At 38.9% G+C, this 72,089-nt stretch overlaps 3 protein-coding genes and 1 pseudogene across 3 annotated transcripts in view; 2 read left to right on the plus strand and 2 right to left on the minus strand.

Annotated features, from left to right (window-relative positions):
• The first annotated feature begins 6,954 nt into the window (after nt 1–6,954).
• On the plus strand, nt 6,955–12,335 carry IL2 (interleukin 2). The gene is made up of 4 exons (XM_008143276.3): nt 6,955–7,101; nt 7,192–7,251; nt 9,804–9,944; nt 12,225–12,335. Exons 1-4 carry the CDS (start codon nt 6,955–6,957, stop codon nt 12,333–12,335), a joined length of 459 nt encoding a protein of 152 aa, XP_008141498.1.
• A 1,293-nt stretch (nt 12,336–13,628) lies between these two features.
• LOC103290276 (dnaJ homolog subfamily A member 1-like) lies at nt 13,629–15,119 on the plus strand (annotated as a pseudogene).
• Nucleotides 15,120–20,894: 5,775 nt separating this feature from the next.
• ADAD1 (adenosine deaminase domain containing 1) lies at nt 20,895–56,188 on the minus strand. Its single transcript, XM_008143262.3, has 12 exons — nt 55,972–56,188; nt 55,569–55,751; nt 54,627–54,815; nt 52,295–52,462; nt 46,926–46,994; nt 45,053–45,178; nt 41,326–41,449; nt 39,167–39,337; nt 38,013–38,242; nt 32,230–32,467; nt 30,147–30,279; nt 20,895–21,048 (listed from the first exon to the last, which is right to left on the minus strand). Exons 1-12 carry the CDS (start codon nt 56,060–56,062, stop codon nt 20,935–20,937), a joined length of 1,836 nt encoding a protein of 611 aa, XP_008141484.2. The 5' UTR covers nt 56,063–56,188; the 3' UTR covers nt 20,895–20,934.
• Nucleotides 56,189–66,934: 10,746 nt separating this feature from the next.
• The window catches only part of BLTP1 (bridge-like lipid transfer protein family member 1), a 179,832-nt gene continuing 174,677 nt past the window's right edge, over nt 66,935–72,089 (minus strand). Inside the window, exons 85-87 of the mRNA XM_054717761.1 lie at nt 71,152–71,286; nt 70,149–70,314; nt 66,935–67,639 (exon numbers count right to left, since the gene is read on the minus strand). Coding sequence (XP_054573736.1) covers nt 67,423–67,639; nt 70,149–70,314; nt 71,152–71,286 — 518 coding nt within the window. The 3' untranslated portion in view covers nt 66,935–67,422. The remainder of the gene's footprint in view (nt 67,640–70,148; nt 70,315–71,151; nt 71,287–72,089) is intronic.

A 72,089-nucleotide genomic window follows, 5' to 3' on the forward strand; every position in this document is an offset into this window, starting at 1 on the left:
TTGCCAATACTTGTTATTGTCTTTTTTATTTTAGTTATCCTAATGGGTCTGAGGAGGCATCTCATTGTGGTTTTGGTTTGGTTTTCCCTAATGATTAATGATAATGAGCATCTTTTTATGTGCTTTCTGGTCATGTGTACATCTTTTTTGGAGAAATGTCTATTCAAATCATTTGGCCTTTTTTTTTCATTTGGCCATTTTTAAATTGGTTATTAGTCATTTTGTTGTTGAGTTGCATTATACATTCTACTTACAAGGTACATACTTTGTAAATATTTTCTGCCATTCTGTGGGTTGTCTTTTCACTTTCTTTAGGGTGTCCTTTGAAGCATGTAAGTTCTAAATTTTTATGAATTTGAATTAAGTTTTTTACTTTTGTTAATTTTGCTTTTAGTGACATATTTAAGAAACCATTGTCTAATTCAAAGTAAAAAAATATTTACTCCTATGTTTTATTTTAAGTCTTGTAATTTAAGCTCTAGAATTAGTGGCCTAAAGCTTAAATTACAAGACTTAGAATAAAACATAGGAGTAAATATTCATTTTGAGTTTATGTTTGTATGGTGTGAAGGAGGAGGGTGTCTGATTTCATTCTTTTGCATGTAGATAGTCAATTTTTTTCAGCACCATCTGCTGAAAGACTATTCTTCCTCTATTGAAGTGTCTTGGCACCCTTGTTAAAAATCAATTGACCATAAATGTAAGGGTTTATATCTGGGCTCTCAACTCTATTCCATTGATCTATATGCTTACACTTATGCCAGTAGAAGCTAGAAAATTTTACCCTTAGGAATTAACTGCCTACTCATTCCCTTGCATTCACTGTCTTATATGAAAGCGTCCCTCTATATGCCTGTTTTACAGACCAAATAGGTCAAGTTTGGCAGTGAAGAATAGCAGAATATGACACCTCAAAATATGCCTCTTTGGTACAAGGATTATATCTTGAGTTGACTATTTTGAGAAACTTCAGATAGGAGAAGCTCTGAAAATAGGGAAACTTATTTTATAAAGGACATTTATATTAGAGAGGGGGCCTGTCTAATCAGGAAGAGAGCTGTTGGAGACAACTTTGTCACCTAAAAATCTTATCTGCAGGGTAGTTTACCAAACATTTCCTCTTTCACTTTCCCATGTACTGCCTTTCCCCCTTTGAAGGGACAGACCCCTATCCCTTTCCTTAGCTGAGGACGGCTTATAAGTCTCAATGGCTGGCTGACTTTAAGTCTCAATCTTTATGGAGTTCATGTAGGTAGGTAGGTATGTAATTAAAAGTGTTTATTTTTTTCACTTATTAATCTCTCTTTTATTATAGCTTTGTGGGGAAGGGGTTGATCTCAGCCAAGCACCTAAAAGGGTAGAGTGAAAATGATTGTTCCTTTCCTACAATGGACCAGGATCCTCTTAGATGGGACTGACCTGTTATGGAATAACATTTGTTATACCTTACATCTAGAATGATACAGAATGATTAAAAATTATTTGGTCAATTAATTAGGTTTTTTCCCCTGAGTTTAATCTGGGCAAAGCTGGCATGGTAAAAGTTTCCACCTGTCTTCTTTTCAATCTTAACTTAGGCACATTGGTAAACATGGATGATATCAAGAAATTAGGCAAAGCAAATGTTATAATTTTAAAAAATATCTTAAATGGAAAGGGGGAAAAGTGTAGCATATCAGAAACAGGTCAAGAAGGCATTCATTCAAAGTTGACAGTTTAGTATTGTGAGCTTTCATTTAAAGCTACATATCTGATTTGTCATTCATAAAATCCACTGAAACCCATCCATCAGTTTAGAAATGAAAAGAAAGAAAGAAAGAAAAAACAGGCTTAGGGAAGGTCAGTAATTTGTGAAAAGTCACACAGCCAGTGAGTGATAAATAGGGCTCGCACCCAGGTCTGACTAATTCACAATTCCAAATGTGGACCTGAGGATATTAGCATAGCCACCAATCAGTACACTTTTCACTATGTGCTCTTTTTTCTCCCTTGTGCCCCTCTCCTATTTAATAATGTGGGAACTATGTGGGCAGTAGAGAAAATAGGCTCATACCAGTGATAGGGAGTGTAAGGTTGTTATAAACTTTCTGAATAAGCATCAAAAACCTTAAAATGTTCCTATTCTCTGGCCCAGTAATTCCACATCTAGGCTTTTAATGTAAGAGGAGAATCAGAAACTTGCACAAATATTTATGTGTAAAAGATATTAGTGAATTACAGCACTATTCATATTTGTGAGTGATTGGAATTAATGTAAATTCCAATCAATGAATACAGTCACACAACATAATTCTTCAACTGTTAAAACTAATGTTTAGAAGAATACTTAATATGAGATATTTCTAAAACATTATTAAGCTTTTGCACAGAAAAAAGACTACCATATTTTCTGGCGTATAAGACGACTGGGCGTATAGAAGATTTTCCTGGGTTAAAAAGTCGTCTTACACGCCAGAAAATATGGTAGATGGACCTGGGAAACACAGCTCCTGGCTGAATTTTCTCAGGATTGTACAGAAATTACCCAACACTGTGTCCTAATGTTAAAGGGAGAGAACTTACCATGAAAAGCCAAGGGGTCTACAGAGAAATCGGTAGGAGATGTATTATTAATAGAGGCATCCAGCTCAAGACCAAGTTAAAGTTCTACAAAGCTGTGGAAGGAGACTGGGAAGAAGAATGTTGCAGGAGGCAGAGTCCTGGGGAGTCAGCTTTGAAGAACAGTGCATGCGACTCACTGACCAGCTTCTTGACAGGCAAGTCCAGGGACAGGCTTTCCTTTTCACAGAACTCGGGCTGCGCTTGAGTCAAAGAGGTGAGTCACAAATGATGCTAATAAGCAACTAAAATAACTCCTTACTGAACAGAAAAAAAAATATTATTTTCAAAGGGGAAGTAAGGATATGACTCTGTGTAGTTTGTCACCACTACAGACAGAAAGGCCAGCTCATGTGTCAGACACGTTAAAAAGTGAAAGTATCTACTTCATATGGGAGCTTTCTCCCCAAACATTTCAAGAAAGAAATAAGGCCAACCTCCATAATGGTACCAGTTATGCAATAATAATATTTCTACAGAGTCCCATAAATGTCTCCACATTGACCCATTCTTTAATGGAAATAGCCGGAGAAATAGAAGTATCAAGACTGAGTACATCAAAGGCATCATTGGAAAAGCCCCCACACGGAGAAATGTGTGGGCCCGAGTTCTTCCATTCTGGAAGGGTAAAAGCCTGAGCTGATGATGCTGGGATAAGACACTGAAATCTTTAGAGAAGCGAAACAAGATCACTAAATAGCCTTTCCCTTAGAAGTAATGCTAACTTTGTGGTTTTGGTTTGAAAGGCACAGAGAAGTGTTTTGCATTTTTTAGTAATAAAAAGAAAAAATCATGTTCATTTGTCTCTAACCCATGTCTTCTCTTTTAAAAAAATCATGTGTCTCTAATCTGGCTTTCCTTCATTATTTTCCACCTGAGGAAATGTAATTGTTTAAATTTTACTAAGATGTTTTCTATTCTTCCAATATTGCCTAATGCCTGGATAAACAGCACCATTTCTCTGTTCTTTGCAAGTGCACTTGTTAAGTGTTCCTTAGAGCAGCAGTCACCAACCAGTGGAACAATGGTGGTTCATGAGGTCTGAAAGGTTGGTGACCGCTGCCTTAGAGAGCCTAACCTTGCTTGTCTCCCCACCCTCCTAATCCTAAAGCAGGGGTGGGGAACATCTGGCCTGAGGGCTATATAAGGCCTGTGAAATTATTTGGTCTGGCCCTGCCATGGCATTAAGGGAAAGTTAATTAAATGTTTGACCAAATATAGCAGGCTAATTTTTAAGTTGATAATTTTATATGGCCCTCAAATATATCTATATATAAAAGCCTAAGCGACCGTTATGACCGAACAACTGGAATGACTGGTTGACCAGATGCTATGACATGCACTGACCACCAGGGGGCAGCTGCTCAACACAGGAGCTGCCCCCTGGTGGTCAGTGCACTCCCACAGCCAACCTCCCCCAGTCCCTCCCCCCGGCTGGCAAATCTCCCGCGCTCCCCCCATCTGGCAGGCCCTGTCCAGCAGGCCCCGTCTGGCAGCCGGCAGGCCCCCGTCTGGCCCAGCCCCAATCAGGACTGGGTAAGATGGCCCCAATCAGCAGCCAGGCCTAGGGACCCCACCCGTGCATGATTTTCATGCCGGGCCTCTAGTGATGTTATAACTATCCAAATGGCCCTTGTCAGAAAAAGTTCCCCACCCCTAAAGTTACATGGCCACAGTTTGGCCATGTGGTCAAAACCCAGTTTAAGTCTGTCCCTCCTTTAAAATTATTTCCATCCACTTCTCTTGAGGCCTCAATGGCCTCTCAGCCAGGATTACACTTGTCTGTGTAAGTGTCTGCCCTCAGGTTCTTTCAGAAAGAATACATATGGTAAGAAAGTGGACTTGGGAGTCAGAATGTTCTGGTTTCAAATCCTCATCCTACCCCTTCCTGCAGTAAGGGCTAAACGACCCAGAAGAAGTTATCTAACTTCTCTGAGCTCCAGTTTTCTAATCTGCAAAACAGAAAACCTCACTCACCAGGTTCATTGTAAGGTTCAACTAGACTGCTGCTGGCACACTGAGCTTTTTCTCTCCCCTCTGTGGGCACTGTAAGTGCTAGATTAAGACATGCAGTAAGTATGGTAGTAGAAATTGAGGAGTTAGCTCTAGCCGGTGTGGCTCAGTTGGTTGGGTGTCATCTCATGCACTGGAGGGTTGCCAGTTGGATTCCTCGTCAGAGCACATGCCCACGTTACAGGCTCAGTCCCCAGTAGAGGGCTAGGTGCATGCAGGAGGCAGCCAATTGATGTTATGCTCTCACATCAATGTTTCTCTATCTCTCTCACTCTCCCTTTCTCTCTCTTACAAAAATCAATTTTTTAAAAACACTTTTTTAAAAATGGAGGACTTACTTTTTCTCTTTGAGAAAGGAGAACTGTATCATCATGGATTCTCCCCAGTTGAAATTAGAAGTCTAGACCTATCCCACCCTCAGACAGTACATTATACTGAATATCCTCTTCAGTCTACCAACTAAAAAAATACTGATTTTATTTCATAATGATTATGCTACACTCAGTGTCCCAGGAACTTTAGAGGATAAATGATAATCTAGTAGAGATGAAAACATAAAACTGGAAACATATGGATCAGTTTACATAAGATACATGGAAAGTCTATTATAAAACTAGCATCTGTACTTTTGAATGCAAACACTTTTCTGTATTTGTCACAGTTGTTTGTAATAGTTTATTCATTTTTTCATAAAGATGTTCCAGGAATGATCATGAATATCCCTCTTAACAACTTCTGTTACTGAGTTCTGGCTGCTGCTATATTAAAAGCGTCATCTTGTAATAAATGAGCCCAGGTACTCCTGCTCCAAGGACTGCTCTCACTCCACAAAGCACACACACAAACATACCCACCCCACAGCCCACCATTTCCTCCTAGGTTACTTACTACCATGCCTTCTTCACCCCAGCCACAGTGAATGGGCCAGTATTGTACAGGGGATGCTGGCCAGATCCTAGTATCTTTCTCCTAAAGGAAGTGCAATGGCATGCAAAAATCCCAGTCAGTAATCTTCCTTCAGAGAGACAAACTTGGGATCCCTATTGTTATGCCTTTTTTTTTTGTCTCATATTGAAAGAAATATAAGCAATGTGTGTGGGGGGAGGGGAAAGAGAGAGAGGGAGGGAGGGAAAGAGGGAGTGGGGGAGAGAGAGAGAGAGAGAGAGAGAGAGAGAGGAGAGAGAGAGAGAAGGTACATGGTGGGGGAGGGAGGATTTAATAGCTCAGGTAGTCCCTGAAAAAATCAAGAGGAAAAGCATTCTCCGGTGTGGCAACATTGCAACTCTTTTTAAAATATATATATATATATTTTATTGATTTTTTACAGCGAGGAAGGGAGAGGGATAGAGAGTTAGAAACATCGATGAGAGAGAAACATCAGCTGCCTCCTGCACACCCCCCACTGGGGATGTGCCCACAACCAAGGTACATGCCCTTGACTGGAATCGAACCTGTGACCCTTCAGTTTGCAGGCCGACGCTCTATCCACTAAGCCAAACCGGTTAGGGCAACATTGCAACTCTTGTTATATTCCCTTGATGCCCAGCAGAAATAAATTTGCCACGCACACGCACACACACATATCAGTACCCTTGGATGTGTTATGAATATTTACTGAACACTATGTTTTTTAAAAGTATAGCAGATAGTAGGAGATTTAAACATACTAAAAACATGTTCAAATTAAAACAGCAGAAAACAGCATCTCAAGATCAATGACCATAATATGTATCCTAATCTTAGTATTTCTCTGGCTTATTATGTAAGAATTAATCTATCATGTTGTACTCATTAGCTCAGGCATTGTGTAGATGAAAAGGCAAAACCATCCTGAAACAGGAAACCAATATTCTTCCTGTCTAATCAACAAATCTAAACATTTATTCTTTTCAACTATTTGCTCCAGCTCTCGTCCACCACAACAGGGTGAGCCACATGTTCAGCATAGTTTTACAACAAAGAGAACATTTTCATGAGCTACTTTTGTCTCCCCACCCCCTTAATGAAAGAGGAGGAAAAACTGTTTCATACAGAAGGCGTGAGGCATATGCATTGGAACTGCCACAAAAGTGTGGGCTAATGTAACCAAGAGGGATTTCACCTACATCCATTCAGTCAGCTCACAGGGGTTTAAAGAAATTCCAAAGAGTCATCAGAAGAGGAAAAATAAAGGTAATGCTTTTTGCCACCAGGTAAAGTCTTTGAAAATATGTGTAATATGTAAAATATTTCGACACCCCCATGATATTTTTCCAGAATTAACAGTATAAATTGCTCCTTTTGCTCAAGAGCTCTCTATCAGCTCTCTAATCACTACTCGCATCAACCTCACCTCCTGCCACAATGTACAAGATGCACTTCTTGTCTTGTATTGCACTAACTCTCGCATTCATCGCAGACGGTGCACCTACCTCGAGGTCCAGTCAGGAAACACAGCAGCAGCTGGAGCAACTGATACTGGATCTGCAGCGGCTTCTGAATGGAGTCAGGGTATGTATATCCCTTGCTTGCTAAAATGAATCCCTTTAACTTTTCTGCCTGGAGTACACTTTGTAATAACAGTCTGTTTTGTTTTCTCAGAATGACAAGAACTCCAAACTCCCCATGATGCTCACGTTTAAGTTTTACATGCCCAGGAATGTAAGTACAACTTTCTAAGTTCATTTTGTGTTTTATTAAGATGCAAAGTAAAATGGAAATTTGCACACTGATTATATTAGTGGCATCTCATCTGAGAAAAAGTATTAGTAACTTCAATATTTTTAAATATATATATATATCCAGGTTTGATAATGGGGCTTTTGTAAAATGGCTTTGCCTATGTATTTTTTAGATGTCCTTGTTTGTATTTGGAGGAAAAGGGGTTGGGAAGAAAAGAAGATAATAATATTCTCATTTCATTGCTGGGACATTTTTAAAACAAGATTATGTGAATTTACTGCTTCATTTGAAAATGTAAAACTCTACAGATATCTATTATTTACTTTTACCATGAAATTACCAAAACCAACATCAGAGCAGCCCACTTTAAAATAAATCCTGTGTCCTAGGACAGTGGTCGGCAAACTCATTAGTCAACAGAGCCAAATATCAACAGTACACCGATTGAAATTTCTTTTGAGAGCCAAATTTTTTAAACTTAAACTTCTTCTAACGCCCCTTCTTCAAAATAGACTCGCCCAGGCCATGGTATTTGGTGGAAGAGCCACACTCAAGGGGCCAAAGAGCCGCATGTGGCTCACAAGCTGCAGTTTGCCGACCACCGTCCTGGGAGAAATTTCTAAGAGTCTGCCTTTGAGAGGCAACATAGCACTAATCCGTAGCCCAGACCTGAGGGCCAGATCTGAACTGAAATTTCAGCTCTACCATGTCCTAGCTTTTGTGAACTTGGGCAGTTACCAGCTCTCTTTGTGACTGTTTCTTGGCTACATCTGTGAATAACTATACATACTTCATATAGTTCTGTGAGGGAGGATGAGTGCGTAAATGTAAAGGACTCTCTACAAGCATCTGGCAAATGGTGAACACCATACAAGCATTTGCTATTACTAGTACTAAAGAGTAAAGACAAAATTCTTCCTGGGGAGCATAAAGTACAATTGTGGACTTACACATCTTTTATGCCAATAGTCCTAGAGACTTACACTAGATGATTCATTTTCCAAGTGTAAAAGCTCCATTTGGTTGTTTTGGGATTCAGGTAGTTAGATAAACATAGGTCATCCAGGCCCCTGTTGCTAAGAGAGGACTGCTAACAGCTGTGTGGGTCAACAGAGAACAGGCAAAACCAGTGCTGGGAAAAGCCTGTCCTGGGAATCCACGCCCAGGGGGGGAAATGGTATTTAAAGGATCATAGATGCAATTCCATTGATCTGCCTCTTACTCAAGGTATGCTTCAAGCTACTCTTTTAAAAGATGAAAAGGAAATAATTTAGTGATCTCCTCCAGCTGAATCAGAGACACATATATCTTACCTCCAGCAACTTAAAAGACTCTAGACTTTTCTAAGGGGACTAACTCCAAGTTGCCCATGCCGAAAACTCCAGCCTTGAACTTGCAGAACCTATTCTGCAGTAGCAAGTTGAGAGGCCAGCAGATGAAAATGTCGTAAGACCTGTGTGGTGCAGTGCTACCTCTCCCTCTGAAGATTGCTAGAAAGATAACATAAGATGTGTGCATAGTTTAGAGGGTGGTAGATTCTTTGAAATCTAACAGTTTCTAAATGACAACTCAAGATCTATTTGAAACCAAAGTGATGTGATAAACTCCATTCACTTGTTCAGTTTACAACCATTCCATGTTTCTAAAAGATTTTAGTAAATGATAAAAACATTTAATTCAAAGGATTCTGGGTTAATGCTATAAAGATAAAACTGAAACTTAATCCTGGCTACTCCTGGTCATTGGCCTTGGGAGAACACAAAATCTGAGATTTACTTTCCTTATTTGTAACATGAAGATAACATTGCATTGCCTATCTCAAAGTGTGGCTGTGAGACTTAAATGGACTTATTTAGGAGAAAACACTTTGAAATTACAATGTACCATAGAAGTGTGAAATATTATCATTATGTGTGTATGTCTAAATCAGAAGGCCCATTCAAAAGTATTGCAATGTTTTATTTGGTTGGTACAAATCATTTTTAAAATGCTTAATTTACTTACTATAGAAAAGTAAACAATTAAGATGCAATTATATGTGATTAGCTATTTTGAAAGCCAATCTTATACACAGTTACAATGGCTAATGTATAAAATGTTGGACTGTGACCGATGACATCTGAGAGCTCCTTCTGTCCTAACATTCTATGATTCTCACCTCTTAAACCATGAAACACTAGAATCATAGACTGTGACCCATACTTCCACATTCCTACTCTGGTCCTAATAATTCAGCCTATATCTGTGACTTGCAATTAGATGCAGAAATGTTGCCGCTTTGCAAAACCAAATTAAGCTGAAATTAATGATTCATTATTTGTTAACTAACAATTATTTCTAATCGTGGGTAGCTGACCTCTAGTTTTTCCAGTCTTATCATGTAAACTCTATGGGTCCAGCTTGACAGTAATGCTGAGAACAGAGAGAGTGGTAAAAACTATGTCCTGCTACTCTTAAAATAAATTTGAGGGTACATTGATTGACTTTTGAGTCAAGGTAAACTAACCTAATAATTATTTTTATTATTCCAGGCCACAGAATTGAAACATCTGCAGTGTCTAGTCGAAGAACATGAAGCTCTGGAGAAAGTGCTAAAGTTAGATCAAAGCAAAAGCTTGAGCAATATCACGGAATTAATGAGCAATGTCAATGTACTCGCTCAGAACCTGAAGGTAAGGGAATACTTCATTTGCTCACCTGGAAAGAAAATACATGGAGGGGAGGGGCATTTTAGAGTAGTATAGCATTTTTGGTGTTTGTGAAGTGCTCATACATTTTAAGTCCACTGTGAGCATGAATCATTTGTGTGTTAGGTGATACACTGTGGAGCTGGGAAGAATAAGGTATAAGGGTAAGAGCCAGAAGGTTTCCACCCACCATCCACACAGGGTCAAGCCCCTGGCCCTGCAGTCACCCCTCACATTGACGCAATACTGAGAGTAGGAGAAAAAACTGAACTGAATGTCACAGAAAGCACAGTTTTCATTATGTATTTTTTTAATTCCTTCAGGTCATTTTCCAGATTTACCAACACTGATTATCTAAAAGGCCTTTTAAATGGGGTTTCCCTACCACTGGTAGAAGGACTAAGAGATTGGTCTAAAAATCAGCAATCATTAAAATGGCCAATGGATTAGATAATTAACTCCTTATTAAGAGGCAATACTTTCAAAACCTTATGTATTTTTAAACGCTGAGGAAGCATGAAATATACAAGGGGCTCAGGTGATGTAAAAGAGATTCATGTCTCTTTTTTCATCCAATCTGCCAAAGTACAAAATTCATGAGTTAATACGTATCCTAAATAAACAGTGTAATTTTAATGATAGTATAACCAAGGTCCTAAAAATCTTAACTGTTTATGAATAGAAGTCATTTTATTAGTAGACTGTTCCTTTCATTTAATTCTTCAAAAATACATTGAGAGCAATGTCATCTAGACATTGATAGACTGCTTCTCATCTATGTTAAAAGGCATGCTCTTAATTTTCTTACCAATATCAGAAAACTGACTCTAAGTTCTTGATGCAAAATTAAGAGAATATTATGTGAAAATCAGAGACTCCGAGTTTCAAAAGCCCAATATTTTAAAAAATCTCACCCTCTAAGAGGTTATAATATTTAATTGTATGTAAAAACAGTATGTAACACTACAACAGTTTATTTAAAGGGAATGGATACTTTATCTCACTTGGTTATGTTCCCAGGATAGGTATTACTTCAAAATTAAAAAGCCCTCTTTTATCTTACTATATATCAGAATATTTTCCTACTTTGTCAGCTAAAGGCAAAGTTGAAATAGCTCCTATTGACAGATGAAATTAATTTCCAACAAGTCAGTCCACAAAACAAAATCTCCAATGTTTAAACTTTCAAAAGTTGGTCCTTTACTGATACTGAGTTGGGGGGGGGGGGAGTCGTGGTAATGACTATTTATGAAACTTTTTCACACAAATTACCCCCAAACAAAAGCTTGTCCTAACTTACTCTTGACTGGCTCTATCTCATTAGGGGGAAAATATGTAGCGATTCATTCAAATAGAATAACAGAAGACTTGAGGTTTAAAAAAGAAAGTATAATGTGTATATCACTGGTACTGCACACATGTAACCTATATAGATTTAAACCCAGAGGAAAGGAGGGTTAAAAACTTGATTTTGCATACATTTAATGAAATATTTGTTTACACCTGTTTTCATTTAAAATGCTTACTTGGCCCTACCTGGTTTGGCTCATTAGAGCGTCATCCATAAACTGAAGGGTCCCTGGTTCAATTCCAGTCAAGGGCATGTACCTCAGTTGCAAGCTCGATCCTGTGCAGAAGGCAGCCAATTGATGTGTCTCTCTCTGTTTCTTCTCCTCCCACTCTAAAAATCAATGGAAAAATATCCTCAGGTGAGGAATAACAACAACAAAGAATGCTTACCTGGCGGGTGTGGCTCAATGCTTAGAGCATCAGCCTAAGAACCAAAGGGTCATGGGTTTGATTTGTCAAGAGCATGTATCTCCACTGCAGGTTCATTCCCTATCCCCAGCTGGCATATGTGTGGGAGGCAACCAATAGATGTCTCTCTCACATCAATGTTTCTCTCTCTCTCTTCCTCTCTCTTCTCCCACCCACCTCCCTTCTACTTTCTTTACAATGGAAAAAATATCCTCTGGTAAGGACTAACAACAACAAAAATGCTTATTGGTATATAATTCAAGGGAAAAAATCTTGTGTTCCTTAAGATTGATAGGATTAACAACCTCAGCTTGTGTGTTACTATCACTTGGTGTCATAACAGTATAATTTCAGCACATCAATTTGATCATTTCAAGAAAATGAGATTAATATGTTTAACCTCCTTGAAAATAAAGGCCATAAACCTGTAATACTTCAATTGAGAATAATTATATCTAAGGTAAACCACCCTGAACTAAAAAAATAATTATAATTTTTGTGTTTTAGGGACCTGAAACGAGATTCAAATGTGACGATGATGATGAGACGGTGAACATCGTAGACTTCCTGAACAAGTGGATTACCTTTTGTCAAAGAATCGTCTCAACACTGACTTAAGTGCTTCCCATTTAAAATGTTATCAGGCTTTCTATTTATTTAAATATTTAAAAATTATATTTATTTTTTGATGTATGGTTTGCTACCTTTTGTAATTATTGTTCTTCGTCTTCAGATGATAAATATGGATCTTTTAAGATTCTTTTTGTAAGCCCTAAGGGCTCTAAAATATACATAAATTATTTATCCCAAAGTATTTATTTTTATATTGAATTGTTAAATATAATGTATATGTAGTTCAATTCATAAAATTATTTAATAAAGGTGATGAATAACAACAAGCACAGAGTAATCACTAAAATATTTCCAAATTACTTCTATGACCTCAAAAGACAGCTAAGATGCCTTCCCCTGGAAGGTATGTGGAATAAGGAAATGGGCTTCTCAAAGCTCTTGCTTTCTCCTACCATGAGCTGATCAGTTCCTTAGTTTTAGTCTGAGAAAACCTCATCAAATTATATGATTTTATACCTCCACAAACAAGATGCTAAACACAAACATTCTTGAAACTCTTCAGATAATTGATGTGTCTCTCCATCTATTTCCCAACATCTTAGATATTGTTCTCTGTCCTTAGGAGTCTCCCGGCCTACTGGCTTTTCACTGGGTCCTGCCCCTGGGGAACTCTGGTGGGAAGTGGGAGGGATAGAAAAGATTCCCGATTTTCCCCATGGAGTGGTTGTGCCTCTCAGCCAAGGCGGCTCTCTCAAGATTTTTTCCCTCTGGGTTCTGCTAACTTTTCTTTCCACTCCTCCCTTTAAGCCAGGCGTGGTGCACTTCTACTGTTACCAGCTCCAGGAACTGTACTCTCCCTCACAGTTTCCCTGTACTCTACCTTAGTAAATCACCTCTTTATGAGATCCTCCTTGAATTATTCTGAGTATGCTGTTTCCTGACGCAGACACAGTAACTGTACCAGAAATAGCACCATGAAATAAACTCTGAAATAGGCTCCTGGATCAGGATTGTTCATATAGTCAAGGACCACAATGGTAGTATGACATGGAAAAATCTATGGAATGCAACAGCATCCTAATTATCATCAATAGTAGCATAGAATGAAATGCAGGAGGGCAAGGTGTTGTGAGATCCAAGGCCATGGCATTTGTTACAGCAACAATAGTTATGAAAATTGCAATTATTACCTAGATTCTTAAAATTAAAGTTATGAATATACACTTAAAAACATCCATGGAAGTCCTCACTGGCAATTTTTAAATATTCCATTTCTAGAGCAACGTGCTCTTTCCAGCTCCTCCACACCTGCCTTCGGCCACTTACCAGCTGTCAAAAATGGTAAAAGAAACCACTTACTATGATGTTTTGGAGGTCAAACCCAATGCCACCCAGGAAGAATTGAAAAAGATTTACAGCCTGGCTGGCATGGCTCAGTGGTTGAATGTTGACCTATGAATCAGGAGGTCAGTTTGATTCCCACTCAGGGCATATGGCTGGGTTGCAGGCTTGATCCCCCGTGTGGACGGTGTAGGAGGCAGCCAATCAATGCTTCTCTTAAATCATTTTCTCTCTCTCTCTCTCTCTCTCTCTCTCTCTCTCTCTCTCTCTCTCTCTCCTCCTCTTCCCTCCCTCCCTCCCTCCCTCCCTCCCTCCCCCCTCTTCCTCTCTTCCTCTCTCCCCCTCTCCCTCTCTGAAATAATGAAAAATATATTTTAAAAAAAGAAAAGAAAAAGGCTTACAGGTAGCTGGCCTTGAAGTACCACCTGATAAGAATCCAAATGAAGGAGAGAAGTTTAAACAGATTTCTCAAGCTTATGAAGTGCTCTCTGATGCAAAGAAAAGGGAATTATATGACAAATGAGGAGAACAAGCAATTAAAGGAAGATGGAGCAGGTGCTGGTTTTGGCTCTCCCATGGACATCTTTGATATGTTTTTTGGAGAAGGAGAAGGTAGAGAGAGAAAAGAGAGGTAAAAAATGTTGTCATCAGCTCTCAGTAACCTTAGATGATTTATATAATGGTGCAACAAGAAAACTAGCTCTGCAAAAGGATGTGATTTGTGACAAATGTGAAGGCTGAGGTGGTAAGAAAGGAACAGTAGAGTGCTGTCTTAATTGCTGAGGTACTAGAATGCAAATAAGAAATCACCAGACAGAACCTGGAATGGTTCAGCAAATTCAGTCTGTGTGCATGGAGTACCAGGGCCATGGGGAATGGATCAGTCCTAAAGATGGATGTAAAAGCTGCAATGGAAGGAAGATAGTTCGAGAGAAGAAGATTGTAGTTCATATTGATAAAGGCATGAAAGATGGCCAGAAGATAACATTCCATGGTGAAGAAGACCAAGAACCAAGACTGGAGCCAGGAGATATTATCGTTTTAGGTCAGAAAAGACCATGCTGTTTTTATGCGACAAGGAGACGACCTTTCATGTGTATGGACATACAGCTGGCTGAAGCATCTTGTGGCTTCTAAAAGCCAATAGCTACTCCTGACAACCGAACCATAGTCATCACCTTTCATCCAGGTCAGATTGTCAAGAATGAAGATATCAAATCTGTGTTAAATGAAGGCATGCCAATTCATCATAGACCACATGAAAAGGGTCACCTAATCATCAAATTTAAGGTAAACTTTCCTGAAAATGGTTTTCTCTCTCCTGATAAACTCTCTTTGCTGGAAAAACTCCTACCTGAAAGGAAGGAAGTAGAAGAGACTGATGAAATGGACTAAGTAGAACTGGTAGACTTTGATCCAAGTCAATGGAGAAGCATATGAGGATGATGACATCATCCTAGGAGTGGTGTTCAATGTCAGATTTCTTAATGGGGCCAGTGAATAACACTCACTGCTGGCATTTTATTTACAATAGTTAATGAGTGAAGGACTGTAATTGTAATATACTCACTACTTGCTATTGTTTTTAATATTTAACTATAGTAGTGTTTTAAAAGTTAAATGAAGAATAAACTCAAATACAAAAAAATAGTCCATTTCTACAGTAGTAATAGGGTATACATGGCAGAGGGCGGAGCCTGATGTAAGATCTACAAAGATGCAGTTAGACCCTCCAGGCCTCTCCCATGAAGGGCGGGAAGGAGTGAGGCCCTAAGATGTGGGATATAGACACAGAGAATACCCATTTGCCCCTTTTCTTTAGTTGTGTCCCTTCTGAGTAAAAAACATTCCTCTCCTTAAAAGTATTCCAATGACTCACAAATTGAGGGCAATTTTCCCCAGAACTCACCTTTACCAGCTTTTATTGCCTCCAGGCCTAAAATGGGACTTGTTAAGATCTCAACATTGCTGGGGAATAGAGTGTTTAGCCAATGGGGGTGGAAAATAAGTCATGTTTGGGCTGATTTAACTGAAATTAATGAAACTCCCTGGGATTCAGAATTTAATGAGAACTTGCAAATGTCATTAATAGTTGAGTAAATGCTTAGACTCCCAAGTGGCCCCTTTCAATGATGTTGAAGCACCAGAGCCTCCCCATAGAAGAGTGCACAGGCCAGGGAAAGGCTGTGTTGGGATGGGTGAGCAGTGCAGTCTTCTCATCTTGCCCAGGAAGACACTGAAAATGCACAGGTAAGGGGGACCCCAGCGCCACCAGAGTTCTGTGGTGGGTTTCTTCCTTAGGACCAGAAGTGACAGAGGTTGCTCCTCTGGTGCCACTGAAAACACTACACAAAATCAAATATATCTGACAACTATTGTAACACAAGGAGTGACAGAGCAGTAAATTGTATTTAAAGTCAGTTTATAGATGTATCAGGATCAAACTATTTCTAAAGAGGAAATTCTTATGCTTTCTGTCTACTTAATATTTTCTCCTCACATCAAAGAAACCATCAATTTCAGCTCATAACTCAGTGATCCTTCATTAACTGTTATAAAGTCTGACAACAATTCCTACCAATCCCCATCAATATATTCAAAGCATTTTTACATATTTCACATACACATTATGATCAAATTATTTTTCGCAAGTTTCATCTAAGGCTCTCTTAAAATAATGCTCACATCATTTCATGTGCAAAATAAAATTATCTAAAAATACCTCCCAATTTAAAAATTCTAAATTTCTATAACACATGAAATGTCTGTTTTACCCTGTATAGGCACTGCCTTAATACATGATGAACACAACTATATTTTTTATTAAAAAGTTCCATGGCACAGATAAGAAAATGGAATTACTGAACGTGGGAGGTAAAAACAGGCTGCCTAAGTCCAGATCTGACTGTCCAGGGCTCTATCTATCCCTGGCCCCACACAGACTCCTCAAACATTGAAGGGACTCAACACTAAAATCTCCATTCATAATCCATCACTCATGCCAATAATTTAACTATGAAATATTCTTGCTAAAATTTTGAACTTGACTTTGAAAGCCTCTAGATTTAACTATTTGATTCAGGAAATACAGAGGACAAAAGACCATGTTAAATGACATCATGGAAATGTAGGCAACAAAAAATGAGTTTGTGAGATACTTCAAACAAAAGCCCATTTTTCAAGAACTAAATTAAGAGAAAAAATGTGAGAAAATGTATAGATTACTAGATATTTAACAAACATACAAATTTTAATATATGTAATTTTGATCTTGGTTCTAACACTCTACAATTTATGAGATAATGGGAGAATTACTATTAATTTTTCAGGTGTGCTAACTGAATTGTGGTTATACATATGTGGCACTAAAGAGTCTTCACATTTTACACATACATGTCAGAGTATCTTCAGAAGAAATAATATGTCTGATATTTGTTCTAACATAAACCAATTTGGGAAGGTATATATCAAACAAGATTGCCATTTTTTAATAATTGAGTTTGGTGATAGGTACTAGTACATGGGGATTCATTTACTATTCTACTTTTGTATGTTTGCAAATTTCCATAAGTAAACAAAAAAATGTTGTGGAGTGGCATTTGAATGTATGTCATTTCCCTATACAAAATCCTTCAAGAGCTCCCTTTCTGCCTCCCAAATTGAGAAAAAATGCTAGATTCAATTCTCAACTTCTCCATCAAGAGTTCTATACTCTAGCCTCAAAGACTGACATTTCCCCTCTAATCTTTGCTTTATTACATCCTTACAAATTTTAACTATTCTTCAATGCTTGCTCAGGTAACAGAACCTTAGAACTAAAAAGGACATCAATTTAGATGCAACTAGTTTAGTGGTTTTTGAACAACTTCAGAAGTTTAGAAGTCTGAATTTAATAATTTACTTTTCATCAAGCAAAACATCTTATGCAACCCAATACGTAATAGGTAAAAGAAGATACACATTGCTGCTTTGATGAAGGGTAGCTTGGAGCCCTTTCTAATAAGCTTCCACCCCTGAAAAATAATATTCTAGTATCAATTTCATCCCTGCAATAAATGAAAAACTGAGCTAAGAAGATTAAATAACTTACAACAGTCATAAAGGCCAATGGGTTTCAAGCCATCTCCTGCCCTTTCTACTAAATGACAGCCTTCTACTAAATTCCATTTCCTTCATCCTTTACATAATCTCTCTTGATACACCTCTCTAGATATGATCTTTCTCTAAACCAAAACAGCACATATAACTGAGTAGACATAACACATAGAGACACTCTGTGACTATATGTTGAATAAATAAGGGATACTTACTAGATTGCCTGTAAAACAGTTGGGTATATTCACTTTTCCTTATTTTTCTTTTACTGATTTTCATGGCAGTGTTTAACATAGGGCCTTTACTATTTAGGCAAAACTTTCAGAGGCAAGTATTAACCACTTGGTATCTTCCTTATTTTTTAAGTGTCAATCCAAAGCAAAATACCCATAAATGTGAAGAGCCAAGAGAAGGTGAAAGATCTTGCATTTTCAAAAGCAAGTTAACTATCAAAAAATAATAGAAATAAAGGCTGGAAATCAGCTGTGGAAGGAAATAATTCAGAAGAGAGACTGAAAATATTTAAGAAGAAAATACTAATTTGGAGGAATAACCAATAAATATCATCTAAGTCAGTGGTTCTCAACCTTTTTAATGCCGAAACCCTTTAATACAGTTCCTCATGTTGTGGTGACCCCCAACCATAAAATTATTTTCGTTGCTACTTCATAACTGTAATTTTGCTACTGTTATGAATTGGAATGTAAATATCTGTGTTTTCTGATGGTCTTAGGCGACCCTGCTAGCAGTTCTCAACCTGTGGGTTGCGACCCACAGGTTGAGAACCGCTGCTGTAGAGAACCAAGCTTTCTGCCCGCTCTGGCCGGCCAAGGCCTCCGCTCAAGACTACAAAATTTCAATTATAGAAGATAAATAAATCCCAACAAAAATGGCTGCGGCCATGGAGCCAGCAGGAGGCTTAGGTTTCCCCAGCAATGGAGGAAGCCAAACTTCCTGGCCGGCCCTGGGCTCCGCTCAAAGCTGCAAAGTTTCAATTATAGAAGATAAATAAATCCCAGATACCAGGGCCTCCGCTTGGGTTGCCGAGGGGCGTGGCCATGCTGCAAACCACCACAGGCCCCTCGCCCAGGCCACCCCACGCCCCAAGGGAACCCCCACCCTGATCCGGGACACCCTTCAGGGCAAACCAGCCAGTCCCCTCCCATGCAAGGGGCTCTATCCTATATAATAAAAGAGTAATATGCAAATTGATCATCACTCCAACACAGAAGATGGCTGTCCCTATGTGGTCAAAGATCCTGCCCCCATGTGGACACAAGATGGCCGCCACAAGATGGCCAGCAGGGGAGGGCAGTTGGGAGGGACCAGGCCTGCAAGGGAGGGCAGTTGGGGGCGATCAAGCCTGCAGGGGAGGGCAGTTAGGGGTGACCAGGATGGCAGAGGAGGGAAGTTGGGGGTGACCAGGCCTGCAGGGAAGGGCAGTTGGGGGGGAGGACACAGGCCTGCAGGGGAAGACAGTTGGGAGGGACCAGGCCTGCAGGGGAGGGCAGTTAGGGGTGACCACGCCTGCAGGGGAGGGCAGTTAGGGGTGACCAGGCCTGCAGGGAAGGGCAGTTAGGGGCAATCAGGGTGGCAGGGGAGTGGTTAGGGGGTGATCAGGCTGGCAGGCAGAAGTGGTTAGGGGCAATTAGGGAGGCAGGCAGGCGAGCAGTTGGGAGCCAGCAGTCCTGGATTGTGAGAGGGATGTCCGACTGCCCGTCCCAGTAGGATCGGGCCTAAACGGGCAGTCAGACATCACTCGAGGGGTCCCAGATTGGAGAGGGTGCAGGCTGGGCTGAGGGACACACACCCCTGTGCACAAATTTCATGCACGGGGCCTCTAGTCCTATATAATAAAGGGCTAATATGCAAATTGACCCCTTAGGAGTTCAACTGCCCGCTATGACATGCGGTGACCACCAGGGGGCAGTGCAGAATGAAGGCAGGCCCCAGCCAGTAGCTGGAGGAAGGAAGGCCCCCATTGGTCATGATTGCCATCCAGGCCTAGGGACCCTAGCAGTGCACAAATTTCATGCACTAGGCCTCTAGTAAATTTGATGAAGATTCAAGCTAAAAGGGGATAAAGTCTGAGAACCAATAATGTTTAAATAATTCACCTGTGACTGAAACTAAGGAATAAGTTGAAGAGGCTAAAGTATGAAATAAATGCATAGCTTTACTAAAGATACATATTCTAACTCAAGAGTAACTAAACTTTCCCTTCTCATCTAAGCATTATAATTGTATAAACAAATATAAAGCTAAACAATCTTTTAGTGATCTTATTATAAAGAATTCACATTTGGATGGATCTTATAGGACACTTGAAATTGAGCAATCTTAAAAGCATTCATGATAATCTTCTATTAATCAGAATAACTCATTTATCAAATTATTCCCTAACATGTTTAACATTTTTCTGCATTTACATGTGCAGTTTGGCACAAGAAATGGGTGTTTTAGTTACTGGTTTTTACTATCACGTAGTATGGTGATTGCAAATACTATGCACTCAAATGTCTGTTGAATTAACCAACAAATGAGTAAAAATTATTATTTGTATTCTTGGATTCTAATTTTTAATTTAAAAAAATTAAGTGAGCCTGGCTGGTGTGGCTTGGTGGTTGAGCATCAACTTATAAACCAGGAGGTCATGGTTCAATTCCAGGTCAAGGCACATGCCCGGGTTATAGGCTTGATCCCCAGCGTGGGAAGTGCAGGAGGCAGCAATCAATGATACTCTCTTCATCATTTATGTTTCTATCTCTCTCTCCCCCCTTCCTTCCTCTCTCTGAAATCAATCATAAAAAATATATTTTTAAAAAATTAAGTGAGATGCCAGGACACAATGTTGAATATCTTTTGCTATATGAATAGCTTTAAAACAAAAACTTAAAAGAAAGAATTTTCTCTTGAACTGCAAAAAGGGTAATGGCTTTATTTATTTTTATGTTTGTAAAAATAAATACAAAATGGCTACAATAATGAATAAGGTAATTATTTTTCTAAAAAGTAAAACTTCAAAACCCTAATGCTTCAATGTACTTTGACATGAATATTTACAAATTTTCAGCTATCTCTAGGCACTGCTATTGTAAGATTCTGATTTTGAAAGCTGAAAATCACCAATATAACATATTTTTAATTTACTAGTCAATACACAACAAAAAAAAGAAAAGATTTTTAATGTGACAATGGATTGCCTAATTCACATACTAAATTGCTCTATACAGGGAGATTTCACAATCCAGGCGCCATAGCCATGCTGCTGTAAGTAGGATTTCAACAAAGTTTTAGCTTCTTGATAGGATCCAGACAAACACTATAGAAAGAAAAAAAATTTCAATTATAGAACATAGGCAGAATTTGATTTATGAAAAATAAGTATCTCTAATTTTGTCTCTTCAGTTTGACATTTTAAAAATTAAAATATTTAATTACTGCTCAGTGTGGCTCAGTGGTTGAACATCGACCCAAATGACTTTTAAAGCCAAGTTTTAAATTTTGAAATCTAAATAATAATTTTTTTTATTTGTGGATTGTGCTTTTGGTTGTCATATCTAAGAAAATTTTCCCTAATTTAAGAATATAAGTATTTTCTCATGTTTTCCTTGGAAGTTTCATAATTTTAGCTTCATCTATCTGTCTCTATCATTATATCAATACATTCTTTTTTTAAACTTTTTAAATTTCTTTATTGATTAAGGTGTTACATATGTGTCCTTATTCCGGCATTACCCCCCCCCCCCAACCTCCGACTCATGTCCTCACCCCCTGTTGTCTGTGTCCATTGGTTAGGCTTATATGCATGCATACAAGTCCTTTGGTTGATCTCTCCCCCTTACCCCCACCCTCCCCTACCTTCCCTCTGAGGTTTGATGGTCTGACCAATGTTTCTCTTGTCTCTGGATCTATTTTTGTTCATCAGTTTATGTTGTTCATTATATCCCATAATGAGTGAGATCATGTGATATTTATCTTTCTCTGACTGGCTTATTTCACTTAGCATAATGCTCTCCAGTTCCATCCATGCTGTTGCAAATGGTAAGAACTCCTTTTTTACCACAGCGTAGTATTCCATTGTGTAGATGTACCACAGTTTTTTAATCCACTCATCTGCTGATGGGCACTTAGGCTGTTTCCAAATCTTAGCTATTGTAAATTGTGCTGCTATGAACATAGGGGTGCATATATCCTTTCTAATTGGTGTTTCTAGTTTCTTGGGATATATTCCTAGAAGTGGGATCACTGGGTCAAAGGGGAGTTCCATTTTTAGGTTTTTGAGGAAACTCCATACTGTTCTCCACAGTGGCTGCACTAGTCTGCATTCCCACCAGCAGTGCACGAGGGTTCCTTTTTCTCCGCATCCTCCCTAGCACTTGTTGTCAATTTGTTGATGATAGCCATTCTGACAGATGTGAGATGGTACCTCATTGTCATTTTGATTTGCATCTCTCGGATGATTAGTGACTTGGAGCATGTTTTCATATGTCTCTTGGCCTTCCTTCTGTCTTCTTTCAAAAAGTATCTATTTAGGTATGTTGCCCATTTTTTTATTGGGTTATCTTCCTTTTGTTAAGTGTATGAGTTCCCTGTTAATGTTGGCTTGATTACTGTGCCTTTATGATAGATTTTGAAATGAGGTAGGATAAGTCTACCAATTTTATTCTTTTCAAAAATTGTTTTAGTTCTTCTATATCCTTTGGATTTACACATCAATTTAAGAATCAGCTTGCCAATTTCCACACAAAAGCCTGCTGCATTTTTTAAGGAGTTTGCATTGAATGCATAGATTAATATGGACAGAACTGACATCCTAACAATAATGAGTTTTCCAATCCATGAAATGGTATATCTCTCCATTTACTTAGGTCTTTAATTTCTCTCAGAAATGTTTCATCATTTTCAGTGCACAGGTCTTATACTTCTATTGTTTAATTTATTACTAAATATTTTACATGCTACTGTGAATGAAATTGTTTTCCCAATTTTAATTTTGGAGTATTCATTCCATATATATTTATTTTTGGAATTTATTTTTCTATATTGTTCTTGTATGCTAAATTCACACATGTAGATATTTGTTTTTGACACATTTCATAAGATAATTTACATATAAGATTACATCATTTAGAATGTTTTTCTTCTTCCTTTCCAGTCTTTTTCTTGCAAGAATAATGTTGAATAGACATAGTAAGATCTGACATTCTTGCCTTCTTCTCCAATCTTGGGGGGAGAAGAGAGGAAGAGTAGTCAGTCTTTCACCATTAAGTGTGAATGTCAATGGTAGATTTATAGTTCATGCTGTTTATCAAGATGAGGAAGTTCCCTAGCTGGTTTGGCTCAGTGGATAGAGGGTCAGCCTCTGTGTACTGAAGGGTCCCAGGTTCAATTCCAGGCAAGGGCACCTAGGTTGCAGGCTCCTCCCTGGTCAAGGCACATGCAGGAGGCAACCAATCGATGTGTTTCTCTCACATTGATATTTCTCACTCTCTTTCCCGTCTCTTCTACTCTCTCTAAAAATCAATGGGAAAATATCCTCAGGTGAGGTTTTTTTTTTAAAAAAAAAAAGATGAGGAAGTTTACGTCTACTTTTTATTTATTCAGTGTTTTTATTGTGATTAGGTGTTGGGTTTCGTCAAGTATATTTCATCCATCTTTTGAGATAATTGTGTAGGTTTTGAACTTCAATTTATTCATATAATGTATAACAAATGATTTTCTGGCGTTAAATCAACCTTGCATTCCTGGAATAATTTTCTTGATCAAGGTGTACTAGCATAATCCCTTTTATATGTTGTTGGATTTGGTCTGTCAATATCTTATTCAGAATTTCTGCATTCATGTTCCTGAGACTCTGACCGTCTAAAATGAGCTGAGAAGTGTTCTTCCTTTATTGTACGAAAGAATTTTCCTATTATTTCTTCTGACTTATGGGTTATCCAGAGGTTAATTTCCAAATATATAATGATTTCTGTTGTTACACCTATACACAGTTGTTATATGTTCCTTATGTATTAACCTTTCACCATGTTGTTCTTTGTCTCTAGTAATATTTCTCATCTTAATATACATTTGTTTGACATCAATTATAAACACTCCAGCTCTCTTATTGCTACTATTTGCATGGTATGTCATTTTGTCATCCTTTAATTTCCATCTATTATTTGTGTCTTTGAATTTAATGTGTCTCTTGCAGACAGCATATAGTTGGGATTTTGTTTTAGCCTGGCTTCCTAATGATTACCCTGTATCTGCATAGCTCAGTGATAAGCCTATGATTTCAGCAGACCTTGTGCTCAAACACCTCAAAAACCTGCAAGGCTTCCACCGTCTTCTGATCCATGTGTGTTTGGGGTGGTGGTGGTGGGTTACATTTACTATAGTAGCTAGTTTTCCCTCACAGTTTTACTCTTCACCAGCTCCTACTGGGCCTTCCTGCCTCTCCTTACGCATGGTATAGTTTCTCAATCAGCCAGGGATAGAGGGAGAGTTTATCTCAGTCCTTCCATGGCTCCTTCAATTCCAAAATCTACCCACGTCACTAAGTTGGTCCGCCACTCGCCCCAACCAGAACTGTACCCCTAGGCCAGTAAAGTTACTGACTCCCCTATTTGTTTCCTATCAGTCTGGACACATTTAGCTGACAAAGCCCCAAATCAAGACTACCCTCTCTAGTAGCAAGTCTACTACTGTTATGGCATCCTCCCTCTGTCTGATAAAACTACAGTTCCTGCCATTCAAACTAGCAGATAGGAAGAAGAGGGACCGGAAAACTACCTTGGGCAAAAGCACACAAACTCCTGTTCTGATTCAGAGTTCTAGTGGTTTTTCAAGAACATACACTTTTCAGTTTATTTTCTGCCTTTAGTCAACTTCCAAAGCTGTGAAAAGATTGTTTTTCACTATTTTGTCTGGTTTTATACTTGTTTGTACAGAGATGATTTGCAACCTTTTTATGCCACAAAAAACCAGAAAATATCCAGATAAGCTTTTGTACTTAAAAATATGTGTACATACAGATAAGCCTGTAGTTAATATAATTGCTTTACAGATAGGGATTATACAGTTTGAGCATTAAGATATTGGTGAAATTAGAGACACTCACACAATACTATATCATGAAACTGAAATTAGATTATCAGAAACAATTTATATATTTAATAACTTAATCACATGGATATGTCATATTATGAGAACATGGTTCATATATTATGTTGAATGAAAAAAGATTTAAAAAGATAATTATCCAGCCCTAACTGGTTTGGCTCAGTGGATAGAGCGTTGGCCTGCGGACTCAAGGGTCCCAGGTTCAATTCCAGTCAATGGCATGTACCTTGCTTGTGGGCACATACCCAGTGGGGAGTGTGCAGGAGGCAGCTGATGATGTTTCTCTCTCTCACCGATGTTTCTAGCTTTCTATCCCTCTCCCTTCCTCTCTGTAAAAAATCAATAAAATGTATTTTTTTAAAAAGATAATTATCCAGGATAGTCTTAATATTTTTAAATTATGCATACCCCCCTATACAATACAAGAAACTAAAATACGATGCTTACATTTCAAGATCAAGAGTATTATATTTGATTAGTAGGTGGGATTACAAATTATATTTTTCCTCTGTGCTTTAAAAAAATTACCAAATTCTTTACTTAAACATGCATTATGTAATACTAAAAAAAGAATAATTTTTTTTAATCCTCATCCGAGGACATGCTTATTGATTTTAGACAGGAGAAGAGAGAGAGAAACACTGATCAATTGCCTCCCATATGCACCCTCATTGGGGATTGAACCCACAACCCAGATATGTGCCTTGACTGGGAATCAAACCCACAACCTTTCCGTATAGGGGATGACGCTCCAACCAATGGAACCACACTGGTGGGGCAAAAGAATAAATATTTTTCAAGAAAGAAAAAGGTTACATAGAGACTAAAAAATAATAATACAAAAGAGCTGGTTCTTTGAAAGGATAAACAAGATTGATGAACCTCTACCAAGCTCACCAAGAAGCAAAGAGAGAGGACCCAAATAAAAAAAAATCAGAAATGAAAGAGGTGAAATAACAACTGACCCCACAGAAATACAAAAGATTGTAAAAAAAAAAAAAAATACTATGAACAATTCCATTCCAACTAAATGGACAACCCAGAAGAAATGAATATATTCCTAGAAAAAATACAATTTTCCAAAACTCAATCAGGAAGAATAAAAAAACTTGAATAGGCTGATAACTACGGAGGAAATTAAAGCAGTAATCAAAAAACTTTCAATAAACAAAAGCACTGGGCCAGACAGCTTTACAGGGGAGTTTTACCAAACATTAAAATAAATAAATAAATAAATAAATAAATAAATAAATAAATAAAACCTACCCTCCTCAGACTATTCCAAAAAATTCAAGAGGAAGGAACACTTTCAAGCTCTTTCTATGAAGCCAGCATTACCCTAATCCCCAAACCAGATAAAGACACTACAAAGAAAGAGAATTACAGGCCAACATCCCTGATGAACACATATGCTAAAATCCTCAACAAAAATCTAGCAAATCAGATCCAGCATTACATTAGAACGATAATACACCATTATTAAGTGGGATTTATTCTGGGGATGCAAGGCTGGTAAAATATCTGCAAATCAATAAATGTGATACATCACATAAACAAATTGAGAGACAAAAATCACATAATCATATCAATCGATGCAGAAAAAGCATTTGACAAAATCCAACACCCTTTCTTGATAAAAACTCTCAGCAAAGTGGGAATAGAGGGATCATACCTCAACATAATAAAAGCTTTGTATGACAAACCTACAGCCAACATCATACTCAATGGGCAAAAACTAAACCCATTTCCCCTAAGACAGTGGTCAGCAAACTCATTAGTCAACAGAGCCAAATATCAACAGTACAATGATTAAAATTTCTTTTGAGAGCCAAATTTTTTAAACAACCTTGTGCACTCGGATGTCGAGTGTGACTCAACACGGTTAGCATTAGAATAAAGGAATCAAGAAAAAAGCAAGCAAGTGCAAAGGGTTAAACTTCTTCTAACGCCACTTCTTCAAAATAGACTCGCCCAGGCTATGGTATTTTGTGGAAGAGCCACACTCAAGGGGCCAAAGAGCCACATATGGCTCGCGAGCCACAGTTTGCCGACCACGGCCCTAAGAAAAGGAACAAGATAGGGATGCCTACTTTCACCACTCTTATTCAACACTATAGGCCAGATGCATAGATTTGTGCACTGGTGGGGTCCCTCGGCCTTGCCTGTACTCTCACAATCCGAGACCCCTAGGGGGATGTCAGACTGCTGGTTTCAGCCTGATCCCTGCAGGCCAGGCCAAGGGACCCCATCTGTGCAGAAACCCATGCACGGGGCCAGTTTCGGCCTGATCCCTGCAGGCCAGGTCGAGGGACCCCATCAGTACACGAATCCGTGCACCATCCTCTAGTCTATGATAATAAAAGTGTAATATCCTAATTAGACTGGACAGCCGAGCAACCTTCTGGACATCATTCTGGATGTCCTTCTGGATGAAGCAGCGGTGGCAGGGGCCAAGGCAGAGGCGGTTAGGGGCAATCAGGCACGCAGGCAAGCCAGCGGTTAGGAGCCAGGGGTCCCAGATTGCAAGAGGGTGCAGGCCGGACTGAGGGGAACACCCCCCCCATGCACCTATTTTGTGCACCGGGCCTCTAGTATGCATATACGATCTTTAGTTAATCTCTTCCTGCTCTCCCTGCTCCCCCTTCCCTCTGAGATTCATCTGTTTGTTCCATGTTTCCATGCCTGTGCATTGAGCGTCTGCCCCCTGGTGGTCAGTGCACATCATAGCTACCGGTCGAAAGGCCGAATGGTCAAATGGTCATTTAGGCTTTTATATATATAGATAGTACTGGAAGTGTTAGTCATAGCGATCAGACAAGAAGAAGAAATAAAAGGCATCCAATTTGGAAAATAAGTAAAATTGTCATTATTTGCAGATGACATGATATTGTACATAGAAAACCCTAATGACTCCATCAACTAACTACTACATTAAATATATGAATTTGGCAATGTAGTAGGATACAAAATTAACACCCAGAAATCTATGGCTTTTTTATATACCAATAATGAACTCACAGAAACTAAAAAAAAAAAAAAAAAATCCCATTTACCATTGCAACAAAAAAATTGAGATACCTGGGAATAAACTTAACTAAGGAGTTAAAAGATCTATACTTGGTAAACTATAGGATGTTGGAAAAAGAGATAGAGGAAGACATAAACAGATGGAAGAACATACCATGTTCACGGATTGGTAGAATCAACATCATTAAAATTCTACCCAAAGCAATCTATAGATTCAAAGGAATCCCCATTAAAATACCAATGGCTTATTTCACAGATCTAGAACTAACTCTCCAAAAATTCATATGGGATAAAAAGACCCTGAATAGCTGCAGCAATCCTGAGAAAGAACAAAGTTGGAGAGATCACAATACCAGATATCAAGCTATATTGCAAAGCTACTGTTCTCAAAACGGCCTGGGACGGGCACAAGAACAGACATATAGACCAATGGAACAGAAAAGAGAATCCAGAAATCGACCCAAGCCATTATACTCAATTAATATTTGACAAAGGCGGCAATAGCATAAAATGGAATCAAGACAGTCTCTTCAATAAATGGTGTTGGGAAAATTGGACAGATACATGCTAAAAAATGAAACTATACCACCAACTTACACCATACACAAAAATAAATTCGAAATGGATAAAGGACTTAAACATAAGACAGGAAACCATAAAAATCTAAGAAGAATCCATAGGCAGCAAAACAGCAGATATATGTCGGAGCAATATGTTTACCGATACAGCTCCTAGGACAATGGAAACTAAGGAGAAAATAAACAAATGGGACTACATCAAAATAAAAAGCTTCTGCACAGCAAAAGAAACCATCAACAAAACAACAAGAATGCCCACTGCATGGGAGAACATATTTGCCAATGTTATAAGGGTTTAATCTCCAAAATTTATAGGGAACACATACAACTTAACAAAAGGAAGATTAAAAAGCCAATCAAAAAATGGGCTAAGGACCTAAATAGACACTTTTTGAAAGTGGACATACGGAAGGCCAAGAGACATATGAAAACATGCTCAAAGTCACTAATCATCTGAGAGATGCAAATCAAAATGACAATGATGATAGCCATTCTCTCACCTGTCAGAATGGCTATCATCAACAAATCAACAAACGACAAATGCTGGCGAGGATGCGGAGAAAAAGGAACCCTCGTACACTGCTAGTGGGAATGCAGACAGGTGCAACCACTGTGGAAAACAGTATGGAGTTTCCTCAAAAAATTAAAAATGAACTCCCATTTGACTCAGTAATCCCACTTCTAGGAATATATCCTAAGAAACCAGAAACATCAATCAGAAAGGATATATGCACCCCTATGTTCATAGCAGCACAATTTACAATAGCTAAGATTTGGAAACAGCCTAAGTGCTCATCGCAGATGAGCGGATTATAAAACTGTGGTACATTTACACAATGGAATACTATGCTGCTGTAAAAAAGAAAGAACTCTTACTATTTGCAACAGCATGAATGGACCCGGAGAATATTATGCTAAGTGAAATAAGCCAGTAGGAGAAAGATAAATATCACATGATCTCACTCATTTGTGGAATATAATGAACAACATAAACTGATTAATAAAAATAGATCCTGAGACATAGAAGCATCGAACAGACAGTCAAACCTAAGAGGGTAGATAGAGGAGGGGGGTGGTAAGAGATCAACCAAAGGACCTGTATGCATGCATATAAACATAACCAATGGACACAGACAGTAGGGGTGTGAGTGCATGTGCTGGGGAGTGGGAGTGGCCAGGGAGAAGTCAATGGGGGAAAAAGGGGACATAGTAATACTTGAAACAATATAGAATTTAAAAAAAAAAGAAAGGAAGAAAAAGGTTATCTACATCACCTACTTACTCAGGCCTAAATCACCTGCTGAAATTAAAGCTATTTCACAAAATTAAGACAGAAAAATTCATTTGTTTTTTATCATAATGTGTTAATTTAGAATAATTAACTTCTCTAGTTAGCACAGTTAATATCATGTACAGAAGAAGCTTTGTTCTCATTTTGTTTTTCTGGGCATGACAGCAGGTTTGAGCAATGTCAAAGTACACATCATATGAAGCACAAACCCCCTGGCTACTTTAAGTGACAACACTTATTTACATTTCCAGTTTCTGGCATGTTTATTTAAAAATTAAGTTTACCACTACATGGCAATATCCTATATTCAGGAACTATTCAACCAATTTTTGCTACATATCATCGTAAAATTACTACCTTATTTTTTTCTTAAATTATATTCCTATGATCAACTACATTCCTTTAAGGACTTACCTTAGCTGCATGATATGTACTAGCTTCAAGTACATCCTCTTTCTTAGCTTCACCAGCAAGCAGGTTAAATCGACTTAGCATTGCAGCCTTACACAGCCGACTTGCCATCGACACACCACTTTTAAATGGAGAACTGTGAAAGAAATGAAGCAGTCACTCATTATTATTCAACAATTTACTTTGGCAACTGTAGGGATTAACATCAACATAGAATAGACAGGTATTTGCCTCAATTTATGTGCAATACATATAGTGAAATTTTTTACATAAAAATATTTTTAATATAATTACTTTCTGAAGTTAATTTCTTTAATGTAATTACATTTTAAGTTATTATAGTATCAAATTAAAATTAAAGTAGAAGATAGATACTTGGTAAATTTTTATTGCTTAAAGCAAAATTAACCTATGGTGATCCAAATTAAAATAGTGGTTCTACTAAGAACTGTCCAGAAGGGGGAACAGAAATATTTTCTGAGATAAAAATATCCTGCATTTTGACTAGGGTGATGGTTACACAAGTATGTATATATGTCAAAATTCATGAAACTGTCAGTGCATTTCACTGTATGTAAACTTTGACTCACTAAAAAAGTAAAATATACACAACAACCTCCTGATCCTCCATGTATATGGGCATGTATGCACATATATATTTTTTCTATGTTTTTAATAAAAACACATCATGAACGTTTTTGCTATTGAAACTCCTTCCCTTCATTTTATCTTCTCATTACTTGGCTCTTGCGACAGATTATAAAAACTGCCCAAATCCTTCATTTCTCCGTCTCCATGCTTTTAACAATATCATTTTTCAAACTGACCCTTCAAGAAGTGGTGTTTGATTTCTCCTACCCTTGAATCTGGGCTAGCTTTGTGACTTGTTTTGGCGAACAGAATAGATCATGTGTCAGTTCTGTGCTGGTGCCTCAGGAGGCTTTGAGTTCTCATTCTCTTGGGACTCTTTCCTCTGCCATGTGAGCCAGCTGGGACTCGTCTACTAGAGGCTGAGAGAACACAAGGACTAAGTGGACCTTCAAGCCCAACCAAATCAACTCAGTTGACGTAAGGACTTGTGAGCAGTAGTAAGTGGTTGTTTTTAAGCCATAAGTGTTGAGGTAGTTTAAATGCAACAACAGTTAACATACACTCATGTGTTTGAAAACTACAGACCTTTCTATATGAATTTTCCACCATGGTTTTTGTTCTGGTAGTTTTCAGGTGATTCTCTTGGGCTTTTCAGGTATAAAATGATACCATATGTAAAGATAGTAATTTTACCTCCTCCTTTCAAGTATTTTAGATCTCATTTCTTTCTCTTATCCAAATGCATTAAGTTTTCTGTTAAGTAACAGTAAACAATCATGTTTGTCTAGATGTTAGTGAAAATGCCTGTGAAATTTCAATTATGATGATACTTTTGGATTAATAAAGATACATTTGATCCTTAACAAAAATATCTATTCCTGCTTTATTGTATATCATTATCTAGAACAGTTGTAGAACTTAGAATTTATAGAGATGTGATGTTTTTTCCTAGATCAATTAACCTGACAAAATACATTAATAAGAGTTTCTAACCTGGTGTTATTTTTATTATTACTACCCACACATTCCTAGAAAAAAATACCAATTGATATTGTTATATAAAATACATTATTATTTTAATGTACGGCTTGATTCTGGTTCCTAATTATTTTATTTAAGCAATTTTGCTTGGATGTAAAAGTGAAGTTGGTCTGTAACTTTTGGAAGGAGGAGCAGAAATATTCTATCATATTTAAGTATCAATGATACATTTGACTAATAAAAGCATTATGTTTTCCATCTTTTTAGATAATATTGGAAATTTCTGATTTTTAAAGGTTTATAAAATTCCTCTGAACCACCTCAGAATGGTGCTTACTTTGAGGAAGAGTTAGGGCATCTTCTTGATAACTTTCTCATAAAAATAATCTATTTAGGTTTTTCCCTCTTTTGTACCAGTTTTAAAAATATTTTTTCTAGAAATGTATTTATTTCAAACTTGTATTAATTCTTTTGCAAAAGTAATGTGGTTTTTGAATAAATTAATTATGCTAACCTTTCAGTGATCTTCCCACTTTGGCCATCCACAATCTCCAGTGAAATGTCCCCTTGTGCCCAGTTCAGACTCAAGGACCTATAGTCCACGTCCGTTTGAAGCAGAAATGCAGAGGGCACTAAGCTAATGTGAGGTCGGTTAACCAAGTAAAACATGGGAAGTTTTGAAGTGAGTGCGTCATCAACACGTTGTTTGATAGCAATTTCTAAGCCTCTAGTATCACTGCAATTCCCATCACCTAGAAGGCAAAAACAGAACAAACACTATTAACATCATAGATTACACACACCAAAGAAACTCACAGAAAAATGACTGGAAAGATTCTAATGTCCATTTCCTTATCCTTCATCCTGCAACCTTTCCTCTCTCACTTCTACTCTTTGGCTTCTACTTCTGCAGCTGGGCAAGTTAAGGACAGTAAGAATCTCCATTCAAAAAAGAACTTTCTATGGAGAGTAATAATTTCAAATTCCAGTGATTGAGAGCAGAGTTAGAGCTGACCCAGAAGGAAACTGGTACTTTTTACAGGTTTTGCCAGACAGAATTACTCCTTCAGTCTTGCTTTCTCAGACTCCAGCATGAAATCAGTACTTACTGCAGAAGGAAAACATGGCTGAGAAAAAGCTGGTGAAAGGGCAGTACTTTTCCACATCTAAAGGCCACAAATTACAAGTGCTCCAGTACTACAATGTTCTGGTTTCACAACACATTTTTTAAAGAATTACTGTTTCTGGTTAAAATTGTGGGCAATACCAAAAACTTAAGAGTTCTCAGTTAAAATAACTGAAGAGAACTAAAAAAGATACAATGTTTTTAATATAAGGGCTGCATCAAACTTAATATAGAAGTTAGAGAACAGTCATTCATATTTAAAAATTAGTAATTCTACAGCAGATCTCTTTTGTCTTAGAGCGTTAGAGGTTGTTACAAGATAATCTTTATATAATACCACTAGATATATTTCACAAATAAAGTTTTTGTGTCCACATCATTCAACATGTTGTTAGCCCCTGTACTCACACTCATTATGACTATTTGAAAAATATAAATGATGTAAAAAGAACACGAGTTGTTTCTGACACCTTTTTTCTAAGCACTCCTTTGAATGTTCCAAATCAAGAGATACTAATGACCTGGCTGGTTTGGCTCAGTGGATAGAGTATCAGCCTGTGGACTGAAGGGTCCTGGGTTTGATTCTGGTCAAGGACACATGCCTAGGTTGCGGGCTTGATCCCCAATAGGGGGCATGCAGGAGGTAGCCAATCAATGATTCTCTCTTGTCATTGATGTTTCTATCTTTCTCTCCCTCTCCCTTTCTCTCTGAAATCAATAAAAATATTTTTTTTAAATTACTTAAAAAATTAAAATAAATAAAAGAGATACTGACAAATGAAGGCTAGTTAAAAATATACTTGGGCACAGAAAAAAGCTGGAAAGACATAAGGTCTGTGGAATAGTCATTGTATCCATAGTGAATAGAAAACATGAATTCAAAAGAAAATGTTACATATTATTACATACTGTCCTGCAGACTAAATGTGTCACCACAAAATTCATAGGCTGAAACCTAAGTCCCATTATGATAGTATTTGGAGATAGGACCTTAGCAAGGTGATGAGATCATAAGGACTCCGATAATCAAATCAATAGTTTTGGAATATGAGAAAGCAAAAAACAATCAGAAGGGAAAAAACCAAGATGGCAGCATAAGGTATACACCTATACGTGCTGCCTCTTACAACCACACCAAACTACAACCAAAAAACAAAACGGCTATCATCCAGAACCACGGGAAAGCTGGATGAGAAGTTCAACTAGAAGTAAAAAGAAAAAGCGCATTGAGACTGGGTAGGAGGTGCAGAGGCACGAAAGAGCAGAGGTACGGAGGCGCACGAAATGGGCTGGCAACTGGGTGCCCTGTTTTTTTTCAATTGGAAGGGAGATACCAGCTCCCAACTGTTCTGAATTCCAGTTTCCAGAGAGACTCTGGGGACCCAGACTCCTACAGGGAGAAACTGGACTGTCTGGCATCGGGTCGAAAAGCAAGGGTGGCTATCTCGCAGGGATCATTGTTACTGCGTGGGGACGCGAGACGTGGAGACGCAGAGACGGCTTACTGGCAGCCATCACTGTTAGCTTCACCCTGGTGATTCCCTGAGACCCTGCCCCACCCAATTTACAACCCCACCCAAGCTATGCGCAGTGGCTTTTGCATATGAATGGCCTGTCTTTTCGCAGTCTAACCTAGCAAACTGCAGCTGGGTCAGAAAGCTCCAAAACTTACAAACCCCAAGCAAAGAGGAGAATTCTGCAGATCTCGCTGTAGCTCCTGCTGGGTGGCCTCATGCACTGGCTGACTTTGCACCTCCTTGGAGATCCAGAAGCCAGTATACCTAGTGGTCAGTGTGAGATGAAACCAGATTTCAACTCCTCACATCCATAAGTGACACACTCAAGAGGCAGATTCAGTGAGTACCAAAGCCCCACTGAAGCAAGACCTGTCCCATAAGGGTGTCTCCAGCACAGCAGTTCTTCCATTATAGACACGGTGGGTCCTCACAGCCAATTGGCCTGGAGTGACCTCCCAGTCAATTCCTCCCAGTGATACCAACAGCAATCAAGACTTAACTACAACAAGACTGTGCACACAGCCAACAAAGGAGTGCTCCAAGACTGTCCACCTCAGGTGATTGGGGAGGCTGAGCCACTGGGCCCTATAGGACACCTAGCACACAAAGCCACTCTACCAACTCAGGGAAGCAGCTAAAATGCGGAGACAAAGAAACATGTCACGAATGAAAGAAATGGAGGAAAGCAAACTACTGGATATCAAGTTCAAAACCACAGTTATAAGGTTACTCAAGAATCTTCTAGAAACCTCTGAGGAACTTAGTGAGATCTTCAAGGATCTTAATGAGAATGGCAAAAAAATGGAAAAGGACCACCCAGAAATTAAGCATACACTGTCTGAAATAAAGAATAATATATAGAAATTTAACAGTAGACTAGAGGATCCCAAGAATCAAAGATTTGAAATACGAGGAAGCAAAAAATACCCAACCGGAAAAGCAAAAAGAAAAAAGAATCCAAAATTATGAAGATAGTGTAAGGAGCCTCTGGGACAACTTCAAATATACCAACATCCAAATTATGGGGGTGCCAGAAGAAGAGAGAGAGCAAGATATTGAAAACCTATTTGAAGAAATAATGACAGAAAACTTCCCCCACCTGGTGAAAGAAATAGACTTACAAGTCCAGGAAGCGCACAGAATCCCTAACAAGAGGAATCCAAAGAGGACCACACCAAGACACATCATAATTAAAATGCCAAGAGCAAAAGACAAAGAGAGAATATTAAAAGTAGCAAGAGAAAAACAGTTAATTACCTACAAGGGAGCACCCACATGATTGTCAGCTGATTTCTCAACAGAAACTATGCAGGCCAGAAGGGGGTGGCAAGAAATATTCAAAGTGATGAATAGCAAGAACCTGAACCAAGATTACTCTACCAAGCAAAGCTATCATTTAGAACTGAAGGTCAGATAGAGCTTCACAGACAAGAAAAAGCTAAAGGAGTTCATCACCACCAAATCAGGATTACATGAAATGCTGAAGGGTATTCTTTAAGAAGAGGAAGAAGAAGAAAATGGTAAAGATAAAAATTATGAACAAATTGACAACAAATACATATCTATCAACAAGTGAACCTAAAAATCAAGTCAATAAAAAATCTGATGAACAGAATTAATTGGTGAAAATAATAGAATCAGGAGCACAGAAGGGAGTGGACCGACAATTCTCAGGGGGAAGGGGGTGTGAGGGGTGCGGGAAGAGATTGGACAAAAATCTTATACTTATGGATGAGGACAGTGGTGGGGGTTAAGGGCATGGGGTGGGAGTGGGGGACCGGGTTGAGGGGAGCTATGAGGGGAAAAAAGAGGAACGTCTGTAATAATCTGAACAATAAAGATTTATTTTTAAATATTTTTAAAAATTCACTTTCTCTTCAATAAAACAATCAGAAGGACAAAAGGAAAAAAAATCCAAAAATATAAAGATTTGAATAAGGAGCCTCTGGGATAACTTCAAGCATACTAACATTTGCATCATAGGGGTGCCAGAAGGAGAATAGAGACAGCAAGATATTGAAAACCTATTTGAAGGAATAATGGTAGAAAACTTCCCCTACCTGGCAGAAAAAATTGACTTATAAGTCCAGGAAGCACAGAGAATCCCAAAAAAAGAGGAACCCAAAGAAGCCCACACCAAGACACATCATAATGAAAATGCCAAGGGTTAAAGACAAAGAGAGAATCTTAAAAGCAGCAAGAAAAGCATTTAGTAAACTACAAGGGAGTACCCATACAACTGTAAGCTGATATCTCAACAGAAACTTTGCAGACCAGAAGAGAGTGGCAAGAAACAGTCCAAGTTATGAATAGGAAGGATCTACAACCAAGACTACTCTACCCACCAAAGCTATCATTTAGAATTGAAGGTCAGATGAAGAGCTTCTTAGAAAAGAAAAAGTTAGAGTTCATCATCACCAAATCAGTATTACATGAAATGTTGAATGGCAAGAATATCCTACATATATATTCAACTAAAGAAACATTCCCTACAAGAGAAGTTCCTAAAGAAAATGGTACAAAATATGCAGAACTACAAAAAAATTTAACAGAAATAGCACCACCTAAAAACAAAGATATTATCAAAGTGGGTATCTAAAGCTTGCACATCTAATTGTTACCAAAATTTAACAGTAAGCAAAAAATAGCCAAATAATGACAGTATTTAACTTGATTCGCAAGATTACCTAAATCTTGGAAACAAATAGGACTCCATGAAAACTATAGAAATGAGCCCCAAAATTGTTTGTCACTGAAATAATGTCTGGTGGAAAACCATTCAAATATAAATACAGCATTCTGCAATATCCCCCACCAAAGAAAAATTGTGTTCTACTTACTTCCTATGCAGAGGATCAAGATCATAACTAAATATATGAAAAAAGCAAAAGGGTAGGAAAGAACTTAAATGGGCATCTAATGTCTTTATTTCAGGGATAGCTAAATGTAAGCTATTAGCTTTGAGAAATTCAAGGAAACATCTTCCAAAAGAAAGGGAAAAAATGAATATTGTGCAAACTAAAGTAAAAGTTCAAGACAGAATACATCTGTCTAACTTAAAGTATTAAATACTAGAGGCCCAGCGCGCAATTAAAATCGCACGAGGAGGCACCCCGCAGGGGGCCAGGACCCGCGCCTCACCCGCATAGAGCCAGCAGCTGTGTGGGAGCCACTCAGAGCCCACCCAGGGCCACAGGGTTGTGTCCGCTGGGGTGGTCCTGTCTGTTGTGTCTCTGCTCCAGTCCGCCCCCAGCCCCAGCCTCTCTGTATGTTGTATCTCCACTCTGGCCCGCTCCCAGCCCCAGCTTTCCCGCAGTCCCTGGGGCTGGGGGCAGCACGCAGTCCCCTCCTGCCCATCTGCATGCGCAGCTCCTCCTCAGCGGTCGTGCCACCCAGCTAGTTAGCATATTCCCTGTTTAGACAGACAGACAGACAGACAGACAGATAGATAGATAGATAAGCCTCTGATAAGGTAACAAAAGTCACTTAAGTGTCATTCCCAGTTACCATGAAATGAAAAGCTCAACAAAACAGTGGATCTGTGTTGTTGTTTTTCCCCTTAAATAAAACATCACATATGGACAACCTGAGTTTATACTGATAAATACAGTGTATTTCCTTGTAAAAGCAACAGGAGGTACTGAGTACACTCACCGACAACTATGCCACTGATATAAACTGGCTGTATGAAGTGACTCAGCAGTGCCCCCTGTACACCAAGCACTTCCCATTTCATCAGTTTGTCACTTGAGGACATACTGCTTACTCTATTGGCAACATCTGCAGGACAGTAGACAGTCAGATAAATTTTGCCTTCAACAGCAACATGGAGACTCAGTTCTTCATTGGCTTCAAATGCAGATATTGAATGTGGATTAAGACGCCTGAAGAAAGAAAATTTCTTCCTTTAAAAAACAAAGCTAACAAAATAAAAGTTACATGTACCTAAGAATTGTTCTTGAACATGTTTAACTGGCCAGTGTACATTTAATTCCAATAACAGATGCAAACCCAAAGCAAGGTTGGAATGGAGTGACCTGGTTCCAAACAGAAAATAGCCACATTTAGATATTCTGACAAAGATAAATTTCATATTATTGCCATTCTTTGTGTGTCTTAAAATCAAAGAAAAACCTAATATTTTTGTCCTTACCAGTTTGAGTTATATTTTTCTGTATGAAATTTTTCTAAAACTACAAAATAAAGGAATTTAAAAAAAGAAAACTATTTTTATCCAATCTCCAATACAATGTTAAAACAATAAAATCTAAAATTATTTTTCTTTAAGTTTCTCTCCAGGAAAACTCATTGTCCTTCTTTTCAAAGGTGTTAGTAAAAGTATTTTTAAGATGGTCGACTTCAAGAGAATTTTACTTTCTTTGTGCTTCTCTGTATTGTTTAATTTTCATGCTAAGGCTACCCATTCATCAAGATAATGAAGTTTTGGCCATAAACTCACCAGAAAAACAAAATGCATTCCTTAACTTCTGTATTAGTATGTGAAGAGTGCATAAATCCATACTTTTCTAAAGTTTACGAATTCTTCCAACTAGAAAGGAGAAGATTCCAATAGCACAGAAAAGCAGGTGCTGAAGTACATCTGTATTTAATTACTAGTAACAGATCAGATTGAGTGGAGGGGAGGGAGACAGAATTTGTGGCCTCTTGTAGTCTACAAATAACACATCAAGGCTGGAGGGAAATATGTAAGATATTATTTTATTTTACTTGTGCTACTGCTGAAGGGATTCAGAATAACTGATGTGGCCATCCCAATTGCTTTTAAAAACAACTTCTGTAATACTTACAACTGTGACTTAATCTGGGCTGACCCTTTAGGCAATTGGTTCATATAGAGGTAAACATTGATATTCTGTTTGACAGTGAGTAAATTCGAAGCTGGTTCTGTACAAAAAATTGATTTTTCCATCATAGCAGGATTTTTGCTGTAGAAGAGTAAAAGTTGTCTATAAAAGTACCTAAAAAAAAATGAGTAATAACTTTATCAAGTTATACAATTTAAAAGAAATTATCTTAATGAGCATCATATTCCTATGTGTCATAAGCACTGCACATGTAAATTGATAAGAACTCCTAAAATAATCTTAGCCTTATTTAATGAAGAATCAGTCCCTTGAGAAGTCCTCAACTGGAGCCAAGTTTGCCCCATGACCTGCCTTAAAGTACAATTCTTCCTTGACTACCATTCTACTCTCACATTTGAGTCCTCAGCTATCATATCCTGCAAAAGACTCATTTTCCTATCAATTCCTCCTTCCTTTCTCAGATTTTGAAGATAAAAACACAAAAACATAGTGGTGTTTTTACAACTAATTAATACAATGAAGACCATAGTTGTATTAAGAAGTGAAGCAAATCTTCTAAAAGATACTACTAATCAAATCAGGGGCAAACATTATTCTGCTTATTAAAATGATTTTAATCCTATTATCAAGAATATGTAAATGATAGAAAAACTAAGCATCAGTACATAACAATGCCAACCATGGAAAGAAATGAATCCAGAAGAGGCATCTTTAAAGAGGTCAAATAATACAAATAGCACTAAGGGGATGGGAGGACAATGAGTTGCATTGCTTTAATGGAGTCCCCCCAAACTTTCTTTTTAAGATTACTAGAAGCCCGATGCACGAAATTCGTGCATGGGTAGGGTCCCAAGGCCTGTCCAGGGCCAATCTGTGGGGCAACTGGTGGGGCGATCTGGGGGCCCCTGCTGGCACCTGCCCTGGCTGGCCTGGGGCCTGTGGGCTAGGGGCAGTTCCTGCATTGAGCATTTGCCCCCTGGTGTTCAGTGCACGTCATAGTGACCGGTCATTCTACCAATCGTTCTGCCGTTTGGTCAATTTGCATATTAGGATTTTATTATATAGGACAGATTCCTTCTTTATAATCAGAGATACATACGTGTTTCAGATAAAGTCATATAGTTAAATTTGTTTAAAAAAAAAAAAAAGAAAACACTCCACTCCTAGCTGGTCTTGCTCAGTGGATAGAATGTCAGCCCTTGGACTGAAGGGTCCTGAGTTCAATTCTGATCAAGGGCAGGTACCTCGATTGTAGGCTCAATCCCTGTCCCTGGTTGGGGTTCTTTCAGGAGGCAACCAATCCATGTGACTCTCTCACATTGATGTTTCTCTCTCTCTCTATCTCCCCTTCCCTTCCATTCTCTCTAAAAATCAATGGAAAAATATTCTCCAGTGAGGATTAACAACAAAAACACTCTAGCAATTCATTATCCTATCTCACTTATGAGTATGTGAAAATTTCCATTAAAATGTTTTATGTAAAATAAGTTTAATGGGATAAGAGAACCAAAAGTTGGTGGATACTGCGGGAGTAACACTTACTTTCCACTTCTTCTGTTTCATAAGAGATTTCCAATTAGTAACATACCTGGCTTCTCCCTCCTGCCTCTCTTGTAAGGAATGGAGTGACTGATGAGTTTGGAGAAAGAAACTAGGCATGCTCCTCTCATCCCCTTTCTCTCTTTCTCTTCGAGATCTGCCCGTCTAAAGATGCCCTTATGTACACTCTGTTACATGGTAAATTTGCACAGCCCCCATGAATGGAAACCTATCCATTTCTGGTGCTACTTTGGATAAGTATGGCTAATTCAGGGGTGAAATACTGCCAACCCTACTTGGTCTAGATCTAAAGCTATATTCTCCAATTACTTTCATTGCTAATAAAGATGATATTTTTATCCTTAAAAAGGTTGTAGGACTCTTAGTACTGGAATCACACAAGTTCTTGATAATAAAGCTACATCACAGTTTCTATTACAAGATTTCCAAAAGTGACATGGAAATAATCAGATCATTGGATAAATAAGAGACTGTCACATCCTTGGCTCAGATACCAGTCAAATTCCATTTGTAAATAAAGACATATTTACATGGATTGAAAGCATTAATATTTTACGTCATTTACCGTGTCTGTTACCTACCTAAGGAGAGACCTTCTTGCCGTAACAACAGCATGCGTGTCATGCAACACTCTTCCATCTGGCTTAATGCACTGGCTGTAGTTATACTCGCCTGTGCCGAGAGCCACAACTTCGTACCGTCCAGCTAGAGGGGAGCAGGTACATTAGCAGGTTATTCTGACCTTCCTCTTCCTAGGTTCAAAATTTAGCCTACCATTTTAAAGTTAGTAAAATATACTGACTGAAAAAATGGAAAAATAATTCTACAATTTCAAATACAAGTTTGAGAGTCTTCTAATAAGCAAAAATTTAACAATACTTCAATAGCTTAATTAAAACAGCATATTTTATATTATGATTTTTCATCTCAATTTTTACCAAGAGCACCAGAATCACCAGATATCCTTGGTTTTCCAATATGCACCTATTCTTCTTCATCTAGATTTATTGGGCTTGCTAAGAGACTTCATTTGCCCTTCTATTACTGTATTAAGCAAATTATAGATAGTGCCTCTAACATTTTTTTTTAAATCTACTCAAACTCTTTACAAACCAATTTCTAGTTTATTTCTTTGTGCTACTGAAATGTTTGTTTTTCTTTTGTGTGTGTGTTTTTTTAAGAAACAAGCACCTATGCTCAAGAAACAAGCACCTATGCTCTTTCCAGTAGTTTTGTTCCATTTACTTTTGCTGCATCCTTTTTGAGATTCTCCTGACACTATGCTCAGAAAAGACTTATTTTTTCCTTTCACACCTAACCATGGGGTCTTTCTATATAGCCTGGTCACTAGTTCATTGTTCTCTTTCTCTAAATATTCTCCTCTGAATATCCTGCTCATTCTGTCTTTCACTTCAGCATTGATACTTTCAGAAAATCTCTCCTCTTAGTCTTTCAAACAAAGTTCAGTTTCCCATTTGCAACTACCTAAAGGACTTCCATTAAATTAAAAAAATTTGTTGAGGTCCTAACCAGTACTAACAAGTACTGAAGTAGATGCTGGGAATAAAAAGCTCAGCCAGACACCCTCATGAAACTTCTAATAGGAGACAGAAAAAAGAATAAATAAAGCACAAATTGTGACAATGGCCTTGGAGGAAACAAGCATGGGACTGATGTAAAGAATAAGAGGGAAATATCATCTCTTGCAGACCAGCTGCAGAATCCCTCCCTCTGAAAAGGAAATGTAAGTTTCAGGATGAGGACTAAGCAGCATGGGGGTGTAGTAAAGAGTTATTTAGGCAAAAAGTAGCTCATGTAGACCCTGGGCTAAGAGAGACAGTATGGCTGCTTTGGTAGAGGGCAGTGAAGGTCATAGCATATGATAATGTTAGAGAAAAAGGCATCAAAAACCATGTTAAGGAGTTTGTGGGTTTCACCAAAAAGCTATGGCAAAGCTACTTAAGGCAGCAAACACCATAGTGGTTCACATCCTCTGTGTGGGGATGCCAAGAAACTAACTTAGGTTCCAAGAAACTAAATTAGGGAGGCCTGTTATAGTAATCCAGGTAAGAGGTAACAACTTGAGTCTCAAATGATGGGGGTTAAATGGGAAAGAATTATCAGATCTGAGGTATAGTTTGGGGATATAATCAAAACGACTTAGAGATCAATTCTAGGGTGTTAGGGAAGGGGATAAAGAATGGATTATTTCGATTTTTAGTCTGGCTCAGCAACTGTGTGAATGCCATTTACTGAGATGGAGAATGCTAGAGGAGGGGTAGGAGTGGATAGTGCAGCTGCTCCATCTAGTAAGGTGTGGGAAGTGGTAAAAAGGGAAGTTCTGGGATGGTTATGTAACTTCTGACTTAATAAAGGGCAATAGTGTGGCCAAGAATTCAGCTTTTTTCTCAGCTCTGTAATTTGACCTGAAATGTTTCATGCAGATACTAAAGCTTGAGGATGCAGGAAAAAGAGGGGATACCTTAAAATGGCATTCATCAAGATGGGAGGAGAATGGAAACAGAATTTAAGGGGAGGGATTAGTCTTTAGGAGAAGAGATCCCTCCTGCACTCCAACAGTAGAGAAAAGGTGGATACAAGAGCGGGAAAGTACACAGATACGGTGGCAGAGGACAGAAGAAACTCTGGATTTGATAGCTTCTTATAGACCCAATTAAAAACCATGAGGCAAGGCCATTAGGTGACAGCAAGAATGGAAGATTGTGGGATATTTGAGAACACAGGAAAAGTATGAGATTGCCATCACAGGGAATGTGTGACCAAGTCGGCTGCAGATGGGCTGGCTGGGAAGTGAGGAACACCCATTTGAGGTTTCTAAGAATATATTCAAGTATGTATTGATTGTGTGAGTTATTCTAAAACCAGATTACTCTTCTCTCCCACTCTCTTCTCCCCACAACTTCACATCAGCTTCCCTGTGTATATGAAAACACCATTCTCCCATGTAAACTTCAAATAATGTTTTTTAAATATCTTCTCTCTTCATGTTCATGTCTATCTCAACTCTAATGTAGGTACACCATTGCAATCATCTTAACTGTGATTCCCTAATTCAGATTCTATCCTTGTAATGTTTTTTAAGAACTGTGTTGACTATTATTGCTTAAATATCAATTATCTTAATCATCACAAATGTAATTTATTAGACTTTTACTAAACACTAAGTATTGGGCTAAATATTTTATTTACATTATCATATCTAACACTAACAACTCAGTGAAGTAAAAGTTATGATTTCTATTTTTAAGAAATGAGAAGAAATTGAAGCAGAGAGATGTTAAGTATGTAACTTGCCCAAAGTCACTGAAGTAGCAAAACTGAGTTTGACACTAATGTTCTCAACAACTGGGATACATTATCAATCCCTGTTCAAAAATCTTCCAGTTTACTTTCAACCTCATTAAATCCAACTTTTAGCCACTCCATAATCTGGTAACATCTTATCAACTTAACTATTTTGTAATATGCCTCATACATACTCTTCTGCACTTGCAACGAAGTTCTCTGTCACTGTCCCATGCACAGTGTTTCACTGCTGCTCTCTTCCCTCCTGTCTGTGTGTGTGTCAGTCTCTTTTTCTCTCTCTAAAAATGTCTCCCTTTCTTCTATTTATCCAAACCTTATTAACCTCTAAAGATCCAGCTTAAGTCTCCCCTGTTCTCCAAAATTTTAACCCAATCAGGTCTTTCCTATCCATGAATTCTCATGCATTTTTGGATTACAAAAAACATTTTTAATTTTTATTATCTTGGACTTAATAGAAACCAAATCTCAAATTGTTTTATATCATCTTTAATATCTTATTCAGAGATGAATATAGAATTCAAACACTTTTAATTAATGATCAATTTATAGCATTAGAGTAAATAAAATATAAAATGTAGTTGGAATCACACATAATATCCACAAGAAAAACCAGAGGGTTCATAGTTTTTTATATTTTAATCTTTTCTTACTTGATAATGAAGCAAGTATGCTGATTTTTATAGAGCCCTTCTCAATGTTTGCTATAATGGGAGTTAGATTTCAGATTATTAAATTGTGGAATTATCATTCAAAATGTTAGGCATTTAACCATTCTGTAGTTGTCCATTAGTTACTGGTCAGTATACTTTGTCTACCTTTAAGAACCTTTGTGTTAATGACCCACACCTACTAGAAAAGGACACTTCAAATCAATAAACACCATTGTCAATAGGAGCAAAGATAATTAAAAATTACAATAGTATAGTTCAGATCATTAATAGTTTTGCTACACACCAACACATCCCAAATATTTGGACTTACCTCTTTCGATTACAAAGGCAGCCAATGAATTGCTACATTTCACATATTCTGAATGACTAGAAATTAGTTGATTAAATGTTTCTTTAACAATATGAGAAATCTTTGCATATTGCATGTGTCTCCTTTCTAGAAAAACAAATCAAATGCAGTATGAATTTAAACAACATCGTACTTTCTCCCAGAGACCTCTATTATCCTATTATAATCTCACACAACTGAAGAAGTTAATAATTTATAAAGATATGTAAGAAAGTTTATGTCATGATTGTGGGTTCGATCCCTTGTCAGGGCAAGTGTGAAAAGCAATTAATAGATGTTTTATTCTCACATTGATGTTCCTCTCTCTCCCTCTCACTCTCCCTTTCTCTCTCTCTCTCTCTCTCTCTAAAATAATCAATAAAAGCATGCCCTCAGATGAGAATTAAATATATGTGTGTGTATGCATATATATATATATATACACACACACACACTTTTATTATGTGTGCCTATACAGTATATATATAGGTACACATAATAAAAGTGTGATGTTTGCATTCTCAGCTAATATTCTGCTAACTGGATACAACTCATTTCAGTTAGGTCATTTACATGTTTTTGTTTATATTTTTAAAACTTGAATTTTTTGTTGTTGTTAATATTGTTAATGCTCCCTTCTGTTGTGTCGCTCAGCCCAGCCTGCACCCTCTCCAATATGGGACCCCTTGAGGGATGTCCCACTGCCTGTTTAGGCCCGATCCTAGTGGGATCTGGCCTAAACGGGCAGTGGGACATCCCTCTCACAATCCAGGACTGCTGGCTCCCAACCACTCACCTGCCTGATTGCCCCTAACCGCTTCTGCCTGCCAGCCTGATCACCCCTAACCACTCCCCTGCCAGCCTGATTGACGCCTAACTGCTCCCCTGCCGGCCTGACTGTTCCAAACTGCCCTCCCCAGCCAGCCTGGTCACCCATAATTGCCCTCCCCCGCAGGCCTGATTGTCCCCAACTGCCCTCTCCACTGCCGGCCCGGTCACCCCTAACTGCCCTCCCTTGCCAGCCTGGTTGCCCCTAACTGCCCTCCCTGCCAGCCTGGTCGCGCCCAACTGCCCTCCCCTGCAGGCCTGATTGCCCCCAACTGCCCTCCCCTGCAGGCCTGGTCCCCCCCAACTGTCCTCCCTTGTGGGTCTGGTCCCCCAAACTGCCCTCCCCTGCAGGCCTGGTTTCCCCCAACTGCCCCCCCCTGCAGGCCTGGTCCCCCCCCAGCTGCCCTCCCTTGTGGATCTGGTCCCCCAAACTGCCCTCCCCTGCAGTCCTGGTTGCCCCCAACTGCCCCCCCCCTGCAGGCCTGGTCCCCTCAACTGCCCTCCCCTGCAAGCCTGATCGCCCCCTACTACCCTCCCTTGCAGGCCTGGTCCCTCCCAACTGCCCTTTCCTGCAGGCCTTGTCCCTCCCAACTGCCCACCCCTGCCGACCTGGTCGCCCCTAACTGCCCTCCCTGCAGGCCTGATTGCTCCCAACTGCCCTCCCTGCCGGCCATCTTATGTCCACTTGGGGGTGGCCATCTTGTGTGTTGGAGTGATGGTCAATTTGTATATTATCTCTTTGTTATATAAGATAAGCCCACCAAAGCAAAGAATTCTCAAAAAAGTAGTTACATAAAACTGATGAACTATCTCCTTCTAGGAAAAAGGCATTTCTTCTATCTTTCTTCTCCTTCCCCATTTCTCTAATTTTTAGCAGCATATGAAATTTTCCTCTTTGTGGAAGTACACTAGGTTTGAATGATAAAATACTGATACATATTTTCACATTTATGCATATTTTAATTATATGTTGTCATTTTTAATTGCATTACTCTGCTAAAAAGGAACACCATAAAGGACTTCCTACCATAATGCACCTTTGAAACATATGCTGGTTCAGGTGAAGCAGCAGGTTCTGCAGGGATAGGAGGAGGACCTGTAAGTAAACAAACATATAAGGAAACATAAAATTCAGTGTTCCACAGAGCAGGTACCTTACTATTCTGTAATACAACAGCAATCCAAGAATGATTACTTTCTTCTCTATATTTCTGCCAACTCTAGACCAAATACCCATTAGCCAAGTCTCAAACACAGTTCTGGGTTTCCTAATCTTATGCTACTACTAGTGGCCCGGTGCACGAAATTTGTGCACATTAAAAGGGAATTAGAAGAATTGTTTTAATATTGCCATTTGCCCTTTCTCTATAATAGAAGTGTCAGAGATGAAAAATTAGTAAGATATATATGAAAATCTCCCTCCTGTCAGAGTTTGGGGCATGCCGCAGGACCTAGAATCAAGTCCTCGTCCACCACCCACATGTTTCAAAAATGCAGGAGACCCAGACCTGGCTAGTCCCACCCCAATTAGGTGAGACCCAGACCCGGCCGGCCCCACTCTCATCAAGCCCCTCCGGGCACAAGGTGCAGTCTCAGGTCCCCCGGCCTGGCGCCAGGTGGGGGTGCAGTCTCAGGTCCCCCATCAAGCCCCGCCGGGCAGGGGGCGCAGCCTCAGGTCCCCCGGCCCAGTGCTGGGGTAGAGGACAGCGAGACCTGAGGTCCCCCGGCCTGGCACAGGGGCAGCACAGCCTGAAGTCCCCATCAAGGCTCATCAGGCTGGGGGCATGGCCTGAGGTCCCCATCAAGCCCTGCCCAGTGGGGAGGGCACAGCCTGAGGTCTCCCATCAAGCCCCGCTGGGCACAGGGCACGGCCTGAGTTCCCATCAAGCCTGACCAGGTGCGGGGGGGCGGGGGGGGGGCGGGGAGCGCAGCCTGAGTTCCCCCACCAAGCCCTGCCAGTCGGGGAGGTGTGGCTGAAGTCCACTGTCAAGCCTCGCGGGGCAGGGGTCACGGCCTGAGGTCCCTCACCCAGGCCAGGCACCATGCAGCTTCAGGTCCCTGCTGTTTGGTCGTGATGTACAGCGTCCCTGCTAATTTGCATATTCCTCTATTACTACATAGGATAGAGCTTGTTTTGTAACATATGTGACATTCTGAAAAGAGATTATTTTGGAGCGGCTATAGGGTCAAGCCTCGGATTGACCTATGGCAGGGCCACAGCTTGGAGGGCAGAGCCCTCTTAGCATAAGTAAGCTTAACCTTATAGCCCTCCCTAGTTCCTTCCTAGGTAGATAATGGGCTGTGGGAGATACAGCAATTGCTGCCAAAACAAGTGAAACTCACAAGAACATTGTAACTATATTGACCACTTCCTTGTTTTTCTTGGACTATAAAATAAAGCCTCAGCTTGCAGGCTGGATCTTTCTGTGTCCTCATCCAGGCATGGGAGATCCGCTGAGCCCCAGCTGTATTCTCTTTGTCTGTCTTCTTTAAACCTTCACCGCCCCTCCTCAGGTTCACCCTTGGCTGTGCTAGCATGGCACATGTGGCACACAACGTGGGGCCTGAGTACAGGGGAACTACAATTGCAAGGTGATAGGACGCTCTAGTAAAGCACGTGCAGAAAGCAAAAAGTAAGGTAAGGAGCGCAGTTTAGTAATAGCTAGGTGTAAAACATGGGAAATTCAGGATTGCAGGAAAATAACTTATATGTAAGGCTATGCTCCAAGCACAGGGCTGTTCTGTGAGGTATCAACAGCTTCTCAATTTGTTGGATTTTGTAAATGAAACTTGCCCATGGTTTCCTGAGGAAGGAAGGTAAATGTAGAGACATGGGAGAAGGTAGGAAAACAACTTAGAGATCATTATATAGTTGAAGGTCCAAGGAAAATTCTTTTTAAAAATATATATTTTATTGATTTTTTACAGAGAGGAAGGGAGAGGGATAGAGTTAGAAATATTGATGAGAAACATCAATCAGCTGCCTCCTGCACACCCCCTACTGAGAATGTGCCCGCAACCAAGGTACATGCCCTTGACCGGAATCGAACCTGGGACCCTTCAGTCTGCAGACCAATGCTCTATCCACTAAGCCAAACCAGTTAGGGCTCAGGGAAAATTCTTATCTCTACTTTCAGTCTGTGGTGCCTGATTCGGGCCTGCCTAGAGCCCACTCCCGAAAGGGAATGGATGAACGTGGCAGGGGAACTAAAACAGATAGTGGAAGGTTACCAGAGGCTTAATACTGTCACAAAGGCTTGTCTCTCACCTGGAGATTACTTATTATGGAAGTATTTTATCCGTGTTTGTGCTGACACTGGACCAGCCTTATGTTCAAGGAGTAGTATTAGCTGCCGCATTAAGAGATGTTGTTCGATCGTCAGTAGAAAAAGAAAGGGGGATGTTTTAACTGTGGTAAACTAGGGCATTTTGCTACTGAAGACTGTAATGTTATAAATTGAAGTAAAAAAGCTACAGGGAGTGGAAACAAGCAGCCTGAACTATGTCGAAGATGCTGGAGAGGAAAGCATTGGGTAAGTGAATGCCACTCCAAGACTGATGTTGATGATAACCAATTCCCCCTAGGCAAGGAAACTCCAAACAGTAGGGGCCTTATCCTTGACCCGACTGCAGCCTTTCTAGCCCACTCAATCCCAAAGCCAACTGTTCGAAACCTTTTAAAAATGTTAACATGTAAGCACAGGATTGGACGCTGTCCCGATATGTGCCACGGGAGTGTATGGTTCCCTTCTCGCGGGCTTGATGGGACTAATTTTAGGGAGAAGCAGTTTAACATTGAAAGCGTTTCAAGTTCTCCCTGGGATGATAGATAAGCACTATACTGGAGAAATTAAAGTAATGGCACAAACAATTAATACTATAAATCAGGTCTTACCAGAAACAAAAATAGCACAAATTCAAGGTCAGGCAATAGTGGAAAGAGCTAATCCTACTCTTAAAAAGCAATTACAAAAACAAAAAGGGGGAGAAGGATGTTATGTGTTAAATTTTTTGAACTATGATGCAGAGTTATACCGTGGCCAAAAGGCATCAGACCTCCAGTGCAAATAGCCTCTGCTGAGTTAGCCCGGTGGAAAGATGCACAAACCAGACAAGAGTTTTACCAGATCCAGTAATGATGTGGGGAAGAGGTTGTGTTTTGTCTCTTTTCAGAAGGACCAGCACAGCCAATTTGGGTGCCAGAGCATTACGTGCATCACCACAATGGACCCAGAGAAGCTCCTTGTCCCTTCGTTCAAAACACTGAGAGTTGCCCCGATGACAGCAATGAAGAAGAAGAAAACGAAGGCTATACAAGGGGCCGAGGTGCCAACATGGGGTCAGCTGAAGAAGTTAACGACTGAAGCCCAGCAGATGGTAGAAAAGCAAGAAGTGGAAGCAACTCCCTCAACCATGTTTCTGGCTCTGCTAGCATTGGTTAGCTGCCAGTCTTCTGTAAAGTCTTGCGCAGCCAAGTCTGAGGACTCTGAGTAAATACACACCAGCAGCAAAAGAAACTTTCATTTTGTAGCTGAAAATGTTAACATGTCTGTAGTTTGTTTTTTTGCATTAGCATTGTTTTGTTATTGTTTTAATAGCCAGAGCTTTGGTCTTGATGTTTAAGTTTTACTTTTATTATAGTAGCTTAAAAACAAAAAAAGGAGATGTAAGGAACGGCTATAGAGCCAGTCAGAGAAAGACAAGTACCTCGGATTGACCTGTGGCAGGGCCAAAAACAAGTCCCAGCTTGGAGGGCAGAGCCCTCTTAGCATAAGTAAGCTTAACCTTATAGCCACCACCCCCTAGTTCCTTCCTAGGTAGCTAATGGGCTGTGGGAGGTGCAGCAAGTGCTGCCAAAACAAGTGAAACTCACAAGAGCATTGTAATTATGTTGACCACTTCCTTGTTTACTATAAAATAAAGCCTCAGCTTGCAGGCTGGATCTTTCTGTGTCCTCATCCAGGCATGGGAGATCCGCTGAGCCCCAGCTGTATTCTCTTTGTCTTCTTTAATCCTTCACTGCCCCTCCTCAGGTTCACCCTTGGCTGTGCTGGCAAGGCACAGGTTAAAATGAAACCCTGTTATAGATGCTTAAGAACAATTTTCTATTTATAGTAATACTATGTAAAACATTTAAAATTAATATCCTATTAAAAATTTAGTAAGTAAAAATTATATTTTTGCTCAATCCCTTCACTTCAGCCAATTTCTCCACCAGAGCTGTCAGCCGTTCTCTATCTATGAATTTGTCTCTATCTTGCTAATTAGTTCATTTTGTTCATTAGATTCCATGTATGAGTAAAATCATATGGTACTTGTCTTTCTCTGACTGGCTTATTTCACTTAGTTTTTTTTTTTTTTTTTTTTTCAAACTATAAGAGAAAGTTTAGAAATGGGCTCAGGAAACAAGTTACATTAGCAAAAGAAGGGTGCTTGGAGTTTAGGAGAGAGAAGGGTAAAGGTAACGTGGGGGTAGGTGGAGATAAGGGCCTGGAAAAGTGCAGGCGTACTCCCCAAAGGGAGAGCACCTCACTTAGTATTTTAATGCTATTTTACTAGAGTGTTTTCTAAGGGAATACTACATTCAAAGTTTTCAAATTTTTAGTTCCATTCTTTGCAATGGCTTTACAATTTGGTTCCAAAGTTAGAAAATCCAGGAAAAACAAGAAAACATGACATTAAACCAAAGGGTAAACCAAAATGTAACCTAACATGAAACATGACAAAAATTGCTTACTATGCTAATATAACACATTAGCATATTCCTCAAATTGATATTTAATAAGAACTACTACCATTTGATCATATACTATTCACATGCATTGCTTCAAGGCTTTGATGGTAGCCACAGGAGGTAGGTACTATCATTGTCCCCACTTTTCAAATGATGAAAACTTAGGCTTAGAGTACAAATAACTTGTCTGTCCAGGGTCAATATTCCAACCTGAGCAATCTAATTCTGGAGTTTACACTCTTGCTATGCTACCTTAGGCCATTATTTTCTCAAGTAATTCTAGCATTACTGAATTTAACACAGGCAAACTTCACAAAAATTGCATTAAAAACCTCTAAGTATTAAATGCACAGTGTTAAATATAAAACAAGAATCCAATAATTTGCATAGAGAAATAAGTTTCGGTACTCAAACCCACTGACAATCTGACAAGTTATCAGACAGTTTAGCAACATGTTTTTCTCCTATGGGACTGAAATATATACTATGGTTAAATACATCAGCCATCAGACAGCAATGGAAGAAAATTATTCAAATCCTACTACAAAGACCTTGCAGTTGTGAAGTAACTCCTCATTAACATAAAATCTTTCAGATTATTCCTTTTAGATTATTTATAAAATGATACATTTTATTAATACTTTATAATCAAGAGTATTTACCTGATGTTTCAAAATTTCTTGGCTCAGGTTCATCCAGCTGTAGAAGTTCATCAAGAGCTAATTTTGCTGCATTGGATCTAGACTCCTTTTTATTTTGTCCCAGTCCAGTCTTGTACTGGATACCGTCCACCACAGCACAAAAAGCAAAATATGGTCCCAAAACGTTACCTTGAAAAAGAACTCAGAATAAGTGCTGCACGATTTCAACAGTATAATCCTGCAAAAGATGTCTGTTACACAGGAAAACATCCAAATACAAAATTGTGGAAAACTAGCTACCTCGGCCCATCAGTTTTTCTGTAGGGCCAATACAGGTGAAAGGAAGCTGGGTGGGTCCTTGAACTAATTCTGAGGAGTCGTTCAAGTGGCCCAGCTGGCTCCAGACTCAGCATGAGCATAGGGCCACCTTTACAGTGTAGGCCATATAAGGAGTGGCAGTATCCTGAATAATGCCTGGGAATGAAAAGCATCCAAAATCTATCAAAAGACAATTACAGGCAAAATGTGGAGCCTCTGGCAACACCTTCTTCTTTCAAACTTCCATACTAATAAAATTTAATTTCTTCCCCGCTTTGGGTGCCCTGATACTTCCCCTCTCTTCCCTCCCCCTCCCCCCCCCCCCCCCCAATCCCCCGTACTCTTTAAAAGCTCCAGAACAGAAAGGATCCCTTTGAAGAAATCCTGGACACCTATCAGGGAGTCACTGTAAGCAACTCAACCCATCACAGTCGTAGGGCAGTTGGAGGAAGGGGAATTAACAAAGAAAACCGTAACATAAAACAAAGATGTCTTTGTCATCCAAAATTCCTAGGATTACCTTTACACAATTACTTTTACTAGATTTCCTATTTGCCTGATAAAAAATGAAATGGAATCATTTCCTAAATTTACAGGCCAAAGAATTTTCCAGTTCAAATTTTCAGATTTTAGGAGGCCTTTAGGTAACTCCAGTCTCCTCTCTCATTAGAGATGGCTAAGTATAAAGTCACTCCACATAAGCCTTAATATTATCTTCTCTTCTCAAATATGACATTAACTGCTGGTTGTTTTTGAAGAAGTACATCAAGGTTACAAGCAACTCCTGATTGCATTTAGAAAAATTGCTTTCCTTCCATCATCTATGACCTCAGTTTCTTCCTTTGGGACCACCTGGGTTCCAAACCAAATTTACTTAACCTGAGGATATTTTGTATATTTACAAATGATTTGGATGACTGTTATATGTGAGCATTACTCATCAAGTCATTAATAAGTACTCTATGTCATCGTTCTGGATGTTTATACCTGAAGTTCTCAAACTTTAGTATGAATGGATCTAAGTCCTGTAGAGTATGTTAAAAATACTGATACTCTGATCTCTCCACCAAACCCACTGAATCAGATTATTCAATTAGTACTAAGCACATAAAATAAACACCATTAGCAATCAGTGGGTTGTGTGTTGAGTAGTTTTAGCTCAGACCACTGAAGATTTGCCCCGGTCAATTTTTTCTTACTGTGACCAATAGTTTACATTTCCCAGGGGCAGTCTGGGAATGGAGAAAAGCTAACCAGTTACACAGAAATTAAGCACAGAGGTATTGATCACATGAAGTAATCCAACCTACAGTGACAAGACCTAGGAAAACTCCCTTTTACATTAAGACCCTATTCGCACAGACATGTTTAAAAATTGTCAATGCCTCTTAAGAGCACTTATTCTCTTATCCTCCACTTTCCTAAAATTCTTCCTAGTCTCTGTCATAGGTGATGAAATCAGAAGCTGCTTTCTGCATTTTTCTGATCTGTATTCCTGGCACCTCCCACAGGCACAATGTGGTAACAGAGTCTTCTGGTTATGGGGCGGTTTAGAGAGAACCGAGAAAATAGTCTCAGACAAGACTGCTGATGAGTACCAATCATGTGTTATTTTGACCTCTGATCTTTGACTTTCAGAAGCCAAATTTGGCCAGAATTTTTGTTAGGCATTAATATCACTGAATCCTGCTTATAAGATAATCATAGTCCAAATACTTAACATCCCTAAAAAGCATATTTATTCTACAAGTATTTACACCTATGTATAATGCACAAGGCTGATGAGATTTCAGTTCAACCAGCCATACACAAAAAATTAAAATCCCACGATTATATTTTGTATGTGAGTTACCTGCAGATTCCAAAAGGCTACAGAAATATTAATATAACATTTTCTAAAGTATACCAACCAAAAATAGTAGTTATCTAACCCCAACATTATGTGAATATAGAAATTTAGTGCCACTTATATGCTCTGCTTTTACTAGGAAAATATTTTCCCATCCTGTAATAACCAGACACGGCTTTCACTTGCCTGTTGTTACTGTTTCCTTAAGGTCAAGTTGAACCCGCTGCATTTGTGCAAACTGGTGCAAGGCTGACACAGGGTTGATCTCTCCACGTTTGTATTTCATTATAAACTCCTTAGGTATTTTTTTTGGAGGAAGGACGGGATTTGAAATAGATGAAAGACCTTTGGAAAGCAATGGTTCTGGAAAATTACCTAAAAATAAATGTTTACGCTCGTCAATTTGATGCATAAAAAAAAAAAAAATAAGACACTGTGCCTCACACACTTAGTCATGTGTGGTTTTCATTACATACAAGTTTCTCCTAAACAATTTTGGCACAAATGCCAAACGCAACCTGTCATTTTGTATAATGTATAAATCTTTTGGAATACCAAGGCTATGTTGCAAAGAAGGGCTATCACTGTCATGTCATTAGGTGCTATTAAAGAATCACAAAACTTTAGTCATGTCAAGGTCTTCAGAAACTAAGCCATTTTTACATGCGATGTCACTAAGGCCTACAATGGAGTAAAACACAGATCTGGGACTAGAACCTTGTTTTTGGTTTCCCATTGACTATTTTATATTATCTTTCACCTTGAATTTGGTCACATTTGTAAAGGGTGTTTGTCCCTGCTGTATACTTAACACTAACAATGCTAAGGGATCTGTGGAACACAAACCGGTATCGGTCCAGTCCCTTCTCCGAAGGGGTAACAGCTTCACCTCGATATAGCAAGACACACTTGATGTGGTTGCACCGACAAGGGGTAAGGAATAACTAGCAGCCAGGGGAAGGATTTCTACAAGCTTCCTACAATGTTGGGAGTCGAATCCAAGTTCCAGGTGGCGCCTGGCCGCAGGGACACGGCCATGTACCCAGGAAACATTGAACAGGGGGCTCAAAGGAACTCACTGGCCAGCTCAGTCTTAAAAAGCTTAGACAGGTGAAAAAGACGTCGTACCCGTCACTGGTGTGACCTTGGATGCCATGCGGGACAGGCTGTCACTTTCCGAGGACTGCGCTGCGGGTGTGGTGACCATCTGGGCGGGTGGCTGAACCGGCAGGTTCTTTTTCAGCATCTGAGCAAAGCTAGGGACCTGGGAGCTCTTCTGAAACCAGCCATTATTGGAGGACATTTTCTCACCTACGAATGAGACCAAGTTGGCAGAAAATGATATACTCACGGCCGCATCTCTAACTGGCCTCACGCCGCTGGCGCCTGCTAATCCCGCCCCCGCACCAGGCCCATGAGGAAAGCCCGACGCCCTCGGAGACCAGGGGAAAGAAGCTGAAGGAAACCGAGCCCCAGGGGACCCGCAGCGCCCTTTGTTGGCCTCCCGCGGTCGGGCCCAAATCGCACCCACCGAAGTCGTCCTTCCGGCCCTGCCGGCCCAACCCCGCGGGCGGGCAGTTGAGGCCGGGCCGCAGGCCCCTAGGCTCCCCTGCCGACGCCATTGCTTCTCCACCGGGCCTCAACCTCTCCCTCAGGACGCCGTGCGTGAGAGCCCGCGGCCAGCGCTGCGGCTTTCAAAGGTCGTCTCCAGGTGGGTGGCCCCGAGGCCCTGAGGAAGGCCCAGAAGAAGCCCCTTCCCCGCCCCGTCCTATCGCCAACCGTCTACGCACCTCTGCCGCGCCCCTGCCTCTGCGCATGCGCCTGTCTTGAGCGTGAGAAGTCGCCGGACGTCACGTGAGCCGGCGGCCCTGACGCAGGCCTGGCGCTCAGAGCGTGAGGTGGAGGTGGCGCAGGTCGGCCTGGTCACTCGCTATGCGCCCTGATTGCCCCCAGTCCCCACGGAGCCTGTACAGGGAGGGTCTCCTTGCCCACAGTGACTCCCATCGGGCCTCCCTATCCACGGTGGCTTCAAGGAAGCCCCTCACTTTATCCCCATTCACAGCGCTAACAAGGCGCCTGGAAAGGGTTGTTGACAGAATAAACTACCTGAGATTCCACAGAAGGTTCTTGAAAACAGGTGGAGGTGTTGAGAACTGATGGCGCTCATCTGTGAGTGTTTTCAGTTCTTTGCTCTCGTAAAAGTTGAAGAAGGCTCTCATGGAGGTGTTAACTGAGAGATTGTTGAACATATTTTTAATAGTAAATTACTAAATAAGTTTTGGCGCTAACCCAGAAGGAAGTGAATGACATCGTTCTAACAAAGTTTTAGTGCCCTCTACTTTTTTTATATGGACAGGATGCTGAAGAGTTAAATCACTTTCATCAAAAAGGAAACCAACGTTGATGGTATTATACCTCATTACAGCAAGAAGTAATATCCACCCACAAATACGCAGGTAATTGCGTGCTTGAGAAGAATGTGTATCCTGCTGTTGTTGGCTAGAATGTTCTGCATATTATCTGATTATCTGATAGGTCTATGTGGTCTATAGTGTAGTTCAGATCTGCTGTTTTCTTATTGATTCTGCCTGATCTATCCATTGCTGTTGCAATATACATGTTTTTTAATTGTGTGACTAATAACATTTTTGTAGTTATTTTTATTTAACTTTTAAACTAGAGTTGTAAGTGAATTATGCAAACTATTACCATATTGCAGAATCTAACTATCACTTTATATTTGTAATTACTGGTGAGATTTACACTACCTTTCTATGTTTTTGTGAAGTTAGCTTTTTTTTTCGTTTTTTTTTTTTTTTTACTTCCAAGTAAAGAATTCCCTTTAGAATTTCCGGCAGGTCTGCTGGTACCGAACTCTTTCAAGTTTTGTTTGAGAAAATCTTTATCCCTCCATCATTTCTGAGGGACTGCTTTGCCAGGTATAGAATTCTTGTTTGACAGTTACCTTTTTCAATATTTTGAATATGCCATCTAATTCTCTCCTGACCTGAAAATTTTCTGAGAATTCTGCCTATAGTTTCAAGGGGTTCCTATACATATACCTGTTCTCTTTTCTGTTGCTTCTCTTAAAATTATTTTGTGTTTGACTTTTGAGAATTTAATAATAATGTGTCACCATGTACCTCTATTCTCATTCAGCTGTTGGGGGTCTGGGTCCTTCAGACATCATGGAATTCGATGTCCTTTCTCTTCCCAGGTGTGGAAAATTCTTACCCATTGTTTCTTTAAATATATTTTCTGTCCCTCTTTTTTTCACTTCTTCTGAAATTTCCATAATGTTCCTATTACTTTCCCACCAACAGTGCACAAATATGGTTTTCTCATAGCCTTGCCCAACAGAGCCACAGAAAGTTTGGTTACAAATTTAAATTGCCCTTTTCTTTTTATAGCATTATCACTGTAAGTGCCAGGAATACTGTAAGTTTATACTTATGTCATATTTTTAGTAACTCTTATGTGAATATTTAAAGCCATGGGAAAATTTTAACATTTAGAACTTACTGGCATAACTGTTTCTTTGAAGCAGAGAATTAATACCTGAAGGACTCAAGTAAGGAAGAATTTAATTTTTATTTACTTTGTTTGATGAAGCAACTTTCTGGCAGTATTATCTTAGACACTAAATCCAAAGTAGGCATAGAATTTGCTTCTCTGGTAAGTGTGACAAATAGATATAATGTTCCTATAGCCCACAACTGTAGAGGTGATTGAGGGGAATATGGAGAGATCAGGCAGATAATAAGTAAGAAAGATGATGTAGCAGAAAGAATTCAAAATTATGACTAGCCACTAGGATTTTAGTTTTAATTGTATTACTAAGTTGTTGTGTGACAACAAAGTACAATTTTTTTTAATATTTTTTTATTGAGGTATTATATGTGTACATATCTTACCATTACCCCCCCACCCCACACCCACACATGCCCTCCCCCCCTCAGAGTTTTGCGTCCATTGTTTATGCTTATATGCATGCATACAAGTCCTTCGTTTGATTTCATAACTCCCCCACCTCTCCCTAACTTTCCCCCTGTAATTTGAAAGTCTGTTTGATGCTTTACTGTCTCTGTATCTATCTTTTTGTTCATCATTTTATAATGATCTTTACTATCTCTAAATGAGTGACATCATGTGGTATTTTTCTTTCATTGACTGGCTTATTTCACTTAGCATAATGTTCTCCAATTCCATCCAGGTTGCTGCAAATGATGAGAATTCCTTCTTTTTTATGGCAGCATAGTATTCCATTGTGTAGATGTACCACAGTTTTCTGATCCAGTCATCTGCTGATGGGCACCTAGGCTGTTTCCAAATCTTAGCTATTGTAAATTGTGCTGCTATGAACATAGTGGTGCATATATCCTTTCTGATTGGTGTTTCTAGTTTCTTTGGATATATTCCCAGGAGTGGGATTACTGGGTCAAATGGGAGTTCCATTTTCAGTTTTTTGAGGAAACTCCATACTGTTTTCCGCAGTGGCTGCACCAGTCTGCATTCCCACCAGCAGTGCACGAGGGTTCCTTTTTCTCCGCATCCTCGCCAACACTTGTCATTTGTTGATTTGTTAATGATAGCCATTCTGACAGGTGTGAGATGGTACCTCATTGTTGTTTTGATTTGCATCTCTCGGATGATTAGTGACTTTGAACATGTTTTCATATGTCTCTTGGCCTTCCTTCTGTCTTCTTTTGAAAATATTCTGTTTAGGTCTGTTGCCCATTTTTTTATTGGATCATTTATCTTCCTCTTATTAAGTTGCATAAGCTGCCTGTAGATGTTGGAGATTAAACCTTTATCAGTGATAGCATTTGCAAATATGTTTTCCCATGCAGTGGGCTTTCTTGTTGTTTTGTTGATGGTTTCTTTTGCTGTAAAAAAGCTTTTTATTTTGATGTAGTCCCATTTGTTAATTTTCTCTTTAGCTTCCATTGCCCTAGGGGCAGTGTCAGTGAAGAAGTTCTTTTGGCATATGTCTGAGATTTTGTTGCCTGTGGATTCCTCTAGTATTTTTATGGTTTCCCGTCTTATGTTTAAGTCCTGTATCCATCTTGAGTTTATTTTTGTGTATGGTGTAAGTTGGTGATCTAGTTTCATTTTTTTGCATGTATCTGTCCAGTTTTCCCAACACCATTTATTGAAGAGACTGTCTTGACTCCATTGTATGTTCATGCCTCCTTTGTCAAATATTAATTGAGCATAGTGGTTTGGGTCTATATCTGGGGTCTCTATTCTGTTCCACTGATCAATATGTCTGTTCTTGTGCCAGTACCAGGCTGTTTTGAGAACAGTGGCTTTGTAATACAGCTTGAAATCTGGTATTGAGATCCCACCTACTTTATTCTTCTTTCTCAGGATTGCTGTGGCTATTCGGGGTCTTTTTTTATTCCAGATGAATTTTTGGAGAGTTCTTTCTAGGTCTGTGAAATATGCTGTTGGTATTTTGATGGGAAGTGCATTGAATCTGTAGATTGCTTTGGGTAGTATGGACATTTTAATGATGTTGATTCTACCAATCCATGAACATGGTATGTTCTTCCATCTGTTTACGTCTTCCTCTATCTCTTTTTTCAGTGTCCTGTAGTTTTCTGCATATAGGTCTTTTACCTCCTTAGTTAAGTTTATTCCTAGGTATCTTAATTTTTTTGGTGCGATGGTAAATGGGATTGCGTTTTTAGTCTCTCTTTCTGTAAGTTCATTATTGGTGTATAGAAAAGCCATAGATTTCTTGGCATTAATTTTGTATCCCGCTACATTGCCGAATTCATTTATTAAGTCTATTAGTTTTTTGATGGAATCTTTTGGGTTTTTTATGTACAATGTCATGTCATCTGCAAATAAGGACAGCTTCACTTCTTCTTTTCCAATTTGGATGCCTCTTATTTCTTCTTCTTGCCTAATTGCGATAGCTAATACTTCCAGTACTATGTCAAACAGGAGTGGTGAGAGTGGGCATCCCTGTCTTGTTCCTGTTCTTAGGGGAAATGGTTTTAGTTTTTGCCCATTGAGTATGATGTTTGCTGTGGGTTTATCATATATAGCTTTTATTATGTTGAGGTATGATCCTTCTATTCCCACCTTGTTGAGAGTTTTTATCAAGAAAGGGTGTTGGATTTTGTCAAATGCTTTTTCTGCATCTATTGATATGACTGTGATTTTTATCTCTCAGTTTGTTTATGTGCTTTATCACGTTTATTGATTTGCGGATATTGTACCATCCTTGCATTCCTGGGATAAATCCTACTTGGTCATGGTGTATGATCTTTCTGATGTACTGCTGGAGCCGATTTGCTAGAATTTTGTTGAGGATTTTGGCATCTATGTTCATGAGGGATATTGGCCTGTAATTCTCTTTCATTGAGTTGTCTTTATCTGGTTTTGGTATTAGGGTGATGCTGGCTTCATAGAAGGAGCCTGGGAGTGTTCCTTCCTCTTGAATTTTTTGGAATAGTCTGAGGAGGATAGGTTTTAGTTCTTCCTTGAAAGTTTGGTAAAACTCTCCTGTGAAGCCATCTGGCCCCGGGCTTTTGTTTGCTGGAAGCTTTTTGTTGACTGCTTCAATTTCTTCCATAGTTACTGGCATGTTGAGCTGCTTAGATTCTTCCTGATTGAGTTTTGGAAGGTTGTATTTTTCTAGGAATATGTCGATTTCCTCTAGGTTGTCCAGTTTGTTGGAATAGAGTTGTTCGTAGTATTTTGTAACAATCTTTTGTATTTCGTCGGGGTCTGTTGTTATTTCACCTCTTTCATTTCTGATTTTGTTTATTTGGGTCCTCTCTCTTTGCTTCTTGGTGAGCCTGGCTAGAGGTTCATCAATCTTGTTTATCCTTTCAAAGAACCAGCTCTTGGTTTTGTTGATCTTTTGTATTGTTTCTTTGGTCTCTATGTCGTTTATCTCCGCTCTGATCTTTATTATTTCTTTCCTTCTGCTTACACTGGGCTTATCTTGTTGCTCTCTCTCTAACTCTTTGAGTTGTTGGGTTAGGTAATTTATTACCATTGTTTCTTGTTTTTTGCAGTAGACTTGTAGAGCTATGAACTTCCCTCTCAGGACTGCTTTCGCTGTGTCCCATAGATTTTGGATTGTTGTGTTTTCATTGTCATTTGTTGCCATGATGTTTTTTATTTCTTCCTTGCTGTCTTTGGTAACCCAGTCATGGTTTAATAGCATGCTGTTTAGTCTCCAAGTGTTTGATTTCTTTGGGTTGTTTTTATTGTAGTTGATTTCCAGGTTTATGCCACTGTGATCTGAGAAGATACTTAATATGATTTCTATCTTCTTGAATTTGGAGAGACTTTGCCTATGTCCTAACATATGGTCTATCTTTGAAAATGACCCATGTGCACTTGAGAAGAATGTATATTCTGTGGCTTTGGGGTGAAATGTTCTGAAGATGTCGATGAATTCCATCTGTTCTAGTGAGTCATTTAGGATTGATGTTTCTTTGCTGATTTTTTGTTTAGAGGATTTGTCCAATGGTGATAGTGGGGTATTGAAGTCTCCTACTATGATTGTATTGCTGTCAATCTCTCCTTTGATATCTTCCAGGAGTTTTTTAATGTATCTTGGTGCTCCTGTATTGGGTGCATATATGTTTACCAGAGTTATTTTTTCTTGTTGGATTTCTCCCTTTAGTATTATGAAGTGGCCTTCATTATCTCTTGTTATGTCCTTCACTTTGAGATCTAATTTGTCAGATATAAGTATTGCTACCCCAGCTTTTTTTTCATTTCCATTCGCCTGGAAAACCTTTTTCCAACCCTTTACTCTCAGTCTGTGTGCATTTTTTTGAGGTGGGTTTCCTGTAGACAGCAGATATCTGGGTTTTGTTTTCTTATCCAGTCTGTTACCCTGTGTCTTTTGATTGGGGCATTCAATCCATTTACATTTAAAGTTATTATTGATAGGTACTTATTTGACGCTATTTTTATTCTATACCCCTGTGTTCCTTCTTTGCTTCCTATTTCTTTCTCTTTTTTTTTTTTTTACAGCAGACCCTTTAGCATTTCTTTCATTGCTGGTTTGGTGGTGATAAACTCCCTTAGTCCTTTTTTGTCTGTGAAGCTCCTGATTTCACCTTCAATTTTGATTGATAGCCTTGCTGGGTACAGTATTCTTGGATTTAGACCTTTCCTTTGCATGACTTGATATATTTCATTCCATTCCCTTCTGGCCTGATGAGTTTCTGTTGAGAAATCAGTTGCTAGTCTGATGGGGGTTCCTTCGTATGTAACTGTCTGTCTCTCTCTGGCCGCTTTTAAGATTCTTACTTTGTCGTTGGTGTTTGCCAACTTAATTATAATGTGCCTTGGCGTCGGTCTTTTGGGGTTCATTTTGCTTGGAACTCTGTGAGCTTCTTGGATTTGTATGGGTTTTTTCTTCCCTATATCAGGGAAGTTTTCTGTTATTATTTCTTCAAACAGGTTTTCTATTCCTTGCTCAGTTTCCTTTCCTTCTGGCACCCCTATTATCCTGATGTTGTTTTGTTTTGTGTTGTCCCGAAGTTCCCTTAGGCTCTCCTCCATCTTTCTAATTTTTGTTTCTAGAAGCTGTTGTAATTGGGTATTTTTTTCCATCTTGTCTTCTAGCTCACTTATGCGGACCTCTGCTTCATCTAGTCTACTCTTGATGCTTTCTATTGAGTTCTTTACAGCAGCGATGTCATTTTTCATTTCTTCTTGGTTCTTCTTCATTTCTTCTTGGTTCTTACTCATATTGTCGAATTTGTCTTCCATCCTTTTCAGCCACTTTATGACCATTTCTCTGAATTCTTTCTCTGATAGGTTGTTTGCCTCTAAATCATTTACTTCCTTTTCTGGTGATGCCTGCTTCTCTTTCCGGGGGCTATTTCTTTGTCTCCTCATGGTCTCTCTTCTCCGGATGTCTGGTTATATAGATTTCTCTCTCTGGCGTTGATTTAAAGGTATAAAATACAACACAACCAGGCACAACAGACAAGGCACTGAACAGAATTGTATTCACGATATTAATAACCTCCAATAAAGGTAACCACCAGAGAAAGACAAATTAGGGAATAGGAGTGAAAGAGGGAGAGTAAAAAGAAAGAACAACAACGAAAAAAAAACAGAGTGTGAATATGAACTTGGGAAAAGAGCAGAAAGAAAGAAAAGAAAAAGAAAAGAAAAAAAAAGTGAGAGAGACAAGAATGATACTAAGAGAGAAAAGGGGAACAAACTATATATATGGGGAGTAAACTCCACTAGAACAACCACTATTCCCAGCAAATTCCAGCAACACGAGCCTGGAGATTAATACAAACTGCAACAGCAGCTAATATCAAGTGAGGCAAGGGAAAACAAAAGTAAAAAACAAACAAAAATAAAGCAAACAAAAGAACCAACCAAACCAACAATAAGAATAATCAAAACAATCTCATAAAAAAGCATAAAAATTCAATCTAATCAACATTCAAGCAAACAACAACAAAAGGCCAGAGAGAAAAATAATTTTTTTAAGGTAGCATAAAGAGAGGTTTGTATGGATTTGGAGCAGGGGGTTGGGAATTAGATATATAAGTAGGGTGAAGTTTTAGCAGAGAGTAAACTGAAAAAGTAGGGAAAATCTAAAGCCAGAAAGGGTTAAGATAAACTGGGGACCAAAAGGGGAAAGGTTAGGAGGAGAGTGATGGCATAATGTTAGCTTTGAGATAGGGTAAAGCGATTGTAAGGGAAAGATGCAAATCGAATGTAGGACACTAATCCAAAAATAAAAGAAAGAGAAAATCAAATGACATTAAAAAAAAAAAGTAAAATAATAGTAATAATAGTGCTGATTGAAAATAAAAATGTAATAATTAAAAAGGTGAAAATCGAGTGAGGAAAAAGAAAAAAAATTTAGTTTCTTAAGTAAAAGATGCAAAAAATGAAAATAAAAAAATATGAGAATAAAAAATTGAAAAAAGAATTGAAAATTAAAAAATAGGAAGACTAAAATGTGCAGTAGCGGCTGTCATTCACTTCCTCTATTATTCTGTTTGGTACGCCTTTTTCCCAGTCTGGGCGGTATTTCAGTTCAGCTTCATTCCAGGGCTCCTCAGTGTTGGAAGCCAGTCCTGCTTTTTAAGCCAGCCCTGTCTTAATTTCTCGTATTTATTTTTGATTACACCAGGGACAATTAGCGTTTCAGCCCCTGGGTGGCAGTGTTTCTGAATTGACTTCCGGGCCTCTCTAGCTCTTTTTTTTTTTTTTTTCCCCCTCTATGGCACTCACTACAGGTTTGTGGAGGTGTGCGCCTCAGAGCTGCCTCTCTGATGGTCACACGCAGCTCTGCTCCCCAGGTTCCGAAAAAACAACTTCCCCCTGCAGTCTTTCAGGGATTTCCACCTGGGTTTACCTCTGTATTGGGCTTAGCAATCAGAGTCGGAAAGAGCCCAAGTGTGCGGACCGTGGGTCTGTGCACCAGACTAAGGATCCTGCACTCCTTTGAAAATTCTTAGTCTGACCCTCCTCGTCAGATTAAAATGAGTTGCTTTCAAGAGGTCACTTCTGTTAGCAGCTCAGAAGACCCCCCTCCACATTCATGGATCACGGCAGTTCCAACTGCCGCCGATTTTTCTAGGCACAGACCTCCCGGCTCCTGCCAGTCCTGCAGCTGCCGCGCTTCCCTCACCCACCGCGGGGATTAGAAATCGCACCTTATTTCAGGCGAAATCTGACCTTTCCGTGGTGCAGTGAAGAGTTTCTTTGAATCCGAATGTTTGCGCTGATAGGGGACCGGTGGTCTGGTGCTCCCAGCAGTTCAGTGTTTGCAGTTGTCGCAGAAAGTCAGGTTTCCAATAAAATCCTCCTTTCCTTGCAAGATGGTGAGGCGCCCGGTGAGCCCGCAGCTCCGGGAGGGGACCCAGCCCCTGTGGGTGCTGCGCAGTCAGAGGAACACTGCCCAGCACTCCCCCGCCTTCTCCTGGAGTTTAGCTGTCCCTTGGGTTGCCCACATACACTCCCTCTGCGAGCCTCTGCTGCTCCGACTCTCCGCCCCAGGAACAGACTCCAAACCCGACTCTATTCCGTCGCCATTTTTTTCCCCTCCCACAAAGTACAATTTTTAATTCCCCTAACACTGTGTTTTATCTGTCTGTCCATCTGCCCCATCAATCCGTGACCTTGATGGCCAAGTACCTTGGCTCTTCTGGAAGGTTGTGTTTTTGTTGTTGTTGTTTTTCAATCTGAGAGACTAGTGCCTTATCTACTTGAGTTCAAGATTCCGAACCAGAGGCTTTCTTGAGGTGTTTTCTAATTCTAGGTTCTTTAAATCTATTGTTTATCCAACTTTTAAATAGACTGTACTGATTTGACTGATTTCAAACCTGAGTTGTGATTAAGAGTATTGAACTACTTTTGAATATTATTTTAGACTAGTGGCCCAGTGCACAAATTCATGCACATTGAAAGGAAATTAGAAGGAATATTTTAATATTGCTATTTGCCTTTTCTCTATAATAGAAGTGTCAACCAAATTCATGATTGACAATGACAAATCAAAACACGTGTGTGATTGGCGCCAGCGAGAGCTTTTATGTATCACACATGTGCGAGTCAACCTAGCCTTTTATATATATAAAATAAACTTGATTATACCTGCTTTCTGATTTAGCTAAACTTTTTCCAGCCTAGTGAAGCACCCCAACTTCTCTTTCAAGTAATTGTCAGCAACACAGCAGTAAATATCAACACAGAGATTATTATTGTAGATCACACAGGGAGAACAAATGGTAAAATATTTAACTGTAGCAGTCTTTAACTATATTCTGTGCAGTGAGAAAACCTGAAGTCATTTACAAGGCCCACCATTTCTTCTTTTCAGTTGGGTCAAGTTTCTAAGCTTTCTAAATCTCCCATTTTCCAGCTAATGAAAAGAAAATAGGATTCTACCAATTCTCCTATCTACCTACTCCAAGACTTCTGTGAGGATCAAATGAGATGAGGCACAGGAAAACGCTTCACAGACATTTGGTTAAATGTTTAAAATGTGTCCACCTGGCTATAAAGCAAGTCGTGTTCCTGGGCTGAAGAAACTGCAAGGAAGCTAGTTGCTAGGGAGAGGAAGCCGAGCGTTGCTATGTGACATCATTACCCAGACAGACACTTAGCATATTAGCCTTTTATATATAGAGATTTTGCTATTCTTTCAAATATTTTTATTAAACTAATGTATGTACTACACACCTACCTTCATATGTACAAAAGAATATATAGAAACATGTACATAAAGAATATATTACAATAAAAACAAACAGCTATGTATTGACCACTCGTTTAAGAAATAAAACTACACCTAACATCTCTGAAGTATCTGATATGCCTCTCTCTGGCTGCACCCTTTTTCAGCTAATATTTATACAGATTTCATTTTTATAAGTATTACCTTCTATGAAAACATTTAATAACAAACAAAGGGTAGACATCTATTAATTATAAAAATAAGCTATAAAAGGAAGAAAAGACTCAAAACAACTACAGACTGAAACCAATTATTATGACTTTATTACAATAGTTACAAACAATACTTTAGTGGTATTTAATCATATCACAATACTCAAATTATATACAAATAGGTATGTATACAAGTCTACATTTTAAAAAAGAAAAAGCAATTAATGACCAAAATAATCACATTATGAACAAGATCTTTTTCAAAAAGTATGGCCAATAACAGGAAATTCACAGTTATTCTGAAAATATTTAAGATGCAGGAATCATATTGCACATAACAATTATAAATCCTACTGAGTAGATATATATTTTAATCTAGTTTTTCACAAAATTTACATCATCATGCAATATATTTCACTGTATACAGAATAGTGGAACTAGAACAAAACAGGTTAACTTACAAACCTTCAACATAATGGCCACAAAATTAGAATTATTTTAAAGTCATATTTAAAATAATTTTAATATACAAAAAAGCACTCCAGTGTAATAATTTGTTCACAGATCAAGTTACTTTTTAGTGTTCTTCTTTATCTTTTCCTTTCTTTTCCTTCTCATCCTGTAGTGCAGTACCAAGTTTTTTTATAAGAACTGACAGAACCTTGTCCAGTGGGTCCATGACTCCTCTTTGAAGCCATTTAGGAATAGTAGTCCTGGCATGATGAAAGCCCAATTTTTGAAGAATATAATCAACGCCTACTGGATCAATCTTTCTTCCAGTCCAAGAAATTAATCTAAAATAATTGTAAAAAATAATTAAGAGTACAGTGTCCCAGCACAGACCTGAAGGTAAGTTTAAGCACATCACTAGGCCTCCATAATGTGCTCAAAGTATCTTCAGTAGGTACATTTGAATAATCTACAATTCCTGGATTCACTTATAATAGCATTTAAAAAAGTGTGATTATAAGTATCCTTGATAAGCATATACACAATAATGGAGTTTAGTGAATTTCATTCTTATTATTTTAAGCCCAAAGTTACACAGTCATCTTAAACATTTAAAGGATATTTGGTTCATTATAAAAGATGTTAATTAACTTGGTGGGGGAAATCTTTTCAAATGTATATGTATATCAAGTCACAGTGTCCTACACTTAAAATGTCTTTCTGTTTTGTCAATTACACCTCAATAAAACTGAAAAAAAATAAGAGTTCAAGTATGTGGCATAATGTGGGCGGGGGGGGGGATAAAATAAGAGTATTTGCTGTGTGCTAAACATGTTAGAAGGAGAACCATTTTCTTCCTATTCTTGGTATTTCTTTCCATATAGAGGAACAGCCATCAAGGAAACACTCCTGGCCCCTTATTGATGAGTTATCTGATTGGCAAATTAATGGAGGAACTGTAGTTTAGTACCCTCCTCCCTACTACTCTTAGAAACCATTCATTTTGATCTGTTCCTTTATGCCATAGGTTTTTTCAAAGACAGGTCCTTAAATAATTGAGCCCAAGACAGTTCATAGCTGCCTGTGGCTTGGTGAGTACACAGTGCTGCACAACTTCAGCCCTATCCCATGCAAGCTCTGCAGCACTGAGACCCTACAGGTGAGTCCAAACCTGGACTCTAGTAGAAAGCCACTGGTACCAGACCTCCAAACCACATTCTCTGTCACCAGCATTACCAGTATTAGAACTAGCATTTTTTATTTCCAGCTGCCTCTCTCCCACTATATCAGTTAGGGGAAAAGGGAGGAACTAAACATTGATCTGCTAAAACTCTTAACAGTTTTAAGCATTTTGTGTTAATTAGCTTATCTAAGAATTGTAACCTACAAGGTAGGTAATACTATTTTCTACTTTTTTTTTAACTGAGACAGCAGTTATTAAATCCTTTGGGCAATGTCACTTAGCCAGAAAGCAGGGCTTAGAGCCACCGCTCTTAACCATGCTATCCACTACAACACCATATTTAGTCTCGTGGTAGTTTGCTAAAGTAAGGAATATATTTGTGAAAAATTTAACTATTTTATGCTCATTTTAAATAAAAAGATATAACAGGTCTTTGAGTAACACCATTTTGTTATAACTTGTAGGAAGTTAACTCTTGTTTATATCAAGTAGCCTATGGTAAAAATGGTTTCATTAATGTTGTTTCCCTTAAAGTCATAAGAACCAACTTATCAACATTAGGTGATGACTTACGTAGTCAATTATATTTATTTAGAATCACAAATAAAAAAAACAAATTTCCTACATTAGGACTTTTGCAATATTTTAATATTGTTTGAGTATTGACACTGTTACTATTTCTCACACGTTTGTGTGCTATTAATACTAAAGTGTTTTCTTAGTTTGGTTACCACAAATTTCACTGAATACAAATTACTAACACTTTCTGCTTATACAGAAGTCCACTGTATAATGAAGATTTTGTTAGTTTGGAATTATTTTGGTATAAGTATGTCTGAATAATAAGCTTATCTAAATGAAATCTGTGTCATTCTGCAGAGTGTTGAGTATGATGGACTTTTTTTGATACCATTATTCCATGAATCAAACAGTGATAATTTGATTAACAAAGCAGATGAGAGGAAAGGGAAAAATAATAGGGTTGTGAGTGTTAATCACAAATAAGGACATACAAAGCAAGTACTGCTCTTTATAGCAGCAATTATAAAAATAATTAAAATTAGAAAATACTTTTAAAATTACAATATGAAAACAAGTTGATGTCACTGGGATCATGATTGTAGAACATGACTCAGTAAAGGAATCGGAACCTGATAGCATTACATTTGATATTTCAGGAATGGTTTTATATTGCTTCCTATGCAGACAAAAGGACACTGACGTGGTCCACTCTATTACATTGTCATGACATATGTAAGAATTCTTTGGTCCTTAATGATATATGATTCTACTACATCTTCCCAAACTACGTAACAAGTTTACTGTAGCTACCTACCTCAGTCACCTGAAAATAACATCTTGGTGAGAAGGTAAAAAAAATAATAGCCATTATGGAAGCAGAGTTATTCTCACATTTTAGTGATTAATTAACAGAATGTCACACAGTGGACAGCTAACCAGCACTGAGCTATTCCCAGGGTCTGTGCCTAGAACACTTAATAGCAGAAAGGAACAGCAAAAACAGCAGGCAGACATTGTCGAGGTTACAACTGGCTAACTTCTAAATATATTTTTCAATACAAAATATTTAATAACCTAATACATAATTTATAACCTTTTCTCCTAATAATCCCATAGAATATAAGTAAATATATATACCCACTATTTACCTAAGAGTGGGCTCTAGATGCCACGTGTTGCACATAAAATCTCTCCAGTCCACAGTGGTGTAACTGATGCTGTCTTCTCTGTCTTTGTCAGAGGAGTTGTCATCATGTATAATGACTGGACTTTTCTGTCCTGGTCGAGTAGATAAAATCCGAGGTGGAAAAATGGCTATAATGAAAATAATAGGTTAATATTGCAAATGTATACCTTGTAAGTCTATTTTAACACTATATGAACAGAATTTGCTCCATTTTATTTATGAACTGGCCAAAGCCCCATTTAATTCCATTTCTTAAAAAGTAATATTTTAGCCCTAGCTGGTTTGGCTCAGTGGATAGAACATCAGCCTGTGGACGTAGCGGAGTGATGGTAATTTACATGTTACTCTATTATTAGATAGGATAATTCACAGTAAAACCCACTCAGTTAATGTGTACAACTCAATGGTTTTAGTATGTTAATGGTGATACATATATTTGAACAGTGGTACTAACTTAGAAGCTTTTTATGTAAGCAGCCTTTTCACTCCATATAGTAAACATGCAAATGTTTTATGAAAGATGAAGTCTTTCTAAATTAGTGATCATAAATAATAGGCAACATGCTCCTTTATTATGTAGTTGTTTCTTTAGTCATTTCACTTGACTAGTCGTATTTCTTCAAAGAGGTTTTTTTTTTTACTACTATGTGAGAATCTCCTACAAAGTCTGATAATATCCATACATATATGGAAATACTTTGTGAAGTACAAAATATATTCAGTGTGAGGCATGGTTAGAGTGTTGTGTGTGCCTAGCAGATACTCAATCTGTCACATAGTCTTACTAATAGATTATTTATAGTCCTCTCATTTATTTATTAATATTTGTAATTCATAGAGGAAGGAGACACATTTTACTCATTTATAGTTAGATCATTAAAAATCCATGTAAATGGCAGACAGCTACCTTTCCTGAAGCTTGAAAGAAACAAACATAATCCCCAAAATAAGAATATGATACTCACCTTTTTCTTTCTCTTTAAGATAAGCCGACACTAAATCATGGAGAAACATGATGAGCTCAGCATCCATAGTCACACAAATGTGGTCAGTGAACTCTGTCACCACACTACATTCTACCTTCGGCTTCAGGCTGGCATCTGCAAGGACAAAGTTCTTTTATGGTAAAGATTTAATTAAATAAATCCCTTTCTCTTTCTGTTAAGGGATTTACATGGGTCTGTGTAAATGCATCCACTGAAATGCAACAAGAAAGAAATGAGTAACTTTGTATGTGATTCACAGAATGGTGATAGTTTATATTTTACATGACATTTATTCCTCATAAAAACCCTCTGAACCGGTTATTATCCTCCAATTTACTGAGGAGAAAGAGGTACAAATGGATTAAATTATTTGCCACAAGTTACATGGCTGGCAAGAACATCAATCAATTTGACCCAGGAAATCAATTTGTTATTTTATGTGACACTAGTGACCTAGTATATGGATTCGTGAACATTGAAAGGAAATTAATTAGAAGGTGGCCAACGGGGCGGGACTGGGCAAGATGGGCCGGACATGACCTGGAGCCAACCTCCCGTGGTCCCTTCTCCAGCCAGCCCACACCTGGGATGGTGCCATGGCTTGAAGGGCATCTGTGGAGTGAGCGGGGTCCCTCCAGCAGGTGGGGTCCCTCGGCCTGGCCTGCGGGGATTGGGCCAAAATTGGCTCTCCAACATCCCCCGAGAGATCCCAGAGTACAAGAGAGCACTCTGCAAAGTTGCTGTCATACAGGGTATGGAATGCAAAGACAAGTGTGCAGTAAACCATATTTGGGGCTGACAGTGCCCTAGCAACAACATAACCCACAGCCTAAGGTGGAATCACGCAGCCCCGCGAGGAATCAGAACCCGAGAAGCGCAGCTGCCAAGTCACTGAAGCTCAACAGCTCCTGCGTTGA

This window comes from Eptesicus fuscus, chromosome 6 (assembly GCF_027574615.1).
Source record: "Eptesicus fuscus isolate TK198812 chromosome 6, DD_ASM_mEF_20220401, whole genome shotgun sequence".
In the NCBI taxonomy this organism is placed as follows: Eukaryota; Metazoa; Chordata; class Mammalia; order Chiroptera; family Vespertilionidae; genus Eptesicus; species Eptesicus fuscus.

Excerpts from the sequence above, each read along its gene's own strand:
- IL2 (XM_008143276.3), top strand. The coding sequence starts at position 6,955 with ATGTACAAGATGCACTTCTTGTCTTGTATTGCACTAACTCTCGCATTC. Across the intron at positions 7,102-7,191 it reads GGCTTCTGAATGGAGTCAGG|AATGACAAGAACTCCAAACT; the intron begins GTATGTATATCC and ends TTGTTTTCTCAG. Across the intron at positions 9,945-12,224 it reads TACTCGCTCAGAACCTGAAG|GGACCTGAAACGAGATTCAA; the intron begins GTAAGGGAATAC and ends TTTGTGTTTTAG.
- ADAD1 (XM_008143262.3), bottom strand. The coding sequence starts at position 56,062 with ATGGCGTCGGCAGGGGAGCCTAGGGGCCTGCGGCCCGGCCTCAACTGC. Across the intron at positions 52,463-54,626 it reads TAAGGAAACAGTAACAACAG|GTAACGTTTTGGGACCATAT; the intron begins GCAAGTGAAAGC and ends TTCTTTTTCAAG. Across the intron at positions 21,049-30,146 it reads GTACATATCATGCAGCTAAG|TGTTTGTCTGGATCCTATCA; the intron begins GTAAGTCCTTAA and ends TTCTTTCTATAG.